Here is a 71371-nt window from a genome sequence, read left to right on the forward strand (position 1 = left end):
TAGTCATTTTTGGTTGGTCTAATTTACTCATAGTCTTATTTACACAGATTAGAATGGGAAAACGTGGGTCAGCTCCACAGGACCACGCCCATAACAGTAATCCAAAACAGGAGGTGTTATATAGAGTTACATTAGCCGGTCGTATATTCCCGTCGGGAATGGAAAAGGTCAATTCAAGTTGACCTCCCATTTTACGCAGTGTTATCCTTTTAGAAAAGAAGACAGCCTCCTTGCTCTTTCCCGGTGGCCAATATTGTCCACTCTGGGTGGTTATAAAAGTACCCCAATCTAGTTGCGCAACATTCCCTGTCAAATAACACCAATATTTCACCCATATTCCTCCTTTTGTCTCTCTCCCTCCTCTATATCCCTTCAATGATGTAATGGGAATTTTGACAGAAGTGTTCGTGTTTGGGGCAACTGTCACAGTAACTGAGTCATTATACGTTTTGGATATGACCCAGGGAATGTGTGGAAAGTTAATGTCTCGCTTAACACGAATTCTTGTGGTTACAGTCACAGTTGTGGATAGGGGATCCCAAAAACACAAAATTGGCATAACAGTCAGTATAAGAAAGAGTGTCATGGTGCAGACGCAATTGAAGACGCATTGTCTCTTCGAAGCAGCCATCTCGTGAAGAAGGTCTTTGTTGAATGGTCCGTGCAGGTTTTTATTTTTATTTTTATTTTTTTTAAACAGTTGTCACTTTCTTTATTTTCTTGTGTAAATGGTGCATTCAGGTACTATGAGCAGCATCCAGCATGCCCCTCTAGCAGGTCGAACAGAGCCCCCTTTTTTTTTCTTTTTTTTTTGTGAAGAGGGTCTTTCAGCCTCTCTCCAACTGCCAGAGATGCAAAGATTGATCACTGGGATTTATCTTCCCAAGTTGTGACTCATTCTTTGTGGAATGCCCCGGAAAAGGGACACGTGCCTCCTGTCTCCAATGAGTGATGTCCTCAACGAAACTCAATCTCCATTGAGTGATGTCCTCAGGTCGTCAACTGGACACGGGAAGCAGTCGACTGGTTTCTCTGTTGATTCATCAGGTGGCTCCTGGAAGCAGTTGACTGGTTTCTCAGTTGGCTCGTCAGGTCACTCAGTTGGCTCCCGCTGGTGGCTGGCTCCTGAAGGTGGGGGTTGAGTAGAGGGCGGACCTCCGGCTGGTCTAATAGGCAAGATGTGGAACCAGGTGCCCCGTGGACTGGACTAGATTGACCTTTTCATCACCTCATCTGGGTGCAAAATATTTTCATTTAGTCACTAATAAACATTTATTCACATCCTTTCTTTTTGAAAGAGCATTTTGGTAGTGTTTTTAGTTAGGAGTTAGTAAATGTTAGTAAAGTTCTGTAGGCCTGTCCTGTAGGAAAAAATTCTGTTTGTTGTGACATTTAATTAGGATCCAGCCTTTGGCTGACTTTTAATGACCTGAGCACATTCTTAAATGCAAAAAATGAAAATCTTTAGCCAGTTCAAATCTGACGAGGCCAATTTTGTTTACAGAATGTAATAATTATTGGAATGTTTTATTATAATATTTATTGTTATAGATATAGCATGGATGTGCTTCCGGCCCTTAAATAAATGCAACTTTCGTCAACAAATAAAATCAAAAAATAACATCTAACCCCAGGGCCCCAGGGGAAAATAGAAATAGAAATGGAACATATTCACCTTATTTTCGCCGTCCCTGCCAAAACTTACTCCTTCTCCATGGTCAAGGAAATCCCCAATTGTCCTCCTGTAAAATTCATTCTCACAGACTATCTATAATTATCACATTAAGATTAACTTTTAATTTTATATTTATTTATTTAATTCAATCATGGACTGTTTGTGTCCTTCGCAACGATATACCCAGACCGACCAATAATTCCCCCATCTGAAAAAATCGCTTAGAGAATTTTTCAGACTAATATATAAAGTTTTGCAGTAAATAAATTTTGCTTGCTTTTTGTTTAGAAAGAGGGGCAAATGTTACATTTAACCAGTAAATTCGACATTGCGTCCCAAGCAACTATTTAAATTTCAAAAGAGAATTCGGGAAAACACTAGAAGACCAAATTTAAAAAAAGTAAAATATAATAATTAAGATTGAAATAAATTGTATCTTATCTGTATTCACATTAGCTGTTTTCAATTTCTGAAACCAGACGAAATTTACCTGTATTATCTTTTGTACTATAAAAATATTGTAGCTTAAGCCAATGAATTTTACAAAGAATTTCAGTCTTCAGCCAATCCATCAAATATTATTAATACATAAAGTTGCCCTTAGTTTTAATGTTACCATTAAGCTTGCTAGTCCCCCTTGTTGATGTTTGTCCAAAAAGCTGACTGTTTTTAAAATAGACAAGAGATAAACAAATCAGATCAAAACAGAATAGACCTCAAAAGTTTCAAAATATAATAAATCTGTGTGTATATAGTGTTGTCAATCAGTTCGTTTTACATTTACGAAATGTTTTACTGTAAATGTTATCACCTTATATCTGTCAAAAAATATAGAGTGCAGTGTAAACAGTCAGTATCACATCATATGGTCTGGTATCACTAACTCAAGGCACAGGACAGTTCTGGACGCAGGAATGCATTAAAGAAGCATTGGAGCAGTTTTTCATTTAAGACTTTTGCATGTGAGTTCAGGGTGCAGTCATTGGGTAGTGGAGCAGTTTTCTTTTATCACATTTGTATAAGAGTTCAGGGTGCAGTCATTGTGGAAACTTTCCACCAGGTGGCGTCAAGAACCTCCGCTGTCCTTCTGGTTGTAGTAGGCCGAGCAGGTGGAGTCAGGTATATTTTGTGATGATGGCTGCATCACGCCCCTCTGGTGGTGTTTTTTGTTGGTGGGGTTTTGTTTTGAAGAGATTTGTGTCCCGCCAGTTGACTTTGTTCTGAAATAATGACCCCTGACCAATAATCCTCACTCGACTGAAAACATTAAAATCTGCCCCAACAGTATTTAGGTTATAACATGTCAGTAAATATTACAAAACAAAATCTTTCTTTATTTCAAAGAGATTAATAAAAAAATCTTGGGAAATTTTTCTTAAATTTAAAAAATAAAAATTAAAACAATATAGGACAGATATACTCTAACAATTTACCAATATAGTCAATTAATAAGTGTGTAATTTTCAATTAATGTTTTCAAGAAATGCCTAGTCCGCTTTTTGGTCAAACATCAAAGCACAAATTATTTTTTAATTTCATAGCACCTCCAATTATGTCAAAAATGTTATCCTCCCAAATGGCTCCTCATGGAGCGGTCCCATCTTCCAGGGTATCGTATTGCAATTCTGGAATGAGACTTCAAATGTAGAATTCAAAGGTTAAATATATTCAGGAGAGATTAAAATATTTTTTTTATTTATAAACATGGGAGGAAAAAAAAACTCTTTTTAAATTATAATTAACACATTACTTCATCCCCAGAACCGTAATATGGCACTTTGGTGGGAATCCCGTGTCCTTAATGGGTGTGGCTCCTGATTCTGAAAAGATATTCGAAATTAAATAATGTTCTCGCGCACAAGCAAAATCATAAGGGAAGTAAACAATCATCTATATAAAGAATTATTCCACATTAATTGCCATCCAAGTTATTCGTTTTTAGTTATTATTATTATTATTATTATTATTATTATTATTATTATTATTATTATTATTATTATTATTATTATTATTATTATTAAAATAAGAGTAGAGACTAAACTATTTAATCTAAAAACAATCCCAAAAAAATGTAATATATATTTTCTCATTAAACTTTAAAAGCAGATTAACAATCACACAATTAACATTACCTTTTATAAAAAACATTTTATTTGACCTCATTACAAAGGTTGATGGCTGTTGGCATTTTTAATTTGAAAAAAGGGGACATCTGGTGGTCAAAATGAGCCACAGCAACTAAAATTTCCATTTGACTCACGTCATTAATTTATTAAAGGGTGACACCTAGCGGTCAGCTAGGAGATTTAAATGAGTGCTCATAAAATTAGTTACGGTAACAGTTCATGTAATGTCGCTTAATTATTTAACGCAGACCCTGAAACTCGCCGTTTTAGCGTAAAAATCTCATTAGTAATTTTACCGTCTAATTAATTTATCCCGTTTAGCGCTTATTAAACGGTTTCATTTGTTTTATTACGTAAATTTGTATTATACAGTTATTTTATTTGCAAAGCAACATTTCAGTATTAATCATTTTCCAATACACTTTTCTTAAGGCTACGTCCGGGATATTCCTCTATATAAAAATTACATACACTCATAACATTATTAACGGGCGGTCGCCGTGTACGCACATTCAAAGTTAAATTGCCGTCATTAAAACCATCGAACAAATGCCTTATCTTATTAGAATAAACTAACCTTTTCCACAATATAATCAAGTCCCGTCGTTCAGTATTAAATAGATTTTAAGTCATTATTTAACGGTAATAATAACCCGGAAGCTTTAGTTTCGTCTAGCGGAAATAATATGAGGTCAAATCATTTAGTCCTTCAGAATAAAAGCGTACCGTAGCCCCAACATTTTAAATCATTATTTAAAGTTATATAAATGGTTATAACTTCACCAAAATATCTAAAGCTAGTATTCTAGCATTATTCATCATCATCTTATCCAAAAATACACAATTATGTGTCGTTTTTATTCCACTCGTAAACGCGTTCTTTTATCTCGTATTTTACATCGAACGCCCGGCGGCGCAAGCCTCAACGTCCCCCATCAATAAAATTAACTTACCGTAGCCTATAACGGCGCCATAAGATTTATTCCACCGCAATCGTACATCCATTTTATTAGTTTTTCAAACCTCAGATATGTCTACTGGGCATTTCCCCGATCGCAAATGCGCATGTGCTCGCAACTCCCTGTCGCCTCATGACAACCATTTTTGTAGTTCTCAAATAGTGTCCATACTTTCTATTAATTATTGCCCGTATTTTATAGCTTATTATATTATATTATATTATATTATATTATATTGACGTTACGTCGTATTAATATTTATAAATGCAGTGACGTCTCACTTATAACAGAATTAGTCAACACCTTATTTCATCGCGGTCACTTTAAGATTTTACCGTGACGTCAGAGTTTCTTCACCGACCAGACGGCATACACATACAACGGACAGACAAGATATGTCGCTTTGTACGACATATCAAAACATATAAAATCCGGATAACTGTTCTTGTCACAGATGAACAGTATTGTCTAAGAATTATAATAATCGAATATTCAAAGACCTAGCAACTGATCTTAAAGCGGCGTTTCAAATATGCTTATGTCAGTCTGACTTCCACAAGTTGAGCAAATATATCTTGTCTAAGAATATCAATAACCAATTATTCAAAAGACCTATCGAGTGATCTTAAAGCGGCGTATTAAGTCCGTTTTATGTCAATCTGACTTCCATAAGTTGAGCAAATATCTTGTCACGATTACATAACAGCAGCCGTACTCTGTTCTGTGTCTATCCGCTGACTTTATTTTATTCAAGGATCATTTCTAATTACCCAAGAATCTATCGCTTGTAAAAACAAAATGCTTTTCTTGTAAAGACAAAATGCTTTTCACGCTGACTTCCCCTCAACTTCAATACATATATATGGACTTCAAACCAATTATCCAAATATCTAACGCTTATAAAAACAAAAATGCTTTTTAAGCTGACTTCCTCTCAACTTCAATACATATATATGGATTTCAAACCAATTATCCAAATATCTAACGCTTATAAAAACAAAAATGCTTTTTAAGCTGACTTCCTCTCAACTTCAACAACTTAAACAACTTGTCAAATTGATTTCCCCATGCAATTGCACTCAATTCAACGTGACAGCATCTTCATAAATATTGCTCGTCACCACATATGTGTATACTTCAAATACCGTAGGAAAATCCACAATCATGGACTCCGTACAACCAAACAATTTAAACTTATACCTCTGTTCACACAAATCCTACCTTCGATTTAGTTATTTACAAAACGTATGGCGGCCGGAGCGGTCCCAAACAGAAAGAATTCCTTAAACGTGGATAATTACTCCACTTACCTCAGTTAATATGGCGCCAGGAATTCAAACCGTCCACGAACGCCACAACCGTCAAACGTCTTTGTCGTCAGGTCGTCACCATCTGAAGAAGGTATATTAAAAATCCATTCTTTTGCGTGTCCAATAAATCAAATTATGGGATAAGAAATGAACAGAGTTCCTGCGCAGGATGATTTATTCCGGATATTTCCGTTACATCATTGAATCAAACTCCAACAGTTTCAGATCAATAATGCCACTCCTCTTTCGAAGAGCCCACACTTTATTACAATCAAATCGCAAGAACAGTGTCTCTAACACCGCCCCTCATGAATAAGTAAATGTGTTATATAATGGAAAAATACAGGTTGAAAAACAGAATTCTCAGCACACAGATACAGCTGTATTCGTCTCTAGTCAAAATATACTTTCAAGGCACTTCTCAGTACTTTCTCCCATAACAAAATCTCACAAGCAAGTTGAACTCAACAGCTCCTAATGTAACATAGTTATATGAGTGTGCGCTCTCTCTCACGAACAGAAATGTGTTTTCGCACAGAGAAGGAACTTCTAGACCAAACAATGTGTCCCACCGTAAGGTCAAATTATACTGAGTTCAAAAATACTTTACCTACTTCACATCTATAAAACATTTCAACATGGTTAATATAAAGAATTAAAAATGTTAATAATGTATAACACTGGCCAGCCAAGTCAGGCCCAGGACCACTGGGGCCGTCCGGGACGGCATAATGAGGAACTGTATGGTTTCCACGTGGTTCCCCGATAGACGCATCTGTAGGCTCTCCGTTCGGTGTGAAATCACACCCAGGGGACGCCCGTCAAGGTTGTACATCTCCTTGGCTCTCTCGAGTTTAACCACCGGGCATTTCAGGATGTTAACCATCTTCGGGTCAATAATGCATTCGTCCGCCCCCGAATCCACCAGAGCCGTCATGCAAGAAAAAAAACTCACAAATTAATGAGGCAGTTAAGCAAGAAAAAAACATGTATAATTGCAACATTATAAAGTGGCAAATTTTTGAGAAAAAAAATCTCATAAAATGATGAGAAATAAATTCACAAATTTTGCAAGAAAAAAACTAGTACTTTTTGCATCATTATAAAGTTGCATATTTGTAACATTATAAATAGGGGAAATTGTGAGAAAAAAACGTCTTTCTTTTTTTTTTTAAATCTTGCAGATTTGCGAGAAAAAAACTTGTATATTTGCAACCTTATAAATGGGCAATTTTGTCAGAAAAACTAACCAATTAACCTGAGAAAAACTCGCAAATTGAATGAATGAGTATTGTGTATATTTTTGTATACCCTCCATCCCCCTCCCATCCCCACCTCCCGTGTCTCTCTCTCTCTCTCTCTCGCAGTGGGCGAGTCTGGGATGACACTGTCTGACTGCGCTCTAGCTGTAATCTGACATGGCTAATCTCATCGCTCAGTCTCCTCAGACTAGTAAACTACCAGGTACTCTCCAGCCAATTAGGGGCCCATATGCACGGCACGCTATGCAGGCTAGGTCAAAGCTACGCAGTCATCCCCACTGGAAAAGCTCAGCAATGTGGCTCAGGCTGTCTGAGGCCACAAAGATCTGCTTCCGTAACAGTCCATCTGCTTTTGGCTCGGCCTGGTCCACTTTCATCCCGACCGCCAATTAAAGCACCGTTTGCCATAGTGGCATCCATAATGAGCTTAAATGACTAACTGAATGACTACCTTTTTCTTTCCTTGAAATTGAACATGTTTGCTGACATTATTCATACCTGGGGGAGAATAAATTTAAAAAAATCTAATATATAGTCAGAAGCCTTGTTACATCATATTTTATCATCAAGCCAGTCTCACTTAATCACTTTAGCCAAATTAGTTTGAAATGTTGATGTTGTCTGATGTTGAAATGTCTAATGTTTTTCTCTTCCTTCCCACCCCTTTTCTCCCCAGTCGTTTTCACAGCTTTGTGGATTAGACAGATTACATGTCTGGATCTCAGTTTGTGTTGTGTTTTGCTGGACTTCAGGGCGAGGCAATAATCTCCGATACACACCCACCCGACATGTTGTTTTCTCGCCCGCTCTCCTCTTTGACTTTGTCCCACATTCTGCAAACGTTAGTACTCTAAATTGTTCAAAGTCGGGTGGGATAGCTAGCTCACCAGCAACAAGCGCTATCAAAAACAAGAGCAGAAAGTTGTCTAAACGTTGAGAAAAAGGAAGTGCTTAGACAAGCTAAAGAAAGTACACGGACAGCATACCCAGCAAACATGTACAGTTGGGGCCCATATGGGCGCTACTTGGTCCAGTTGGGTTATGGCTTGGAGTGGGCTTTGTTGTTGGGCCCGACATGGGCAGTAAATGGGTGAAACTAATTTTGGGCAACAAGTGGGCTCTGGCTGGGCTTCACTCCAAAATATTCAAATTTTGCACAATAACAGCATGCGCGATAGCGCTTATTACCTGGCCTATATGTCTTTACAATTAAGTAAGATTTAATGTTTGAAAACAGAAATCTATATTTCTACTTAATACTGACACCTTAAAATAATAGCCTGTCATTTTTTTCAGGAAACACAAATGGAAGCATTTGCATCACAAAGAGATGATTTAGGCAAAAAAATATTATTAATTTTTTGCAACAACAAAAAAATGACTAGGGCATTTCATACAAGTTTGATAGCACAAGATTAATATTTAAACCTAGAAGAAAGCGCTGCACAGCATTCCAAAAAGATATGGGGAAAACCCCTCCCCCTGAAAGCCAATTACAGTAAATGAAGTCTGCCAACTGGTAACGTTTTGCCACCTCAACAAGTACTTCAGGCTCCAGGTTAATTTGAGTTGGAAAATGAATAATTTTGTTTACGGTTCTATTCGAACAAAAGGAATTTGGCCACTGGAAGTAATTTGTACTTACAAAAGAGACTTCCCAAAAACTGGACTATTAAAATTAGGATCTTAATGTGATAGGCCGTTGTCACCTTAAATGTGTTTAAAACACCAATTTAGTGATGTGGCTGTATAGCTCAGTGATTAGGATATCTGACTTGGTTCCATGGTATTCTGGTTCAAATCCCTGTCATGGCACCCATCTCTTAGGAGTCAACTTTTGACTGGGGCCCAGATGGGGCCCATTCACCAGCCATTCCGAACCCACGTGGGTTTTAGCTAGGGCCAATACGATGTCCACCTTTAAACCAATGTACGTTTTAGCTAGGACCCATGTGAGGCCCGCGTAGAACCCATCTGATCCTTGGCCAAAACTAACTGGGACACAACTGGGCAGCCCAGATGGGATCCATTCACCAGCCCATATCCAACCCACATGGGGCCCACATGAGTGTCTTGACAGGGTGGGCTATTACCCTCAATCTCATAATGATAAAAAAAAATCTTGCTGTGGCTTTTAAGAAAGTTTGAAACCTTTGAAGACCACATACAAAATGAAGACAGACAAACCACACACACACACACACACACACAAAGCCAAAGAGCCATGTGAGTACCATCAGTTTTGGTATCCACTGTGTTAGCATCCAACTTTTGGGGCGCTGTAACTAAAAGCTAAATAGCAAAGAACGATTTTAGCTAGCACTTAAACATTTGTATCATTCTTTAAAAAGTCACAGCAAAAGCTTTTTTTCCATGATATAAACTGAAGAAATGCTCACTGAATCATCAGATTTTGCATAACTTTTATCTATGTGTAATTTTGACAGCATCCTGTCCAGCACAATCATTGTCGTTGGTATGCCAGTTCCAGGCAAACGCAATACAATACGCCATTTGTCTTCACCGTGTAAAGGAAGCATTTGCATTGCGGAAATATCCGAAACGCCCGAATGTTTGGAATAGTCATAGCCTACTGCCATCTTTTTTGTTCCTCTCCCTTCAGTCAAACATTTCCGTTCTTATAAATGTTCGTACTTAACCTATCATCTTCCAGGCCAATTGTTACTCTTCCTATTTTTTTTATGTTGGTTTAATGATCGTTCATAACACTGCCAGTTTGGTAATGATTGGAAAATTACTTAACTGGTTAGTCAAGAGTGAGCTCATTCGTTCGTCAGGCAAAATGACTCTGCGTTTTCAATCATTGTCATTGCAGTATTGTATTGATGCACATTGTTTTCATCCTTAATGTAGCTTTTTTGCTTTGTTTGTAGTTTTTATTTTTCTCTGCATTTGTATGACATTTCAAAGGGAATTGCACATTTTAAATCTGTGTCCTACTGCAGCCTAATCTTAACCAGATTTCTCATGCCATCAATCTCGGATTCCCAGATTGAACTTCAGCGGACAAAACTAATACTACAACCAGCTAAAAGCAAGTCTAAATTGCGGCATAGGTATCCTAACGCGATTTTGGCGGATTTGATCAATATCATATTTCATTCAGGAATATGACAACAGTACATCGTGCCCTCTATCTCATTGAGCGCTTCGATCTTCTATCTAGTCTATTTCTGCTTTCACAAAGACATACTGTGCATGTCTCTCTTGTGCTGAATTTCAAGGGAAAAGTGGAGGTGCTTTCATTGGCTAGGAATTGAGTCCGCTATGTTCCCTCCCATGACGGCACAAGTGCTAATAAAACGTCACCTACGTGCAAGGTTACTCTGCACTAAACTTGACTGGGCACAAAAATAACACAAATAAGCCACCAATTTCGAGCAAAATGCATTGTCCAAGGATTTTTGTCTATTTGCAACATGAATGACTAGTTCTGTATATGTAAGTTCTTGTGTGGTTATTTGAAAGTAAAAAAGAAAAGAAAAAAGAAGGCAATAATAATAATGCGCCGAAAGCTCAAGGGCTTAAACCAAATGACTTTGTCTGAGTCATTGAAATAACAAAAAAAAACTTAGTGACTTGTTAAATACTACTAGACAAGAAAACCACCATGCAATGACAAGAAAAAGTTTATAGAAAATAATATAATCCCATGGGGCAACTATCTGCATTTAACTTGCATTGTAGGTCATTGACACAGCAGTGAAGTGAAGGCTTCGTCGACTCTGTATTTAGAACAGCCCCCAACTGGCAAAAGAAAATGTTTATTTAGTAGTTACTGTATCTTTTATTCTACATTTGTGCAATATTCATTGTTTAGTGATGAAATGATCATTTGATAAGAGTTGAATGATGAGATGGTTAAACAGAGAGGCAGCAGATACTGGTGGCAGGCCGATTTTCAATTAAACCAGCACCTTAATGTATTTTCACATAGGTTTTGGTTCTTGTGACACCACCGCCACCTGCTGGACAATTTAGATAGGTAAAGGCCTGTCAACAATAGTCACTGGTGTGATTTCAAATAGAAATCATCCATCATCAATTTAAATCAGCAAATTTATCAATGGCTTAATCAAAACACCCATGAGTTAAGAAATTTTAATTTTTTAATTTTAGTGTTGGGTTATTACTTGTCAGGTCATATGAAGTTTGCTTTTAGCCGTTTTGTTTATTAAAAAACAAAAACATCATTAAAGTCAATCTGCAGCATGAAAAATTTTAATTTAAGGGCAGAGCCTATTTATTTATTGATGTAAATCTATTTATGGATTGACTTGATTAATTATTCCACATCCATCCATCCATCAACTACCGCTTATCCGGGGTCGGGTCGCGGGGGCAACAGCTTTAGCAGGAAAGCCCAGACTTCCCTCTCCCCAGCCACTTCAGACAGCTCCTCCGACGGGATCCCAAGGCGTTCCCAGGCCAGCCGAGAGACGTAGTCTCTCTAGCGTGTCCTGGGTCATCCCCGGGGCCTCCCGCCGGTAGGACATGCCCAGAACACCTCCCCAGGGAGGCGTCCAGGAGGTATCTGAACCAGATGCCCGAGCCACCTCAACTGGTTCCTCTCAACGCGGCTTGACACAGAGTCCCTCCCGGATGATCGAGCTTCTCACCCTATCTCCAGGGGAGAGCCCGGATACCCTGCGGAGGAAACTCATTTCGGCTGCTTCTATCCGGGATCTTGTTCTTTCGGTCACGACCCACATCGTGACTATAGGTGAGGGCAAGAACGTAGATCAACCAGTAAATTGCCTTTTGGCTGAGCTCCTTCTTCACCACAACGGACCGATAAGCGTCCGCATCACTGCAGACGCTGCACCGATCCGCCTGTCGATCTCCCGCTCTAACCTACCCTCACTCGTGAACAAGACCCCAAAATACTTGAACTCCTCCACTTGGGGCAGGATCTCATCCCCGACCCGGAGAGGGCACTCCACCCTTTTCCGACTGAGGACCATGGTCTCGGATTTGGAGGTGCTGATCTTCATCCCAACCACTTCACACTCGGCTGCGAACTGCTCCAGTGAGAGCTGGAGATCACGGCTTGAAGAAGCCAGCAGCACCACATCATCTGCAAAAAGCAGAGATGCAATGTTGAGGCCACCAAACCGGACCCCCTCAACGCCTCGGCAACGCCTAGAAATTCTGTCCATAAAAGTTATGAACAGAATCTGTGACAAAAGGCAACCTTGGCGGAGTCGAACCCTCACAGGAAACAAATTTGACTTACTGCCGGCAATGCGGACCAAACTCTGACATCGGTCGTACAGGGACCGAATAGCCCGTATCAGGGGGCTCGGGACCCCATACTCCCGAAACACCCCCCACAGGACTCCCCGAGGGACACGGTCAAACGCCTTCTCCAAGTCCACAAAGCACATGTGGACTGGTTGGGCGATCTCCCACGCACCCTCGAGGACCCTGCCGAGGGTGTAGAGCTGGTCCACTGTTCCACGGCTGGGACGAAAACCACACTGCTCCTCCTGAATCAGAAATTCGACTTCCCGACGGACCCTCCTCTCTAGCACCCCTGAATAGACCTTACCTGGGAGGCTGAGGAGTGTGATCCCTTTAAAGTTGGAACACACCCTTCGGTCCCACTTCTTAAAAAGGGGGACCACTACCCCGATCTGCCAATCCAGAGGCACTGTCCCCGATGTCCACGCGATCAACCACGAAAGCCCCACAACATCCAGAGGACTTAGGAACTCCGGGCGGATCTCATCAGCCCTCCCAGCGAGGAGCTTTTCAACACCTCAGTGACTTCGACCCTAGAGATAGGGGAGCCCACCTCAGAGTCCCCAGACCCTGCTTCCTCAAGGGAAGGCGTGTCGGTGGAATTGAGGAGGTCTTCGAAGACAAATCTCATTGTCGGGGAAAACCATGACGTAATAATAAACAAAAAGATCACGCGGGACGATATATTTACCAGGAGAACAAAAGGGACACATTAAAACTGCATTTGGACGAATAAGAAACACGTGTAGTACCTGTACAGCGTTGTTTTAAAGCTGTAAAGTCGTGCTCCTCAACAAAATTGCTAATCAGCGCAGAGCAGCGCATCCATGAACCTGAGCACTTATGACACGTAAAAATAAAGCTGTATTCCTTTTTTTTTCTTCTTTCTTTAGAGCTCAGTATTGTTCATTCAATTTGACATCATCATTGCTCTCCTTTTTTTTTTTATTAAAAAAAAAAACAATTTTTTATATATATATATATATATATATATATATATATATATATATATATATATATATACTTCTTTTTTTGTATGTAGGTGAGTATGTGTATGTGCGTGTGTGCGTGCGTGTGTGCGTGCGTGCGAGGGTGTGTGTATTCATCAGTTCACCTAAAGCCTATTAAAAAAAAAATCCCATACTAACAATATAATATAATAATAAATTGACAAATGCAGAAACATCAATGTAAGTTATCACGATGTAGTGGCTCTCGCTAACAGACAGAATTAAGTAACCAGAATTAGGTTAAAAAATTCTATATACGTAGACCATGTTTCTATAAATTTTGATATTTGGTGTTTATTTGAGGCAGATATTTTTTCCATTAAAATGTGATTTACTGATAAAGCTGTATTCCTGAAGCGAAAACATGAAGAATTACAACAGTTTGATGACCTCTAAATATAGGTGTGTGTGTGTGTTTGTGTAAAAATAGTGGGCTTGAGGACCCGGGGGAACATTCTAGGGCAGACATGGGCAAACCCCGGCCCGCGGGCCAAATACGGCCCGTTATGCGTTTCAATCCGGCCCGCCGAACTTATCCAATAAGGCTAGAAAAATTTTTAAAAAAAATTAATTTATTTTTTATTTTTATTTATTATTTATTTTTTTATTTTTTATTATTATTATTATTTTGTTCAGCTCAGTGGCCGAGTGGTTAGAGTGTCCCCCCTGTGACTGGGAGGTCATGGGTTCAATTCCCGGCCGGGTCATACCAAAGACTATAAAAATGGGACCGCTTGACACTCAGCATTAAGGGTTGGAATTGGGAGGTTAGATCACCACATGATTCCCGAGCGCGGTGCTGTTGCTGCTCACCGCTCCCTCAGGGGATGGGTCAAATGCGGAGAACAAATTTCGCCCCACTTAGATGGGTGTGACAATCAGTGGATCTTATCTTATCTTATTGGATTTGGACATTTACAGCAGGAGACGGCAGGGTTTTGTGTTGAACACAGCAATAATGTCCTGATAGTCCAGAGAATCGGTCAATTCTTTTTTGAAAGAAAACAGGGACAAAGAGCTCAGTCTATCAGTCAACATTGTGGCACTGTTGCGTGTTTTGATCCTTTTGACAGCTGAAGATAGTCTTTCTACATGTTGTCATGGGTGAGGTGAGGAGCGCGCATGCAGGAGACTGTTGATATTGGTGAATACATCCCCGGGGCGTGTGTCGAGCACTTCTATGAGCGTTTCCTCGTTGGCTTTTGGCTTCTTTTTGAGCTGCTGCACAAACACCGTGTGCTATGCTGTTCTAGGGGCTCTGGGACCTGGGGAAAGGAAGGAGTGGCGCCCGTGAGATCCCACATTGATTGCTGCCGGTGCGCATGTGGCCACATAGCCACAGACACGAGGACGCCCAACATATTGCGCAAGAGAATCTAGACCCATACTACGCCTGTCGAGTAAGCTGCTCGAAGTAGCAGGGAATCCATCAAGACGGTAAGCATATAATAAAATTACCTGTCATAAGTTTACTACCCACTGATATGTCTCACATACAATTAAGGCTCCATTTCAGCCTCCCGGCACCTGCGCAACACTTCCAGTCTGGGAATAATATTACCTCAATAATATTGTTTGCTGCGTGAATCTGTTAAATAATTGTTTGCCCCTATACAAAGTAATTGCAGCCTACTATAGGTATATTTCTGCAAAGAATATGTAAGATTACATGTATTTTTGTAATATTTTGCGTGTTTAAATAAATCAGAGTTAAGATCGGTGAAGAGGTTTCCTTGCAAGGTTTTATTTCAGGAATTCCCGAAGACACAATGAGCTCACTCAAATGATGTGATTTCTCCAAGTGTGTCCTTACAGCGGACTCACAGCATCTTTATGCAATTTTCAAAAAGTGTTACAAGATACCACTCCCCCTCCCTTCCCTGAGAAAAGAGTAAGAGAAAAAGAAGGTAAGAGTTTGACAGCCCACATTTTAGTTCACTCCCAGCTTTTGGAGAATTGATGTGGACAGGATTAGCCCTTTAGACCTTAGACCTGATGACTGATGACCAGAAACTCTGACAGCACTTTTAAACATACACTAACCTTTAACATATTCTTATCCCAGGGAGGAGAAACAAAGAACAAAGAAACCATTTTCACATTCTTACTCACCAAGGTAAATTGAGTTAACATAGTTATATCTACATCTACACAGCTATAACTAAATTCAAAACAGTTATAATATAAAATGAAACAGTAAAATGTCAACAAATATCACGGCAAGACAAATTAATCGTGGCAAGATATGTGGAGTAAAAAAAACAGAAGGTGGCAAAATATACAGACAACTTAAATAACTGCAACACGGAAGAAGAACCCCATTAGCGAATTTATTAGGAAAACGGATGACAGAGAGGCATGGAGGGCCATGATCACTGATTTTTGTAGCAGACCCGGCACATGAAGAAATATACGCATATAACAGGGTTAAGTCAAGACACATACAATATACGATGCAAGTACACAGATCCTTCATTCATTCAGCGGTAGACAGGATTTTTGCACCATTTTAAGTCGATCCATAAATGAGGTCATATCAAGCTTCATTAATCACGGCTATTCTCACCAGCACACCTGTGCCTCTTAGCTTTGGCATTACTTGAATATCTTTGACCACAAACAGAGCAAGTAAAAGGCTCCTCTCCAGTGTGGGTTGTTGTGTGCCTTTGTAAGGTTTTTTTTTGAGTAAAACATTGACCACAAACGGAGCAAGCAAAAGGCTTCTCTCCAGTGTGGGTTCTTGTGTGCCTTTGTAAGACTCCTTTTTGAGTAAAACATTGACCACAAACCGAGCAAGCAAAAGGCTTCTCTCCAGTGTGGGTTCTTGTGTGCATTTTTAAGTCTCCTTTTTGAGTAAAACATTGACCACAAACGGAGCAAGCAAAAGGCTTCTCTCCAGTGTGGGTTCTTGTGTGCACTTTCAAGCTTGTTTTGTAAGAGAAACGTCGGCCACAAACTGAGCAGGCAAAAGGCTTCTCTCCAGTGTGGGTTCTTGTGTGCAGTTTTAAGGTTTCTTTTCTAGTAAAACACTGACCACAAACCGAACAAGCAAAAGGCTTCTCTCCAGTGTGGTTTCTTGTGTGCACTTTTAAGTCTCCTTTTTGAGTAAAACATTGACCACAAACGGAGCAAGCAAAACGCTTCTCTCCAGTGTGGGTTCTTGTGTGCACTTTCAAGCTTGTTTTGTAAGAGAAACGTCGACCACAAACTGAGCAGGGAAAGGGTTTTTCACCAGTGTGGCTAATCATATGTCTTCTCAAATGAAAGTTGCTGCCAAAAGTTTGTTTACATAGAGAACATTTCCAACATTTGCTGCCAGTGTGACATGTCACGTCACCGTCAGACTGTTCGTCATCAGTGCGAGGAGAGTGTGACGCGTCTTCAGCATCTGACATTAGAGCTAACCGGCTGTCTGCTTGTGATCCTCCACGGTGGTCCTCATCATCTTCAGTTGTTATCAGTTGTCTTGAGCTGCTGCTTGAAGGCTCCGCCCCTTTGTTGTTTTCATATAGACATTCATCTTTAGTCTTCAAATGGAAATCAGTCCCGGGCAACTCTGTGAACTCTTCCTCCTCTTTAATGTATAGTGGCAGCTGCTCCTCTTTATTTATGTTGGGAGGGTGTGGCTGCTCCTCTTCTTTAACCTGGAGAGGCTCCAGGTTGTCCTCCTCTTTCACGCCAGGGAAGTCTGACTCCTGCCGCTCAGGACAAAGATATATTTCACAGACGTCTGTGGGACACAAGAGACACAAGGTTTGGCAAATTCACTTTATTGTGAGGTTATGTATTTTATATTTAAGATTATCACATGGGCCACGTGAGCGCAGTAATAACAAAGCTGTGAAAACGTATGTGTGTGTGGAAATGTGTATGTATTGTTAGAAGACTCCTTTGTCTTCCGCGTGTATGTTGTTTTTCGGGTAGTGAGAATGTTGATTTTCTGAATACAGACTGGAGATCGGTGATTAGGTCCTTCGAAGGATTTATTTTACAGAATATTCCGGACACAAGCGAGCTCCCAGCAATGGTGGGAGTCTCTCGCAAGTGTCTCGATTACAGACACTTACAACCTTTTTATATTATCTTGAAGGGCTGTTCCATACAGTCCACCTGGAGTTCACCGGACATGAGATAAGACTTTAAACACATCATTGATTATAGACACTTGGCATAAATTGCAACATCACTCAAAGACACATCCACAGATACAAGTTCTACTGAGAAAATAAATAAATTAAAACAGTTATGACTAAATCTGGGCAGAAGACCCTCTTCAGTATGTACATGTATGTGTGTAGAAACAACAGATTTGCCTCAGCATGTTAAAAAAAAGCAATCGCTTAGTGCTGTGTACAAGTGACATAAAGACGTGAAAATTGAAAAAGCAGTTCCGAGAAATTCAATTCAGATCTGAGTAATGTACCAAAGCGACAGACAAAAACTTTAAATGTAAGATAACAACGTGGCCGGATGAAGATTCCTTTCAAAATAAAATAATACATTTTGTTGAAAAGTGTTGATTAAGCAAGCGACAAACCTGCTCTGTTCAACACAACACGAGGCTGCTTGCACACAGCGTCCAGCAGCTGACGTTGTCGCTCGTTCTCCTCCTGTGCTCCACAAAGCTCTTTTTCGCACGTCACGTTCGTTGCAGCACACATATTCACAATATCGGCGACACTCTATTTTCACACTTGGCGTCTGCTGAGCCAATGAGTCGCTAAAAAAACGCGTCTCCTTTTTTTGGTGGCTAGCAAGCTAAGCTAAGCAAACCTAAACAAAGCTAAGCAAAGCTAAGCTAAGCAAAACAGGGCCGAGAGATGTTGACGAGCACCGCCTGATACGAATGTAAGCAGACACGAAATGTAGCAATTATATTTGACTTCTCTAAAGTAGCGACGCACGCACAGTGTCGATGTTTAAGTCGATTCAGTCAGAAATCAAGAAGGATTATATAGCGAAGCGCGAAAGCGTGCGTGTGGAAGGTCTTAGTTGATTACTATATTAAGTGTAATCTTTGCGTGTTCAAAATAATTGCGATCTGATGAAAAAGCCTTCTTTGCAAAGAATTTATTTTAGGAGCTCCTAAAAGACACAAGATTTAATGCTTACATTCGAAGATGATGTTAAGCCTCGAGTCTGTCCATATGAAAACACACAGTCGCTTTATAGATGAAAAAAGCATACTCCTCCTCTGAGGCTGGACAAAGGGTTAGTAATTATAATAGACAGACAAGTGATTTACTGACTTGTTTACTTCTGTTCCCCGTCCAAGACGGAAATATATGATTAGACAGGTAATGCCATGAGACCTAGACTCCCTCAGCCCAACAGTGTTATCTACATGAGAACTTGAGAACTTTACTCCCATCACATTCCTATCTCACCAGCTGGCAGGGGGTGAAAAAGTTCCAATATACTTCACAACAACATCATCACAGTTATATTCATTACAATACAGTTATATTCCAATATATGTTTATAAGTAAATTCATAAACAGTAAAAATATAAATTGAAAATGTTAAATGTCTTTAGTCCCTCAATGAACAAATATATTTGTTCAAAATAAGACATTAAATCCCTTAGAAATAGTCTAGAGAAAAATTCCAGCCGGATCTTCATCTGATGTCGCCACCGCGGTCATAGCTTTAGAAGTTACAGATTCTACCATCATATAAGACGACTTGTTTTGTACATCTTGCTTTTCAATGGCTGTGGCAATAAGCCGCGTGCACAACGATCTCAAACAAGGAATACAGCAACAACCGCAAGTTGTCAAAAAAGCTGCAAATACGGATACAGAAATTAAAATTGATGAAACCAAATTTTTATATCTTCCAAAAGCATCCATCCAGTTATCCCAAATTGACGTATCGATACCGGACTGCTCTTTCATTTTTTTTATTAAGTGTTCGGAGTCCCTCAATGGCATTGGTTAAACTTCCATCCGGTGCAGTATTATTAGGAATAAAAGTACAACATTGTTCTCCGAACATTGAACAAACACCACCCCTTTCTGCAAGTAACATATCAAGGGCTATACGATTCTGAAATGTCATTAAAGATGTGGCTGACAACTGGCCGTGTACTGCTTCGAAACCTGATTGAGTCCAATTTCCTAGTCTTTGAACATTGTAATGTACATAATTAATCCTATCTACATTTTTGTTAATGGTACACCACCAGCAAATCAAAGATTCAAAACCTGAAGCCACCTGGTCCGCAATCTTATACTCATCTGGGACCCCGCGTGGCACTCCAATCGCATCTATGTACGTGGGAACATTTTGATCCTGCCAAGTGGATCTTTTGGCCCTCTGAAAAGAATGAGAAAAATTTGGTTGCCAAGTATTAACAATTTGCAGAAGGTTATCAACCGATGTAGGGAAAATATCTACTGGCAGAAGGAGGGTGATGAGAGCACAATATCCCTTCATATTCAGAGGTAATTTATCAAATATTCGGCTGTCTCCACACCACCACCAGATGTCAGCTCTGGATTGAGGCTGGAATTTACGACCCACATCTGTTGCCGAAATGCAGTGAGTGGTGTGGTTCAGTTTCCCCAATTGTTTCCCAGTACCTGACATTTTAATACATGAAAAATCACCCTCCGCCACTTCATTTGAAAAAATAGGTTTAGTAATTTGCCAATCAACCAGTGGATAAACTTTATCCCATTTAGAGCATTTATCATTGGGGACAGTTTTATTCATCAGTTCCATTACACATTTATCCTCTATTTTAGCAGGAATTACCCTCAATAAAGGTCTTGGGCCCACACATACGAAGCAATCTTCTCCGGAAGCCTGTGCTGCTGCATTTGCTAACAGTAGCCAATTATTACTGCCACCAGACAGGCCCTTTGTTACCCGAAACCATTCACTTACTCCATCAATTTGGAAACTAAAGCTTCCACCCCAGACTCCATTGTGTATTTAGTCATTTTAGGTTGTTCTGTCTTACTCATAGTTTTATCAATGCAAATTAAAATTGGAAAATAGGGATCAGTTCCAGAGAACCATGCCCACAGCAGCGTTGAACCAGAAACAGCCGGCCTTGTAGATGAGAGATGAAACCAAGTATCCCCTTTTCGATACAAGCGCACCGCACAGGATGTACGCTCCTTGACCTTAAATGGACCTAACCAACGAGGACAAGACCATTTCCGTTTAGTTACTTTCAACCACACATATTCACAATCATTTATTTTTGAAGGAACATCTGTCTGGTTATCTGTTAGTTTGGAGAATGTAGACACTATCTCCCTAATTACTGGGGGCCTCTCAACGTATGACTCCCCCAGCGGAACATTGGGGGTGGGAAACGGCCTGTTTTTATGACCCTCAAAAGGAGTCCAGCTTTTTTATATCTTATGAAGTTTTTGTTTTTTCAAATGGGTTCGTCTGATCCAATATTCCTAAGAAGCCCTTATGATAGTAGATAATGATTAATCAAATATTTTACCATGATATTTATTGTTGTAGATTTAGCATAAATGTGCTTTTCAAATTTCTGTATTTTTTACGCTGGTTTTTATTATAGCAGTGTAAATCGTTTAAAAACAACATCATCTTAACCCAAACTGCTCATGTCCGGCCGGGCCATAAACAGTCTAAGAAGAGATTTATATATATATTTATACCTTTAATAAACACTGCAGTCCTGCAGTTCATTTTTACAACTTGTCTCATAAAATAATGTCCACCAGGTGTCCCAATGTTCCTTCCACACCTAAATGGCAAATTCCATGGGCTCTAGAAATGATATTTTTCAATTGTTTCTGAAATTGAATATACTTACCTTATTTTCACAATGAGTTGTCTTTGCCAGCACTTACTTTTCCTCCCATGGTCAAAATCCGATCACCTCAATTCTCCACCTGTGAATTCATTCACTCACATACTGTAGAAGTATCACATTCAGACTGACTTATAGTCCTACATTTATTTAATTCAACATGACTTGTTTGTGTGCATACTTTCTTTGTGACACACACAGACAGACCAGTAACTGACTTCCTCATCTGATAAAGATCAATTTTGATCATTTTAGACCTGAATGTGAGCACTGCAGCTGCTTACAAATTGCTGCTTCAAAGAGGAAAAAAAACAAAACAGACACCTTGTGTCCTGTTGATAAGAAAAAACAAATTGGGGCAATTTGGCCAAAACCAAGACTACAGGAGCAGATTCTGCTTAGCTTGCAACAACAATTCATAAAAACAAAACCTTGAGGCGCAAATTTGAATCCTGTCCAGGCAACACAGAGTGAGGAAAAAACAAACTAACTGTAAAGTAAGATAAAAGATCAGAATATCTACTTCAAATAAACCAAAAAGTAATCTTAAAATGCTAATTATCCTCCCCTCTTCTACAGAGTAGCGGGGCTTGTAAAACACAGTAGGCAACTTTGCAGATCATGACCCAATTAAAAAATCACAGTGCTGCGACCTTAATCAAAAATTAAAAATTTAACCAGCAAATTCGCCGTAAGTGTTCCACATCTGAGTCCAATCTAGAAGCTAAAATTTAAAAGGAAAATGGGCAAAAAATTAGAAGACCAAATTCAACAAGCATCAAACAACGGAAAATATAGTATTAAAGATTAGAATAAATTTTATACTACCCTAATTCACATAAGCCGTTCTCAATTTCCGAAACTGCGTTGCTATAGATCACATCTCCTTTTCCAACACAGTACAGAGTGCAAACCGTACCCAAACAGACCAAAACATGACTCAAAGAGCCAATCTCAGATGACTCGAGAACTTTGAGTCAACAACTGAAGTTCATATTCCTTCCTGTCCTTGTAGATAGCAGTTTATGCAGGGCAAAGTTCAAAGCAGGCCTTAGCTGTCACTGGAGACCCCTGACAGTTTCATCAGGACGGCTGTGATGAGAGTTTGAGATGTCTGCTCAAAGAGTTGATGGACATTTTGCTCAGATAAATCATAAGAGTCATTGAACAGTCACAGGGCGAGCGGATTTACAGTATACCATCCTTTTCGCAGTCCGTGTGATCACTTCCCCCCGAAAGTGACCATTGTTCAGTTCGCCGTTCACTCTGTGCACCAAGCAGAGCAGTAGCCATATTCCCAACAGCCAGGTTATTCCAGCACGTTGGAGACACCCAAGAACAACACCTCTCGTCAAAGATTGAACCTGCCTGAAACACTTATACACTCGGAACAGAGGGAGATGAGATCATAGCAAGAGATCCTATCTGCTTGCCAAAGCGGCCTGGAACGGAGTATCATCGTCACGTGAAACCTACGGCAACTCCAGCTGGACAAATCTCATTGTCGGGGAAAACCATGATGTAATAATAAACAAAAAGATCCCGCAGAACGATATATTTACCAGGAGAACAAAAGGGACACATTAAAACTGCATTTGGACGAATAAGAAGCACGTGTAGTACCTGTACAGCGTTGTTTTAAAGCTGTAAAGTCGTGCTCCTCAACAAAATTGCTAATCAGCGCAGAGCAGCGCATCCACGAACCTGAGCACTTATGATACGTAAAAATAAAGCTGTATTCCTGAAGCGAAAACATGAAGAGTTACAACAGTTTGATGACCTCTAAATATAAGTGTGTGTGTGTTTGTGTAAAATAGTGGGCTTGAGGACCAGGGGGAACATTCTAGGGCAGGGGTGGCCAAGTTCGGTCCTCGAGAGCCACTATCCTGCCTATTTTCCATGTTTCTCTCCACTAACACATCTGATTCATGATCAGGATCGTTATCAGGCTTCTGCAAAGCGTGCTGATAAGCTGGACATTAGAATCAGCTGCGCTGAAGGAGGGATACATGGAAAACAGGCTGGATAGTGGCTCTCGAGGACCGAACTTGGCCACCCCTGTTCTAGGGGCTCTGGGACCTGAGGAAAGGAAGGAGTGGCGCCCGTGAGATCCCACATTGATTGCTGCAGGTGTGCATGTGGCCACATAGCCACAGACACGAGGACGCCCAACATATTGCACAAGAGAATCTAGACCCATACTACGCCTGTCGAGTAAGCTGCTCGAAGTAGCAGGGAATCCGTCAAGACGGTAAAGCATACTGTATAATAAAATTACCTGTCATAAGTTTACTACCCGCTAATATCTCTCACATACAATTAGGGCTCCATTTCAGCCTACCGGCACCTGCGCAACACCCCAGAAGCAAGGTAGCATTTGGGAGGGAGCATTTGGACGAATAAGAAACACGTGTAGTACCTGTACACAGGTAGGAGTGCCCAATCAGGAGATCTGTGTCACTGTTGAGCCCCCTGACTAGATGTATTTAATTGGCCTTTTACTTATTTACTCTTTTTAGCAAATTATAACTTGTATCTATTTTTTAAAAGGTTTAATCGGGCAAAGTGCAATATAGATGTGGCCGGCATCCAGTCTGGCTCTAACAGCTTAGTGGCTGCCGTGAAGAAATATTATTGTTTGCTGTGTGAATCATTTAAAAAAATTGCTTGCCCCTATACAAAGTAATTGCAGCCTACAATAGGTATATTTCTGCAAAGAATATTATGGCAAGACAAATTAAACATGGCAAGTTATGTGGAGCAAAAAAACAAAAGGCGGCAAAATATACAGACAACTTAAATAACTTTGCAACACGGAAGAAGAACCCCATTAGCGAATTTATTAGGGAAACGGATGAGAGAGGCATGGAGGGCCATGATCACTGATGTCTGTAGCAGACCCGGCACATGAAGAAGAAATGTACGCACATAACAGGGTTAAGTCAAAACACATACAATATGCAACGCAAGTACACAGATCCTTCGTTCATTCAGCGGTAGACAGGATTTCTGCACCATTTTAAGTCGATCCATAAATGAGTTCATATCAAGCTTCATTAATCACGGCTATTCTCACCAGCACACCTGTGCCTCTTAACTTTGGCATTACTTGAATATATTTGACCACAAACGGAGCAGGCAAAAGGCTTCTCTCCAGTGTGGGTTCTCGTGTGCATTTGTAAGTTTCTTTTTTCAGTAAAACATTGACCACAAACAGAGCAAGCAAAAGGCTTCTCTCCAGTGTGGGTTCTTGTGTGCACTTTTAAGCTTATTTTGTAAGAGAAACGTCGGCCACAAACAGAGCAGGCAAAAGGCTTCTCTCCAGTGTGGGTTCTTGTGTGCCTTTGTAAGTGTCCTTTTGTAGTAAAACATTGACCACAAACCGAGCAAGCAAAAGGCTTCTCTCCAGTGTGGATTCTTGTGTGCTCTTTTAAGGTTTCGTTTCTAGTAAAACACTGACTACAAACAGAGCAGGCAAAAGGCTTCTCTCCAGTGTGGGTCCTTGTGTGTTTGTTTAAGTCTCCCTTGTAAGCAAACTTGTGACCACAAACTGAGCAGACAAAAGGCTTCTCTCCAGTGTGGGTTCTTGTGTGCCTTTGTAAGTTTCTTTTTTCAGCAAAACATTGACCACAAACGGAGCAAGCAGAAGGCTTCTCTCCAGTGTGGGTTCTTGTGTGCCTTTGTAAGTTTCTTTTTTCAGCAAAACATTGACCACAAACCGAGCAAGCAAAAGGCTTCTCTCCAGTGTGGGTTCTTGTGTGCACTTTTAAGATTTCGTTTCTAGTAAAACACTGACCACAAACAGAGCAGGCAAAAGGCTTCTCTGCAGTGTGGGTTCTTGTGTGCCTTTGTAAGTGTCCTTTTCTAGTAAAACATTGACCACAAACAGAGCAAGCAAAATGTACCTCTCCAGTGTGGGTTCTTGTGTGCCTTTGTAAGTTTCTTTTTTGAGTAAAACATTGACCACAAACGGAGCAGGCAAAAGGCTTCTCTCCAGTGTGGGTTATTGTGTGCCTTTGTAAGTCTCCTTTTTGAGTAAAACATTGACCACAAACCGAGCAAGCAAAAGGCTTCTCTCCAGTGTGGGTTCTTGTGTGCTTGTTTAAGTCTCCCTTGTAAGCAAACTTGTGACCACAAACAGAGCAGGCAAAAGGCTTCTCTCCAGTGTGGGTTCTTGTGTGCACTTTCCAGTTTTTTTTGTAAGAGAAACGTCGGCCACAAACTGAGCAGGGAAAAGGTTTTTCACCAGTGTGGCTAATCATATGTCTTCTCAAATGAAGGTTGCTGCCAAAAGTTTGTTTACATAGAGAACATTTGCAACATTTGCTGCCAGTGTGACATGTCACGTCACCGTCAGACTGTTCGTCATCAGTGCGAGGAGAGTGTGACGCGTCTTCAGTATCTGACATTAGAGCTAACCGGCTGTCTGCTTGTGATCCTCCACGGTGGTCCTCATCATCTTCAGTTGTTATCAGTTGTCTTGAGCTGCTGCTTAAAGGCTCCGCCCCTTTGTTGTTTTCATATAGACATTCATCTTTAGTCATCAAATGGAAATCAGTCCAGGGCAACTCTGTGAACTCCTCCTCCTCCTCTTTGATGTATAGCTGCTCCTCTTTATTTTTGTTGGGAGGGTGTGGCTGCTCCTCTTCTTTAACCTGGAGAGGCTCCAGGTTGTCCTCCTCTTTCACGCCAGCGAAGTCTGACTCATGCCGCTCAGGACAAAGATACATTTCACAGACGTCTGCGGGACACAAGAGACACAAGGTTTGGTAAATGCGCTTTACATAACATAACCGTTATGTATTTTATATTTAAGATTATCACATGGGCCACGCGAGCGCAATAATAACAAAGCCGGGAAAACGTACATGTGTATATGTGTATGTATGTGCGTGTGTAGAAACAACAGATTTGCCTCAGCTAGTAAAAAAAAAAAAAAGAGCAATTGCTTAGTGCTGTGTACAAGTGACACAGCGATGGGAAAATTGAAAAAGCAGTTCTGAGAAATTCAATTAAGATCTGAGTAATGTAACAAAGCGACAGACAAAAACTGTAGACGTAAGGTAACAAAGTGGCCGGATGAAGATTCCTTTCAAAATAAAATAATACATATTGTTGAAAAGTGTTGATTAAGCAAGCGACAAACCTGCTCTGTTCAACACAACACGAGGCTGCTTGCACACAGCGTCCAGCAGCTGACGTTGTCGCTCGTTCTCCTCCTGTGCTCCACAAAGCTCTTTTTCGCACGTCACGTTCGTTGCAGCACACATATTCACGATATCGGCGACACTCTCTTTTCACACTTGGCGTCTGCTGAGCCAATGAGTCGCTAAAAAACCGCGTCTCTTTTTTTTTGGTGGCTAGCAAGCTAAGCATAGCTAAGCAAAGCTAAGCTAAGCTAAGCAAAACAGGGCCGAGAGATGTTGACGAGCACCGCCTGATACGAATGTAAGCAGACACGAAATGTAGCAATTATTTTTGACTTCTCTAAAGTAGCGACGCACGCACAGTGTCGATGTTTAAGTCTATTCAGTCAGAAATCAAGAAGGATTATATAGCGAAGCGCGAAAGCGTGCGTGTCGACGCCAAAGCGGCCCGGAACGGAGTATCATCGTCACGTGAAACCTACGGCAATTCCAGCTGGACAAATCTCATTGTCGGGGAAAACCATGATGTAATAATAAACAAAAAGATCATGCGGAACGATATTTACTTTGGCATCAAAATTAAGTGACATGGAGATGGAAAAAAAAAGAGTGAAATATGTTTCTTTCCCATCCTAATGATTATTAGGATGATCCTTATAATACATTTCCAAGTGAAAATATTACCAAACTAGGTCCTGCATTGTCATTTTCACTCAGAAATACAAACCGAAATGTAGTTAAAGGTTGTCACATGCAAGCATGCAATGGACTACTTTCTTATCCTAACAGTTTTCTCATCCTAATGAGAAGCATACTTAAATATTTTTTTCCCAGGTCACTTTATGGTGTCATTAAAATATATGTTTGGTATATAATTTAAAAAAAAAATTTTTATGATATATTTAAAAAATATATACATACACATTTATATGACTGCATATTAGGGCCACGTTTAAATATGTTTTTTAAGAGGTTATATTCCGAGAAAAAACTAAAAAAAATTATGAGGAAAAAAACATGTATATTTGCAACATTATAAAGTTGTAAATTAGCAAGAAAAAAAAACTCACAAATTAATGAGGCAGTTAAGCAAGAAAAAAACATGTATAATTGCAACATTATAAAGTGGCAAATTTTTGAGAAAAAAATTTCATAAAATGATGAGAAATAAACTCACAAATTTTGCAAGAAAAAAACTAGTACTTTTTGCATCATTATAAAGTTGCATATTTGTAACATTATAAATAGGGGAAATTGTGAGAAAAAACGTCTTCTTTTTTTTTAAATCTTGCAGATTTGCGAGAAAATTTTTTTGTATATTTGCAACCTTATAAATGGGCAATTTTGTCAGAAAAACTAACCAATTAACCTGAGAAAAACTCGCAAATTGAATGAATGAGTATTGTGTATATTGTTGTATACCCTCCATCCCGCCTCCCATCCCCACCTCCCGTGTCTCTCTCTCTCTCTCTCTCTCTCCCTCTCTCTCGCAGTGGGCGAGTCTGGGATGACACTGTTTGACTGCGCTCTAGCTGTAATCTGACATGGCTAATCTCATCGCTCAGTCTCCTCAGACTAGTAAACTACCAGGTACTCTCCAGCCAATTAGGGGCCCATATGCAGGCCAGGTCAAAGCTACACAGTCATCCCCGCTGGAAAAGCTCAGCAATGGCTCAGGCTGTCTGAGGCCACAAAGATCTGCTTCCGTAACAGTCCATCTGCTTTTGGCTCGGCCTGGTCCACTTTCATCCCGACCGCCAATTAAAGCACCGTTTGCCATAGTGGCATCCATAATGATCTTAAATGACTAACTGAATGACTACCTTTTTCTTTCCTTGAAATTGAACATGTTTGCTGACATTATTCATACCTGGGGGAGAATAAATTAAAAAAAAATCTAATATATAGTCAGAAGCCTTGTTACATCATATTTTATCATCAAGCCAGTCTCACTTAATCACTTTAGCCAAATTAGTTTGAAATTAGCCCTCTTGCTAACTCCCCGTCTAATGTTTTTCTCTTCCTTCCCACCCCTTTTCTCCCCAGTCGTTTTCACAGCTTTGTGGATTAGACAGATTACATGTCTGGATCTCAGTTTTTGTTGTGTTTTGCTGGACTTCAGGGCGAGGCAATAATCTCCGATACCCACCCACCCGACATGTTGTTTTCTCGCCCGCTCTCCTCTTTGACTTTGTCCCACATTCTGCAAACGTTAGTACTCTAAATTGTTCAAAGTCGGGTGGGATAGCTAGCTCACCAGCAACAAGCGCTATCAAAAACAAGAGCAGAAAGTTGTCTAAACGTTGAGAAAAAGGAAGTGCTTAGACAAGCTAAAGAAAGTACACGGACAGCATACCCAGCAAACATGTACAGTTGGGGCCCATATGGGCGCTACTTGGTCCAGTTGGGTTATGGCTTGGAGTGGGCTTTGTTGTTGGGCCCGACATGGGCAGTAAAAACCATAGGAGCTTAAATGACTAACTGAATGACTACCTTTTTCTTTCCTTGAAATTTAACATGTTTGCTGACATTATTCATACCTGGGGGAGAATTAGTTAAAAAAATATTTTAAAAAAATATATATTTTGCCACCTCAACAAGTACAGATGGGGCCCATTCACCAGCCATTCCAAACCCACGTGGTTTTTAGCTAGGGCCAATACGATGTCCACCTTTAAACCAATGTACGTTTTAGCTAGGACCCATGTGAGGCCCACGTAGAACCCATCTGATCCTTGGCCAAAACTAACTGGGACCCAACTGGGCAGCCCAGATGGGATCCATTCACCAGCCCATATCCAACCCACATGGGGCCCACATGAGTGTCTTGACAGGGTGGGCTATTACCCTCAATCTCATAATGCTAAAAAAAAAAATCTTGCTGTAGCTTTTAAGAAAGTTTGAAATCTTTGAAGACCACATACAAAATGAAGACAGACAAACCACACACACACACACACACACACACACACACACACACACACAAAGCCAAAGAGCCATGTGAGTATCATCAGTTTTGGTATCCACTGTGTTAGCATCCAACTTTTGGGGCGCTGTAACTAAAAGCTAAATAGCAAAGAATGATTTTAGCTAGCACTTAAACATTTGTATCATTCTTTAAAAAGTCACAGCAAAAGCTTTTTTCCATGATGTAAACTGAAGAAATGCTCACTGAATCATCAGATTTTGCATAACTTTTATCTATGTGTAATTTTGACAGCATCCTGTCCAGCACAATCATTGTCGTTGGTATGCCAGTTCCAGGCAAACGCAATACAATACGCCATTTGTCTTCACCGTGTAAAGGAAGCATTTGCATTGCGGAAATATCCGAAACGCCCGAATGTTTGGAATAGTCATAGCCTACTGCCAGCTTTTTTGTTCCTCTCCCTTCAGTCAAACATTTCTGTTCTTATAAATGTTCGTACTTAACCTATCATCTTCCAGGCCAATTGTTACTCTTCCTATTCTTTTTATGTTGGTTTAATGATCGTTCATAACACTGCCAGTTTGGTAATGATTGGAAAATTACTTAACTGGTTAGTCAAGAGTGAGCTCATTCGTTCGTCAGGCAAAATGACTCTGCGTTTTCAATCATTGTCAACGCCACAACACGATCTTAAGTGCTACCTTTGCCACTCTATATAGGTCATAGGTCGTAAAGTAAAGTATTGTATTGATGCACATTGTTTTCATCCTTAATGTAGCTTTTTTTCTTTGTTTGTAGTTTTTATTTTTCTCTGCATTTGTATGACATTTCAAAGGGAATTGCACATTTTAAGTCTGTGTCCTACTGCAGCCTAATCTTAACCAGATTTCTCATGCCATCAATCTCGGATTCCCAGATTGAACTTCAGCGGACAAAACTAATACTACAACCAGCTAAAAGCAAGTCTAAATTGCGGCATGGGTATCCTAACGCGATTTTGGCGGATTTGATCAATATCATATTTCATTCAGGAATATGACAACAGTACATCGTGCCCTCTATCTCATTGAGCGCTTCGATCTTCTATCTAGCCACCAAATTCGAGCAAAATGCATTGTCCAAGGATTTTTGTCTATTTGCAACATGAATGACTAGTTCTGTATATGCAAGTTCTTGTGTGGTTATTTGAAAGTAAAAAAGAAAAAGAAAAAAGAAGGCAATAATAATAATGCGCCGAAAGCTCAATGGCTTAAACCAAATGACTTTGTCTGAGTCATTGAAATAACAAAAAAAAACTTAGTGACTTGTTAAATACTACTAGACAAGAAAACCACCATGCAATGACAAGAAAAAGTTTATAGAAAATAATATAATCCAATGAGGCAACTATCTGCATTTAACTTGCATTGTAGGTCAATGACACAGCAGTGAAGTGAAGGCTTAGTCGACTCTGTATTTAGAACAGCCCCCTACTGGCAATAGAAAATGTTTATTTAGTAGTTACTGTATCTTTTATTCTACATTTGTGCAATATTTATTGTTTAGTGATGAAATGATCATTTGATAAGAGTTGAATGATGAGATGGTTAAACAGAGAGGCAGCAGATACTGGTGACAGGCCGATTTTCAATTAAACCAGCACCTTAATGTATTTTCACATAGGTTTTGGTTCTTGTGACACCACCGCCACCTGCTGGACAATTTAGATAGGTAAAGGCCTGTCAACAATAGTCACTGGTGTGATTTCAAATAGAAATCATCCATCATCAATTTAAATCAGCAAATTTATCAATGGCTTAATCAAAACACCCATGAGTTAAGAAATTTTAATTTTTTAATTTTAGTGTTGGGTTATTACTTGTCAGGTCATATGAAGTTTGCTTTTAGCCGTTTTGTTTATTAAAAAACAAAAACATCATTAAAGTCAATCTGCAGCATGAAAAATTTTAATTTAAGGGCAGAGACTATTTATTTATTGATGTAAATCTATTTATGGATTGACTTGATTAATTATTCCACATCCATCCATCCATCAACTACCGCTTATCCGGGGTCGGGTCGCGGGGGGCAACAGCTTTAGCAGGGAAGCCCAGACTTCCCTCTCCCCAGCCACTTCAGACAGCTCCTCCGATGGGATCCCAAGGTGTTCCCAGGCCAGCCGAGAGACGTAGTCTCTCTAGCGTGTCCTGGGTCATCCCCAGGGCCTCCCGCCGGTAGGACATGCCCAGAACACCTCCCCAGGGAGGCGTCCAGGAGGTATCTGAACCAGATGCCCGAGCCACCTCAACTGGTTCCTCTCAACGCGGCTTGACACAGAGTCCCTCCCGGATGATCGAGCTTCTCACCCTATCTCCAGGGGAGAGCCCGGATACCCTGCGGAGGAAACTCATTTCGGCTGCTTCTATCCGGGATCTTGTTCTTTCGGTCACGACCCACATCGTGACCATAGGTGAGGGCAGGAACGTAGATCAACCGGTAAATTGTCTTTTGGCTGAGCTCCTTCTTCACCACAACGGACCGATAAGCGTCCGCATCACTGCAGACGCTGCACCGATCCGCCTGTCGATCTCCCGCTCTAACCTACCCTCACTCGTGAACAAGACTCCAAAATACTTGAACTCCTCCACTTGGGGCAGGATCTCATCCCCGACCCGGAGAGGGCACTCCACCCTTTTCCGACTGAGGGCCATGGTCTCGGATTTGGAGGTGCTGATCTTCATCCCAACCGCTTCACACTCGGCTGCGAACCGCTCCAGTGAGAGCTGGAGATCACGGCTTGAAGAAGCCAGCAGCACCACATCATCTGCAAAAAGCAGAGATGCAATGTTGAGGCCACCAAACCGGACCCCCTCAACGCCTCGGCAACGCCTAGAAATTCTGTCCATAAAAGTTATGAACAGAATCGGTGACAAAAGGCAACCTTGGCGGAGTCGAACCCTCACAGGAAACAAATTTGACTTACTGCCGGCAATGCGGACCAAACTCTGACATCGGTCGTACAGGGACCGAAGAGCCTGTATCAGGGGGCTCGGGACCCCATACTCCCGAAACACCCCCCACAGGACTCCCCGAGGGACACGGTCAAACGCCTTCTCCAAGTCCACAAAGCACATGTGGACTGGTTGGGCGAACTCCCACGCACCCTCGAGGACCCTGCCGAGGGTGTAGAGCTAGTCCACTGTTCCACGGCTGGGACGAAAACCACACTGCTCCTCCTGAATCAGAAATTCGACTTCCCGACGGACCCTCCTCTCTAGCACCCCTGAATAGACCTTACCTGGGAGGCTGAGGAGTGTGATCCCTTTATAGTTGGAACACACCCTCCGGTCCCACTTCTTAAAAAGGAGGGCCACCACCCCGATCTGCCAATCCAGAGGCACTGTCCCCGATGTCCACGCGATGTTGTCAACCACGAAAGCCTTAGGAACTCTGGGCGGATCTCATCAGCCCTCCCAGCGAGGAGGTTTTCAACACCTCAGTGACTTCGACCCTAGAGATAGGGGAGCCCACCTCAGAGTCCCCAGACCCTGCTTCCTCAAGGGAAGGCGTGTCGGTGGAATTGAGGAGGTCTTCGAAGACAAATCTCATTGTCTGGGAAAACCATGACGTAATAATAAACAAAAAGATCACGCGGGACGATATATTTACCAGGAGAACAAAAGGGACACATTAAAACTGCATTTGGACGAATAAGAAACACGTGTAGTACCTGTACAGCGTAGTTTTAAAGCTGTAAAGTCGTGCTCCTCAACAAAATTGCTAATCAGCGCAGAGCAGCGCATCCACGAACCTGAGCACTTATGACACGTAAAAATAAAGCTGTATTCCTTTTTTTTTCTTTCTTTAGAGCTCAGTATTGTTCATTCGATTTGACATCATCATTGCTCTCCTTTTTTTTTTAATTAAAAAAAACAATTTATATATATATATATATATATATATATATATATATATATATATATATATATATATATATATATACTTCTTTTTTTTGTATGTAGGTGAGTATGTGTATGTGCGTGTGTGTGCGTGCGTGCGTGCGAGGGTGTGTGTATTCATCAGTACACCTAAAGCCTATTGAAAAAAAAATCCCATACTAATAATATAATATAATAATAAATTGCCAAATGCAGAAACATCAATGTAAGTTATCACGATGTAGTGGCTCTCGCTAACAGACAGAATTAAGTAACCAGAATTAGGTTAAAAAATTCTATATACGTAGACCATGTTTCTATAAATTTTGATATTTGGTGTTTATTTGAGGCAGATATTTTTTCCATTAAAATGTGATTTACTGATAAAGCTGTATTCCTGAAGCGAAAACATGAAGAGTTACAACAGTTTGATGACCTCTAAATATAGGTAGACCCGGGGGAACATTCTAGGGGCTCTGGGACCTGGGGAAAGGAAGGAGTGGTGCCCGTGAGATCCCACATTGGTTGCTGCAGGTGCGCATGTGGCCACATAGCCACAGACAGTCAGACACGAGGACACCCAACATATTGCACAAGAGAATCTAGACCCATACTACGCCTGTCGAGTAAGCTGCTCGAAGTAGCAGGGAATCCGTCAAGACGGTAAGCATATAATAAAATTACCTGTCATAAGTTTACTACCCGCTGATATCTCTCACATACAATAAGGGCTCCATTTCAGCCTCCCGGCACCTGTGCAACACCCCGGAAGCAAGGTAGCATTTGGGAGGGAGCATTGTCCAAAAGGTATGACCTGTTTACTTAATTGAATACAATTCTCCTATCAAGAGTCTTTTATCTATATTTACCTTCATTATTATTATTTAAGTATTATAATAATGGGATAAGCGGTAGAAGATGGATGGATGCATTCATTCAGTTACACAATGCAAGAAACAATGTTTGTCTTTGTAGGAGGGCCCAACCAGGAGCTCTGTGCCACTGTTTATCCCTGTGAAGTTGCTTAAAACAGTAGTCTTAACATTATGTGTATTTTAAAGAATATCCTGTATATATTTTTATGTTTTATATTATCAACTGTCGTTTAGAGGCGCTGCTCAACTTTCTCTAATGTTTTGTATTTTTCTATGACGTATGAAAACAGAAACTTAACCATGTTTTGTATGAAACGAAACTTAACTGTAATAAAAGCGACGAGGTGGCCGGGGGAGGGGAGAGAGTCGGAAGGAGCCGAGCGTGAGTTAAGGTCTTGCGTCTCCTCTCCTCTCCCAGCCGCGGTTGCAATAAAACAAAGCAACAGCTTCTGCCTCCTTTTTCCTTGGTGCACGGTCAGTAACTAAGGGGATCTGTAATATCAGACCCAACATTTAATTGGTGCCGAAACCTGGGACCTGCATCTGGACGGACGACCGCCGCCGAACCGAGGACACCGAGAATCTGTCGACAGCGTCTCCCCTTGCGTGACGGGTTTCGTCGCTCCGGCCACGGCCGTTCGCCCGGACACCGGGTCCTGCGAACCAGACCGGCACCGAGGACGAACAGGTATTATGCTGTTTAATTATCACGATTTACACAGAAGTTTGAAAAAGGAACACTAAATATACTGAAGAAGTAAGAGAAAAATAGAAAAGTGGGGAGTAAAAGAAAAGCGCTTGGGCGTTTGCCCGTGAAGAAGAAGAAAAAAAAAACCATGGTATATATGATCCGGGCATCAAAGGGATCACGGTTTTATTAGATGAGATCCAAAATACTTTTATTGACTAGTTTTTAACTTGTTAAAAAAAAGTGTAGTTTTCGGGTGCCCGGGTAGAGGAAATTAAACGTTGCCGTAAATACGTAACAATTTACACCTCCCCACTCATTGTTTACCAAAATATCTGTGTTCAAAATATAACTAAGATTTATCAGGTCAGAACAGAACTGACTGCGATTAAAAATAATCGCCTAAAACACAAATCATGGTTTTAAATTAGAAAGTGGTGCACCACAGAAAAGACTAAGTGTGTGTGTTTGTGTGTGAGTTTTTGTGTGTGTGTGCGTGTGTGTGTGTGTGTGTGTGTGTGAGTGTGGGTGTGTACTTTATGTGTGTTTATGAGATAAGGTTAGAAGGGAGTAACTGCTGCCCGCTCGGGAGTAGAAACAATGGGCCAGTCATTGAGAAAAGAAATAGAACAACACCAGGATGTTAAGTTTATTGCAAGCTTTGACGCTAATGCGTGCAAGTATCTGGAATCCTGGGTGACCAAGTATGATTTTAACCCGTCTTTGAGAGATGTCAGGAATAAAGAGGAAGTTAAGAAAAGTTTAGTGGAGAAAAGAGCAAAGAAGATTAAAAAGGGAAAGAATGTAGAAAAATTGGAAGCACAACTACGTGCTGTTGAAGTGTGGATAAAACAGTGTAAAATGAGGGCAGAAAGCATTTTGGAAAGTGAAGAAAGAAAAAAGGAAAAGACAGAAAGAAAAATGTACCAGATGAAGATAAGACCAACGGAAGAAACCGGCGCCAGACGAAGAGACAACGGAAATGCACCGGCTGAAGTGCGACAGCAAAATGATCCAGAAGAGGAAGTAAACGTCAACCAACAGCGGGAACCGCCTACCCCGTCTACCTCCTCCCCAAATTCCACCTCCACGAGTTTTGGGGACGGAGCCTCCCCTCCTATTGGAAGCCGTACAAGATCAAACAAACCAACAGCAGACGTCCTGGCTGCAACAACAAAATTATACCCAGACATTCAGCAGGTGGCAGCATATCCCATGGTAGCTGTAGCCAACCCAGCTTATGGAATGCCAAATCCTGGTCAACCTGCTCATCCACAGACCTTGCTGCTCTATCGCCCATGGACCGAAGAAGAAAAAGTAGCCGCATGCGCATCAGTTCCTCCCATTGAAGATAACGTTGAAAAATGGGCAGCTGCAATTAGAGAACTACATGGATCCTATCACCTCAATGGCAATGAATTACTAAGCGTCCTACGTCTGACCGCAGGACATCGAGTCGGAAGATTCCAAGGAGCCTTTGCTCCAGCCAACCAACGAGGCCAAGTCTACCAACCAGGCCAAGAACTAGACAACGCCCTAAATACTCTTTTAGAAAGAGCCATCGCAGTGTTCAAGAAACCACCTGATTTAACTAAAGTCCGCCAATGCCGCCAAGAACCTGAAGAAAGCGCACAAAAATATGTGGACCGCCTCCAAGACGTACTGAAACTACATGGTGGCATCGAAGAAAGCACTGAGGCACAAAGCACATACCAAACATTACTGCGGGCAACATTCCTGGATGGACTAGTGGACGGTACAGTCAATTTTATCAAGAAACATTACCACACCTGGAGAACTGCCCCGGTGAATGATCTCGTAGCTTGGGCCTCACACGCTGAAGACCTAAAAAGACAAAAAGCGCAATCATCAGTCTTCAATGCCATGCACACATTTTTTCAACATGCCTCTCCTCCACCTTCTGGACCAATTTACTACCAAAACCAACCCAATCGGGGTAGAGGACGTGGACGCGGAAGAGGCCGACCAGCCACCAGACAGGATGTGTGCTACAATTGTGGCAAGTACGGCCACTTTGCCCGAGATTGCCGCTCCAAACAAAAAATTGAGACCCCAAAATCTGACCACTGGGATCCAACCGAATGACGCGAGCAGGAAAGGTCAAGTGATGAAAACCCTGATGACACCAGAACGATCGTCGAGGTGCTTGACCTGACAGTCCTGTTTAGCCAGATGTCCTCTATTGACCCAGCAGTAAGAAAACTAGGCTTAGGGCCATTTACTACAACATTGAAATTCATTGTGGATTCAGGAGCACAATCCTCCGTGATCACTGATCTACCAACAGGTGTCAAATTGTCAAAAAGCACAATAATGGTCATAGGAGTGGGAGGTAGACCAGCCATCCATTACTTTACCGAACCACTGACCATTATTGATGAAGACGGAACAGAATACCCAGATCAAACTTTCGTTTACGTGCCTCGTTGTCCTGAAAACCTCATCGGACGAGATTTGATAAAAGCCATGAGCCTTGTATTAATGGTCGAAGGCTCTAGCATGGTCGTGACAAAAAGAGGACAAGAAACACCAATGCAGATGTTAGTACTAGAAGGAAAAGACAAACCACGCCCATTCTACAGTCTGGATCCGATCCAAAAAGGTCCAACATCAGTAACAAACAATCTGCAACAGATGCCAGAACAAATCCTACCAAATTCAAATTGGGTGCCCCAAACCACGTACCCACTTCACTCCACCATCCGCTTCGCCCTGAACAAAGAGGACAGAGACTTCTTTGATCAATGGTCCCGATTGACAACCATGCGGGCCCAAATAAAAGACCTAATTTGGGACGAACAGGCAGGATGGATGGCAGCCACAGTAATCTTTCCAGATTACATATATGCATTAACCACATATGAAGGCTTTGGCATTCCCTTCCACATTTCACTGGCAAAACCAACAGGCTGGAGATGGAAGGACATAGGATCAAAAATAAGAGATGTAACATGGTCCGAACAACGACTTCCGTGGACTCCATGTCAAGATGGAAGATTTAAACGCATCATGTCATCAGGAAACGTGGTCTGGAGGAAAAAACTAAACTGGGTGACAACATTTGTCCCCAGCACCCACCTAAGTACATGACATCCGGAGGAAACCACGATCCTGGCACTAAAAGACGCCATGGATCAAATACCACCTCAGCTGTGGTCAGCGTCAAAAACCGATGTGGGCCTAATGACCACAGCCACAGAAGTAACAATTGAACCAAGAACAAACTATCGCCCACGAATCAATCAATACCCACTCAAACCTGATGCCAAAGAAGGAATCACACCAGTAATCATGAACATGGTAAAAGCTGGAGTGCTCATAGAAGCCCCCAAGGTAACTTGTAACACTCCAATCTTTCCAGTAAAGAAAGCAGACACCACGACCTGGCGAATGGTCCACGACTTAAGAGCCGTAAATCAGGCAGTAAAACAGAGAGCCCCCTGCGTCCCCGACCCCCACACTCTACTCAATGCGCTGAAGCCACAACAGAAATGGTTCACAGTAATTGATCTAAGCAACGCCTTCTTTTCCATCCCATTGCACGAGTCTGCCCGTCATTGGTTTGGTTTCACCTTTAATCAAAAGAAGTACACCTATACGAGACTACCCCAAGGCTATGCAGAGAGCCCCACCATTTTCTCTCAAGAAATCAACAACTGTCTGAGCCTCCATGAACACAGTGAAACCACTCAAATCTTGATTTACGTAGATGACATTCTCATCGCCAGTCCAACCAAAGAAGAAAATCAAGAAGAAGCAGTGAAACTGTGTCAACACCTGGCAAAGACAGGAAACAAAGCCTCACTGACCAAACTACAGTGGACTCAGACCGAAGTAGTTTTCTTAGGTCACATCATATCGGCAGAAGGAAGAAAACTAACCTCTGATCGGAAACAAGCTATCCTTGATGCCCCCAAACCAAAGACCAAAAGACAGATGCTGGCCTTCCTAGGCCTAGTGAACTTTTGCCGTCTATGGGTTCTGGACTTCGCCGAAATAACGCAACCACTGGTGGATTTAATTTACCAAGAAGACATCGCCCTGGCCGATCCCATCACATGGACGAAAATAGCTAATGAAAAGTTCAATCAGATAAAACAGACCATCACAAGCACAGGCCCCTTGGGCCTACCCGACTACAAGAAACTGTTCACCCAAACAGTGGACTGCAAAGACGGATTCATGACATCCGTCCTACTCCAACAACATGGTACACAAATGCGACCAGTGGCCTACTACTCAAAGAAACTTGATGCTGTCGCCAGAGCCCTGCCCCAGTGTGTCCAAGCAGTGTGTGCCGCAGCAATGGCTGTCCAAGCATCCGCCGAATTGGTGTTGTTCCATCCCACCACTCTACTAGTAACACACTCAGTAGATGTTCTTTTGACTCAAACAAAGATGTCATTTCTCTCACCAGCAAGACATCTTGGCCTAACAGCTGTACTGTTGTCCCAACCCCATCTTATCATCAAGAGATGCAGCACTCTCAATCCTGCAAGTCTCCTCCCAGTGGAGACAGATGGGACACCACACAGTTGCACAGAAGCCACCGAGGAAATCTGCAAACCAAGAAGAGATTTGTTAGACACACCCTTACAAGAAGGAGAAGCAGTGTTTGTAGATGGTTCCTCAAGCAAAGATGAACTAGGCAACACCAACACAGGCTATGCAGTGGTCACACAACAAAAGACACTGAAAAGCGGACGATTAATAGGAAATCTGTCAGCACAAGCAGCAGAACTCATCGCGCTAACAGAAGCATGTAAATTATTCAAAGACAAAGCAGTAACAATTTGGACCGACAGCCAATATGCCCACTCGACATTGCACATCTTTGCCGCCATGTGGGCTCGACGAGGAATGAAAACATCAACAGGAAAACCTGTTCAACACGCCAAATTACTCACTGACCTTTTGGCCGCTGTACTGCTACCCTCCAAAATAGCAGTATGCAAATGCAAAGCTCACACCTCAGCAAAAGACGCCGTTTCTGTAGGAAATGCAAAAGCAGATTTGGCAGCCAAGCAAGCAGGCCAAGACAAAACAAAGATCGTCATGCTCGCCAACCACAAAGAAACACAACAACACAACAACATTCCAAAACAAGTACTAATTGACATGCAAAACAACGCTCCAGACAAAGAAAAAACACTATGGAAAATGATGAACATTGAACTCACCCCAGAAGGCCTCTACCACAAAGAAGACCGACCAGTCATCCCCCGCAGTCTGTTCCACGCAGTAGCCACATTGAGTCATGGGAAGTCCCATGTCTCAACAGGAGGGATGATATCTATGGTGGAACAGACAATGACAATACCACAGGGCTTACAAACCTATTTTAAAACTTTTTGTAGGTCATGTATGGTGTGTTGTCGTCACAATGCTCAGGGAAACTTAAGACCACAGAGAGGGAAATGCCCAGTGGGCTCCTACCCATTTGAAGTTTTACACATGGACTTTATTGAACTACACAGAAGTGGTCAGCACAAGTACTGTTTAGTGTTAGTAGACTCACTAACTAAATGGGTTGAACTTGTTCCTTCAAAACATCCAAACGCCCTCACAGTAGCTAAAGCTATTTGTAAACACATAATACCAGAACATGGCATTCCACGAGTCTTGTGGAGTGATAACGGTAGCCATTTTGTAAATACCATCGTTGACAATATGGCCATCCATTTAAAATCAGCCATGGTCAGACAAAACAGGAGAGGCAGATCCACTGACTAAATGGTTATGTGACTTGTTTAAAGAACGGACTGTGTCAAGAGCAAATGATCTGCCCTCTACTTCTCTTCCTCCTGCACAGGAAACGGTGACCCCGGGTGACCTGGTGTTGGTGAAGGTGATAAAAAGGAAAACATGGACGGCCCATTCGTTGTTCTCCTGACCACACCCACCGCTCTCAAAATCGCTGAGAGAGAGACGTGGATCCACCAGAGTCACTGCAAAAAGGTCACCGAACTCAGATAAGGGATTACCCCCTGATTCTTGTCAAAAAGAAGAACAAAGGAGAAGATGACCCTTTTTCAGACATTGTTTGGACTTTGATCATTATAATGTTTATCTTATTATGTGTTATTTGTTCCTGCTGTATTGTCCCAATGTCTAAGAGATTAGTCGCCCGTATGTTCGTGGCCCAGATGTATCAATATAACTTACTACGCGTAGAGGATTATGTTGACACTGTGGAGACCGACACAAAAGTGTGACCCTCATCTTATTGTGTTTTCCTAACTTCAAATTCAGTTCCATTCTCAGACCAAGAGGTTCTCGTCACCGTGCGGTGGGGGAGTTATGGAATTTTTTCCCTTTGAGTTAAGGGTTTTCGCCATTTCCTGAGAATGGTTCAAATGTTGTGAATCTATTAATGAAGTAATACTGAGAAAACTTAATTGTTTTAGTATTTACTGATGTCATTTTAAATCCACAACAGGAGGGAATGTGAAGTTGCTTAAAACAGTAGTCTTAACATTATGTGTATTTTAAAGAATATCCTGTATATATTTTTATGTTTTATATTATCAACTGTCGTTTAGAGGCGCTGCTCAACTTTCTCTAATGTTTTGTATTTTTCTATGACGTATGAAAACACAAACTTAACCATGTTTTGTATGAAACGAAACTTAACTGTAATAAAAGCGACGAGGTGGCCGGGGGAGGGGAGAGAGTCGGAAGGAGCCGAGCGTGAGTTAAGGTCTTGCGTCTCCTCTCCTCTCCCAGCCGCGGTTGCAATAAAACAAAGCAACAGCTTCTGCCTCCTTTTTCCTTGGTGCACGGTCAGTAACTAAGGGGATCTGTAATATCAGACCCAACAATCCCCCTGACCCGTTTTATGTAATTGGCCTTTTACTGATCCCCCCCCCCCCCCCTCAGCATCCATATTCAATAAAGGCTTTATAGGGCAAAGTGCAATATAGATGTGGCCGGCATCCAGTCTGGGTCTGCCAGCTTAGTGGCTGCCGCAAGGGAATAATATTGTTTGCTGCGTGAATCTGTTAAATAATTGTTTGCCCCTATACAAAGTAATTGCAGCCTACTATAGGTATATTTCTGCAAAGAATATGTAAGATTACATGTATTTTTGTAATATTTTGCGTGTTTAAATAAATCAGAGTTGAGATCGGTGAAGAGGTTTCCTTGCAAGGTTTTATTTCAGGAATTCCCGAAGACACAATGAGCTCACTCAAATGATGTGATTTCTCCAAGTGTGTCCTTACAGCGGACTCACAGCATCTTTATGCAATTTTCAAAAAGTGTTACAAGATACCACTCCCCCTCCCTTCCCTGAGAAAAGAGTAAGAGAAAAAGCAGGTAAGAGTTTGACAGCCCACATTTTAGTTCACTCCCAGCTTTTGGAGAATTAATGTGGATAGGATTTGCCCTTTAGACCTTAGACCTGATGACTGATGACCAGAAACTCTGGCAGCACTTTTAAACATACACTAACCTTTAACACATTCTTATCCCAGGAAGGAGAAACAAAGAAACCATTTTCACATTCTTACTCACCAGGCTAAATTGAGTTAACATAGTTATATCTACATCTACACAGCTATAACTAAATTCAAAAGTTAAAATATAAAATGAAACAGTAAAATGTCAACAAATATCATGGCAAGACAAATTAAACGTGGCAAGATATGTGGAGTAAAAAAAACAGAAGGTGGCAAAATATACAGACAACTTAAATAACTTTGCAACACGGAAGAAGAACCCCAATTCGAATTTATTAGGAAAACGGATGACAGAGAGGCATGGAGGGCCATGATCACTGATGTCTGTAGCAGACCCGGCACATGAAGAAGAAATATACGCATATAACAGGGTTAAGTCAAGACACATACAATATACAATGCAAGTACACAGATCCTTCGATCATTCAGCGGTAGACAGGATTTCTGCACCATTTTAAAAGTCAATCCATAAATGAGGTCATATCAAGCTTCATCAATCATGGCTATTCTCACCAGCACACCTGTGCCTCTTAGCATTGGCATTACTTGAATATATTTGACCACAAACCGAGCAAGCAAAAGGCTTCTCTCATCAAGTGTGGGTTCTTGAGTGCATTTTTAAGGTTCCTTTTTGAGTAAAACATTGACCACAAACCGAGCAAGCAAAAGGCTTCTCTCCAGTGTGGGTTCTTGTGTGTTGGCTTAAGTTTCCCTTTCTAGCAAAATTTTGACCACAAACGGAGCAGGCAAAAGGCTTCTCTCCAGTGTGGGTTCTCGTGTGCACTTTTAAGCTTCCTTTTTGAGTAAAACATTGACCACAAACCGGGCAAGCAAAAGGCTTCTCTCCAGTGTGGGTTCTCGTGTGCCTTTGTAAGTGTCCTTTTTCAGTAAAACATTGACCACAAACCGAGCAGGCAAAAGGCTTCTCTCCAGTGTGGGTTCTCGTGTGCCTTTGTAAGTGTCCTTTTTCAGTAAAACATTGACCACAAACCGAGCAGGCAAAAGGCTTCTCTCCAGTGTGGGTTCTTGTGTGTTTGCTTAAGTCTCCCTTCTGAGCACACTTGTGACCACAAACGGCGCAAGCAAAAGGCTTCTCTCCAGTGTGGGTTCTTGTGTGCACTTTTAAGCTTCCTTTTTGAGTAAAACATTGACCACAAACCGGGCAAGCAAAAGGCTTCTCTCCAGCGTGGGTTCTTGTGTGTCTGCTTAAGTGTCCCTTGTGAGCAAACTTGTGACCACAAACTGAGCAGGCAAAAGGCTTCTCTCCAGTGTGGGTTCTTGTGTGTCTGCTTAAGTCTCCCTTGTGAGCAAACTTGTGACCACAAACTGAGCAGGCAAAAGGCTTCTCTCCAGTGTGGGTTCTTGTGTGCACTTTTAAGATTTCTTTTCTAGTAAAACACTGACCACAAACTGAGCAGGCAAAAGGCTTCTCTCCAGTGTGGGCTCTTGTGTGTATTTTTACCTCTCCTTTTTGAGTAAAACGTTGACCACAAACCGAACAAGCAAAAGGCTTCTCTCCAGTGTGGGTTCTTGTGTGCCTTTGTAAGTCTCCTTTTTGAATAAAACATTGACCACAAACTGAGCAGGCAAAAGGCTTCTCTCCAGTGTGGGTGCTTGTGTGCCTTTGTAAGTCTCTTTTTTGAGTAAAACATTGACCACAAACTGAGCAAGCAAAAGGCTTCTCTTCAGTGTGGGTTCTTGTGTGCAGTTTTAAGATTTCTTTTCTAGTAAAACATTGACCACAAACCGAACAAGCAAAAGGCTTCTCTCCAGTGTGGGTTATTGTGTGCCTTTGTAAGACTCCTTTTTGAGTAAAACATTGACCACAGACCGAGCAAGCAAAAGGCTTCTCTCCAGTGTGGGTTCTTGTGTGCACTTTCAATTTTGTTTTGTAAGAGAAACGTCGGCCACAAACTAAGCAGGGAAAAGGTTTTTCACCAGTGTGGCTAATCATATGTCTTCTCAAATGAAAGTTGCTGCTAAAAGTTTGTTTACATAGAGAATATTTCCAACATTTGCTGCCAGTGTGAAATGTCATGTCACCGTCAGACTGTTCGTCATCAGTGTGAGGAGAGTGTGACGCGTCTTCGGCATCTGGCAGAGCTAACCGGCTGTCTGCTTGTGATCCTCCACGGTGGTCCTCATCATCTTCAGTTGTTATCAGTTGTCTTGAGCTGCTGCTTGAAGGCTCCGCCCCTTTGTTGTTTTCATATTGACATTCATCTTTAGTCTTCAAATGGAAATCAGTCCCGGGCAAATCTGTGAACTCCTCCTCTTTAATGTATAGTGGCAGCTGCTCCTCTTTATTTATGTTGGGAGGGTGTGGCTGCTCGTCTTCTTTAACCTGGAGAGGCTCCAGGTTGTCCTCCTCTTTCACGCCAGGGAAGTCTGACTCCTGCCGCTCAGGACAAAGATATATTTCACAGACGTCTGCGGGACACAAGAGACACAAGGTTAGGTAAATGCACTTTATTGTGGGGTTATGTATTTTATATTTAAGATTATCATATGGGCCACGCGAGCGCAATAATAACAAAGCCGGGAAAACGTACGTGTATATACGTGTATGTATGTATGTACGTGTGTAGAAACAACAGATTTGCCTCAGCTAGTAAAAAAAAAAAAAAAAGCAATTGCTTAGTGCTGTGTACAAGTGACACAGCGATGGGAAAATTGAAAAAGCAGTTCTGAGAAATTCAATGAAGATCTGAGTAATGTACCAAAGCGACAGACAAAAACTGTAAACGTAAGGTAACAAAGTGGCCGGATGAAGATTCCTTTCAAAATAAAATAATACGTATTGTTGAAAAGTGTTGATTAGCTCCTGGGCGTTATTATAGTTTGATTAAATTCTTGTAATTTTTGCCAAAATCTGGCATTTCCTTTTAAGTGTGATAACTTAGTCATTTATGAATATTTTTTTCACTTTCAACAGCAAAATTAACTATGTTGTATAAAGGAAAAAATAAAGGTCTAATTTGAATATTTCATATGACATATTTAGAGGCTTGAATAAGTCCATAAGTCATAACAATATAATTTTTTTATGCATGCCCAGTTTTCCACAATGGCATTTTTTTGAATAGCACAAAACTCTTGTAATTTTGCCAAAATCAGGCATTTCCTTTGAAGTGAGATAACTTAGTAATTTATGAATATTTTTGTCACTTTCAACCGCTCAAAATGTTCAGTGGCATCAGACCTATCTATACATATATAGTTTTTATTTTATTAATTTTTTTTAATGCCCCCTATGGACAATAATAGCAGTATTATGCTAATAGCAAGACTAACTATGCTGTATATATATATAAAATAAGACTAATTTGAATATTTCATATGACATATTTAGAGGCTTGAATAAGTCCATAAGTCATAACAATAGAATTTTTTCTGCATGCCCAGTTTTCACACAATGGCAGTTTTCCGAATAGCACAAAACTCTTGTAATTTTGCCAAAATCAGGCATTTCCTTTGAAGTGAGATAACTTAGTCATTTATGAATATTTTTTTCACTTTCAACCGCTCAAAATGTTCAGTGGCATCAGACCTATCTATACATATATAGTTTTTATTTTATTATTTTTTAATGCCTCCTATGGACAATAATAGCAGTATTATGCTAATAGCAAGACTAACTATGCTGTATATATATATATATATATATATATAAAATAATAGACAAATTTGAATATTTCATATGACATAGTTAGAGGCTCAAACAAGGTCATAAGTCATAACAATAGAATTTTTTATGCATACCCAGTTTTTACACAATGGCATTTTTCAAAACTCTTGTAATTTTGCCAAAATCAGGCATTTCCTTTGAAGTGAGATAACTTAGTCATTTATGAATATTTTCTTCACTTTCAACCACTCAAAGTGTTCAGTAGCAACAGACCTATCTACACATATATAGTTATAGTTTTATATTTATTTTTTAATGCCCCCTATGGACAACAACAGCAGTATTATGCTAATAGCAAGACTAACTATGCTGTATATATATATATATATATATATATATATATAATAAAATAATAATTTGAATATTTCATATGACATAGTTAGAGGCTCAAACAAGTCCATAAGTCATAACAATAGAATTTTTTTAGGCATGCATTTTGTATTCATTTATTAGCCTTTGGCGCCACCTAGTGGATTTTGTGTTAACACTCTAAACACACAAATTCTTTTATTTTCATGTTTATGACTCGTCAAAGAAGCGATTGCATCAGTAATCACGGAAAATGCATTATAACACATCAGGTTTACAACATATCAAAAACTGTGATTTATAATGGGAGTCAATGAGCCAAAACCGGGCATTATTACAACAACTTCGTGTGAATCTCTCCCTCCTGTTTGGTAATAATTATAAATTACAGCATGGCACCAATTTGAACTTCTACATTTTTAAACAATCCTGGTAAAATGTCAGGACCCTAGTGTATTTTTTTCAAATGCTTTTTCTTTGATGAAAAACAGAAAAAAGCCAGAAAATGGACAAATAACGCCCAGGGGTTAAGCAAGCGACAAACCTGCTCTGTTCAACACAACACGAGGCTGCTTGCACACAGCGTCCAGCAGCTGACGTTGTCGCTCGTTCTCCTCCTTTGCTTCACAAAGCTCTTTTTCCCACGTCACGTTCGTTGCAGCACACATATTCACGATATCGGCGACACTCTATGATCACACTTGGCGTCTGCTGAGCCAATTCGTCGTTAACAAAACGCGTCTCCTTTTTTGGTGGCTAGCAAGCTAAGCAAAGCTAAGCTAAGCAAAGCTAAACAGGGCCGAGAGATGTCGACGAGCACCGCCTGATACGAATGTAAACAGACACGAAATGTAATAATTATGTTTGACTTCTATAAAGTAGCGACGCACGCACAGTGTCGAGGTTTAAGTCCATTCAGTCCGAAATCAAGAAGAATCATATAGTGAAGCGCGACAGCGTCCGAGAAGGGAGTATCATCGTCACGTGAAACCTACGGCAACTCCAGTTGTACAAATTTCATGTCCGGGAAAAAACAAAATATAATAATATACAAAAATATCACGCTGGACGATATATTTACCAGGAGAACAAAAGAGACATATTAAATCTGCATTTGGACGAATAAGAAACACGTGTAGTACCTGTACAGCGGCGGGAGTGCCCAATCAGGAGGTCTGTGTCACTGTTGAGCCCCCCTGATTAGATATATTTAATTGGCCTTTTACTTATTTACTCCATTTAGCAAATTATAACTTGTATCTATTTTTTAAAAGGTTTAATCAGGCAAAGTGCTATTTCGAAGTGGCCGGCATCTAGTCTGGCTCTGTCAGAGTTTACTGGCTGCCGTGAAGAAATATGATTGTTTGCTGTGTGAATCATTTAAAAGAATTGCTTGCCCCTATACAAAGTAATTGCAGCCTACTATAGGTATATTTCTGCAAATAATATTATGGCAAGACAAATTAAACGTGGCAAGATATGTGGAGTAAAAAAAAAAACAAGGCGGCAAAATATACAGACAACTTAAATAACTTTGCAACACGTAAGAAGAACCGCATTAGCGAATTTATTAGGAAATCGGATGACAGAGAGGCATGGAGGGCCATGATCACTGATGTCTGTAGCAGACCCGGCACATGAAGAAGAAATGTACGCACATAAAAGGGTTAAGTCAAGACACATACAATATACAATGCAAGTACACAGATCCTTTGTTCATTCAGCGGTAGACAGGATTTCTGCACCATTTTAAGTCGATCCATAAATGAGTTCATATCAAGCTTCATTAATCACGGCTATTCTCACCAGCACACCTGTGCCTCTTAGCATTGGCATTACTTGAATATATTTGACCACAAACGGAGCAGGCAAAAGGCTTCTCTCCAGTGTGGGTTCTTGAGTGCATTTTTAACTGTCCTTTTTGAGTAAAACATTGACCACAAACCGAGCAAGCAAAAGGCTTCTCTCCAGTGTGGGTTCTTGTGTGCCCTTTTAAGCTTATTTTGTGAGAGAAACGTCGGCCACAAACTGAGCAGGAAAAAGGCTTCTCTCCAGTGTGGGTTTTTGTGTGTTGGTTTAAGTCTCTCTTGTGAGCAAACTTGTGACCACAAACCGAGCAGGCAAAAGGCTTCTCTCCAGTGTGGGTTCTTGTGTGCACTTTTAAGATTTCTTTTCTAGTAAAACACTGACCACAAACAGAGCAGGCAAAAGGCTTCTCTCCAGTGTGGGTTCTTGTGTGCATTTTTAAGTCTCCTTTTCGAGTAAAACATTGACCACAAACGGAGCAAGCAAAAGGCTTCTCTCCAGTGTGGGTTCTTGTGTGCACTTTTAAGATTTATTTTCTAGTAAAACACTGACCACAAACAGAGCAGGCAAAAGGCTTCTCTCCAGTGTGGGTTGTTGTGTGCCTTTGTAAGTGTCTTTTTTGAGTAAAACATTGACCACAAACCGAGCAAGCAAAAGGCTTCTTTCTCTCCAGTGTGGGTTCTTGAGTGCATTTTTAAGTTTCTTTTTTTGAGTAAAACATTGACCACAAACCGAGTAAGCAAAAGACTTCTCTCCAGTGTGGGTTCTTGTGTGCATTTTTAAGTTTCTTTTTTGAGTAAAACATTGACCACAAACCGAGCAAGCAAATAGCTTCTCTCCAGTGTGGGTTCTTGTGTGCACTTTCAATTTTGTTTTGTGAGAGAAACGTCGGCCACAAACTGTGCAGGGAAAAGGCTTTTCACCAGTGTGGCTAATCATATGTCTTCTCAAATGAAAGTTGCTGCCAAAAGTTTGTTTACATAGAGAACATTTCCAACATTTGCTGCCAGTGCGACATGTCACGTCACCGTCAGACTATTTGTCATCAGTGCGAGGAGATTGTGACGCGTCTTCAGCATCTGACATTAGAGCTAACCGGCTGTCTGCTTGTGATCCTCCACGGTGGTCCTCATCCTCTTCAGTTGTTATCAGTTGTCTTGAGCTGCTGCTTGAAGGCTCCGCCCCTTTGTTGTTTTCATATAGACATTCATCTTTAGTCTTCAAATGGAAATCAGTCCCGGGCAACTCTGTGAAATCCTCCTCCTCTTTGATGTATAGTGGCAGCTGCTCCTCTTTATTTATGTTGGGAGGGTGTGGCTACTCCTCTTCTTTAACCTGGAGAGGCTCCAGGTTGTCCTCCTCTTTCACGCCAGGGAAGTCTGACTCCTGCCGCTGAAGGAATATTTTGATTACTATATAAGTGTAATCTTTGCGTGTCCAAAATAATTGTATTCAGGATCTGATGAAGAAGTTTTCTTGCAAGAATTTATTGAGAAGCTTCTAAAGACACAGTCAGGACACCCACATCTGAATGCAACGTGCAGCCCCCAAGTGTGTGACAATTTACAGAACATCGACTCATTTATACTCAAAAGATAAAAGGTTCCTCTTCCCCTCCTAAGTTGATTAAAGGACAGACATGTCGACTCCTAGTGACCAAATGTGTGATGTTATTAGTAAGCAGACGTGATGTTATTAGTAAGCAGAAGTTTACATACAGACATGTTGATTCCAGGTTGAACAAAGGTGTAATGTTATTAGTAAAGATATTTACATACAGTTCCCCTTCTTGACTGGGGGAACAAATGCAATTAGAATCTAACCCCAGACTTTTAGACTCCAATGACAAAAGGCTCTGATAACATCATGCACATTCCTATCTTCAATAGCTTTGAGGGTGAGAGGATAAAATAAAGTTCACAAAATCATTACTCCACTGTATTCTATTAAACACTCATGATTATATCACATCTATATGTCTATAAGTAAATTCAAAAACAGTAAAACCACAAATTAAAAATATTAAATGTCTTCAGTCCCTTAGTTGAACAAATATATGTTCAAAATACAGACATTTATTCCCTCAAAAACGGTCTTAGAGGAAAATTCCAGCTGGATCTTCATCGGATGTTGCAATAGCGGTCATAGCTTTAGAAGTTACAGATTCCATCATCATATAAGACGATTTGTTTTTTACATCTTGTTTTTCTATGGCGGCGGAAATAAGCTGCTGGCTCAACGATCTTAAACAAGGAATACAGCACCAACCACAAGTTGTTAAAAAAGCTGCGAAAACAGATACAGAAATTAAAATTGATGAAACCAAATTTTTATATTTTCCAAAAGCATCCATCCAGGTATCCCAAATTGACGTATCGATACCGGACTGTTCTTTCATTTTTCTATTAAGTGTTTGGAGTCCCTCAATTGCAATGGTTAAACTTCCATCCGGTGCAGTATTATTAGGAATAAAAGTACAACATTGTTCTCCGAACATTGAGCAAACACCACCTCTTTCTGCAAGCAACATATCAAGAGCTATACGATTCTGAAATGCCATTAAAGATGTGGCAGACAACTGGCCGTGTACAGCCTCAAAACCTGATTGAGTCCATTTTCCTAGTCTTTGAACATTATAATGTACATAATTAATCCTATCTACATTTTTGTTAATGGTACACCACCAGCAAATCAAAGATTCAAAACCTGAAGCCACCTGGTCCGCAATCTTATACTCATCTGGAACCCCCCGTGGCACCCCAATCGCATCTATGTATGTGGGAACATTTTGATCCTGCCAAGTGGATCTTTTGGCTCTCTGAAAAGAATGAGAAAAAATTGGTTGCCAAGTATTAACAATTTGCAAAAGGTTATTAACCGATGTAGGGAAAATATCTACTGGCAGAAGGAGGGTAATGAGAGCACAATATCCCTTCATATTCAGAGGTAACTTATCAAATATCCGGCTGTCCCCACACCACCACCATACGTCAGCTCTGGATTGAGGCTGAAATTTATTACCCACATTTGTCGCTGAAATGCAGTGAGTGGTGTGGTTCAGTTTCCCCAATTGTTTCCCAGTACCTGACATTTTAATACATGAAAAATCACCCTCCGCCACTTTATTTGAAAAAATAGGTTTAGTTTTTTGCCAATCAACCAGTGGATAAATTTTATCCCATTTAAAGCATTTATCATTGGGGACAGTTTTATTCATCAGTTCCATTACACATTTATCCTCTATTTTAGCAGGAATTACCCTTAATAAAGGTCTTGGGCCCACACATACGACGCAATCTTCTCCGGAAGCATGTGCGGCTTCATTTGCTAACAGTAGCCAATTGTTACTGCCACCAGACAGGCCCGTTGTTACCCGAAACCATTCAACTACTCCGTCTATGTGGAAGCTAGAAGCCTTCACACCAGACTCCAATGTGTATTTAGTCATTTTAGGTTGTTCTGATTTAGTCATAGTTTTATCAATGCAAATTAAAATTGGAAAATAGGGATCAGTACCAGAGAACCATGCCCACAGCATTAGGCCATAACAGAAGGTGTTATTTATGGTTACATTAGGTGGCCGGATATCACCTTCAGGAAGTACCAAAGTTAATTCAAGTTGAGCTCCTATTTTACGCAATGTTACTCTCTTGCTAAAGAAAACTGCCTCCCTGCTGGAACCTGACGGCCAGTATCGGCCACTTTGAGTAGTAATAATGGTACTCCAGTCTAGTCTTAAAACACTTCCAGTTAGATACCACCAGTACTTAAGCCAGAGACCTCCCTTAGTTGGCCCTCCACTACTAAATCCCTTCAAAGATTTAATGGGGAGACTGACAGATGTGTTTGTGTTAGGAGCGACGGTCAAGACAATTGAGTTATTATACGCCCAGGACATTATCCATGGAATTTGGGTAGAAAGAAAGTTTCTTTTATCACAGTGTGTTGTATTCGAACTTACGTCAAGGGGTTTCATGAAAAACCAAAATGGCAAAACAATTAACAAGAGAAAAATCATCACAATGCAGTAATTAATAGCAGAGTTCTTCTTTGAAGCCATCTTGAGAAGAAGTTCTTCCGTTGAGCGTTGGTTGATTTTTTTATTTTTTTATTTTTTTTTTTAGGAAGAGCCTAAGAGCGTTGTCAGCCTCTTTCCAAACCCTGGCTCACTGCCAGCGATCCAAGGAAAGGTCACGGGACTTCTTTCCCAGTGTGACTCTATCCTTGTGAATTGATGAAAAGGGGCATGGGACTCAAATCATCATTGAGTGATTTCCCCCTTTCCACCAGCAGATTGACACTTGATCAGCTTTTCCAGGCGAATCAACTGTGCCACTCTTTGCCCATGGAAAAGGCACTCCAATGAATCTTCTTTCAGCGACCTCCTCCGCGTCCTTGGGCAGTTTGTCAGGTAGACACTGGAACCGGGTGTGGTGGGATCCGTTAGATGGCTCCAACTGGTGTTGGCGTAGATCAGCAGATGGTTGCCCTTGGTGGCAGCGTTGAGCCAGAGCCAGCCGACCTGGTAGACGAGAGATGAAACCAAGTATCCCCTCTCCGATACAGGCGCACCGCACAGGATGTACGTTCTTTCACCTTGAATGGACCTAACCACCTGGGGGCAGACCATTTACGTTTAGTCACTTTCAACCACACATATTCACAATCATTTATTTTTGAAGGAACCTCTGTTTGGTTATTTGTTAGCTTGGAGAATGTAGATACTATCTCCTTAATTACTGGGGGCCTGGTAACATGTGACTCTCCCAGCGAAACATTGGGGGCGGGAAATGGCCTGTTTTTGTGACCCTCAAATGGAGTCCAACCTTTAGCTGAATTTAACGACATGCGTACATTCATCAACGCGACAGGCAGAGCCTGCAACCAGTTCAATTTTGATGAAGCTAGTGCTTTTGCCAATTTTTCTTTGATAGTTCTATTCATTCGTTCAACTTGTCCCTGTGATTGAGGATGATAAGCAGAGCCAAATGTGTGTTTCAACCCCAATGCTTTTTCAACTTCTTGTAAATGCTTATTTTTAAAATGACTGCCATTGTCCGACCGAATTTTCCTGGGGAACCCATGTGATGGTATGTAATGATTAATTAAATGTTTCACCACAACTTCTGCTGTTTCAGACTTGCAGTGATATGCTTCCGGCCATCCGGAAAAGGAATCCACAATTACCAGTAAATACCGGTAACCTTCAACTGGCTTTAACATATCAGTAAAATCCATTGAAATTACTTGACCCGGAGCTGTGACTTCGGGATCGTGAGTACCCGGAGGGGGTTTGGTTGTGGGCAAACAATTGAATTTATTACAAACACTGCAGTCCTGCAGTTCCCTTTTCACAATCTGTTTCATGTAGGGATGAGACCAATTTTGTAGCCTCCTCAAAGTTTCGTTTATACCAACATGGCATATTCCGTGGGCCTCAGAAATTAGGATTTTTAAGTGTTTCTGTGGTGGGATATATTTACCTTCTCTCAGCCAGATACCTGCATCATTTTGTTTCGCTCCTTTTGCAAGCCAAACACTCTTCTCTTCCGGACTTGCAGTCAGCTGCCACTGTTTAATTGTTTCTGGAGTTATTTCTTGTCTGCCTCCTAATTCACCTTCGCTCACCACAAGTTGAAGTTCTGGGCTGTATCCGGCCACGTATTTCGCAGCTTTGTCTGCGGAATCATTCCCTACTGAGACAAAATCATCATTTTTTGAATGCCCTTTACATTTAATCACCGCTACTTTTCTTGGTAATAATAATGCATCCATTAAATCAAAAATGTCTCGTTGGTGTTTAATGGGAGTCCCAGAAGCAGTCATAAAGTCATTTCTCAGCCATTCTGGGATGGCAGTATGCAAAACAACATGAGCATAAGCTGAATCAGTATAAATGTTCACAGTCTTGTCTTTTGCTAGTGTTAATGCTGAAGTCATGGCGATGATTTCTGCCCGTTGAGCCGATTGTGTCCCTGTCAGTCTCTTTGCCATTTTCAGTTCAAAAGTTGAACCTGTCATTTGCATTACTGCAATCCCTGACTGAAGTCCGTTCTCTCCCTTAAAGCAACAGCCGTCCGTAAATAACGTCAAGTCTGGGTTGTCAAGTGGGATGTCGTAAAAGTCATCCCTCAGTGAGTTGTCTTGTAGAGTTCGCTGAGTGCAGCAGTGCAGTTGACCCTCGAGAAGACCATCCGCCATATTTCTTCCTTCGTGTATAAACAAAATGTGAGGCTGTGTCAAAACGGACTCAATCTTTCTCTGCCTTCCCCCTGTCATCGTGAATGCTTGGCTAGTCACATATTGTATTGTGCTATGTGACGTTCTTACCGTTAATTGATGGTGTAACACGATATGAGATGTTTTCTGAATCAATCGTGCTAATGCGGAAGAAAATGCTGCACATAAATGATGACGCTGCTCATATTTTTCAAGAGGTGTTGATGCGTACAGACAGACTTGTCTGTTGCCATCCACCATTTTTTGGAAAAGTACAGCCGATACACTTGATGCCTTTTCAGAAATGTCCAAATAAAACATCTTAGTGTAATCAGGAACGACCAAAGCCGCTGCTGATGACAGAAATTGTTTTAGCAAGACAAAAGAAGTCTCAGCATTTTGGGTCCAATCAAGTACATGTGACAGGTTTCTCATACCTTTCTCATTCACCAATTGTCTGAGGAAATGAGTCAGTTCCGCGTAATCAGGAACATGATGGCGAGAGTAATTGCACAAACCCAAAAAGGATAGCATTTGCTTCACATTTGTCGGTTTGGGATGGTGCAAGATGTCATCTTTGTGTGATGGAGAGATACCTGTTCCATGTTTTGATATGAGACGTCCCAAAAATGCAACCTGCGGTCGGGCAATTTGAAGTTTGTCCTTGGAACATTTCAAACCGACTTTAGCCAGGTGGCTGAGCAAGAGCTGTGCAGCTTGCAGGCAAGACTCCTCGGACGGCGCAGCCAGGAGCAGATCGTCTACATACTGCACCAGGAGAACATCATTAGGGAGTTGTAAAGGTGACAACAACTGTTTTAGGGAAGCATTAAAAACTCCAGGAGACAACACAAATCCCTGAGGCAGACGGGTATATGAATAACACTCGTTATTCCACGTAAATGCAAAATACTTTTGCATAGACGCGTCAAGAGGGATGCAGAAAAATGCATTCGCCAGATCAATGCAGGTAAAATGGGTGTGCAGAGGACTGATGTGTGACAGCGCAGAATGAGGATTTGGCACCGGCAAGGCAGGTGTCAAAACTTTAGAATTGATAGCCCTTAAATCGTGTACCATGCGAAATTTTCCGGTATTCTTTTTTTCTACTGGGAGAATAGGAGTATTGTAGTTAGACCTATCAATTTTGCAAAGAACTCCCGCTTTTAGCAATCCAGCAATTGTTTCTGAGATGCCAGCTCTTCCGACAGGTTTCATTTGGTACCGCGACACCCAAACGGAGTCGGGTGTGAAGGAATATTAAATTACTATATTAAGTGTAATCTTTGCGTGTCCAAAATAATTGTATTCAGGATCTGATGAAGAAGTTTTCTTGCAAGAATTTATTTAGAGGCCTCTAAAGACACAGTCAGGACACCACATCAGAATGCAACGTGATGATCCCAAGTGTGTGACAATTTACAGAACATCGACTCATTTATACTCAGCAGATAAAAGGTTCCTCCTCCCGGCTCTTGATTGAACAAAGGGCAGACATGTCATCGCCTAGATTGAACAAAGGTGTAAGGTTGATGGTAAACAGACATCTTTATACAGTTCCCCTTCTTGATTGGGGGAACAGAAGTAATCAAAATCTGACCCCAGACCTTCAGTCCCTAAGTGTCAAGAAACTCTGACAACATCATGCACATTGCCCCTCCAACAGCATTTGAGGGTACAAAGATCAAATAAAGTTCACAAAATCACCATCCCACTGTATTCTTTTAAACACTCATGATTATATCACATTGATATGCCTATAAGTAAATTCAAAAACAGTAAAACATCAAATTGAAAATGTTAAATGTCTTCAGGTGTTACTTCAAAGGTTACTGGAGCAATGTCACATAAGCCCACATCTGTCGAGTCTGTGGACCAGAATGCATCAGGCAAGGTTTTTAACATTTCAACAGCAAAATCGCTATCGGATGACTCTCTTCCGTGATGCCGATCTAAGAGCTGATGCTCTAAAACAGACATTGGAGCAAACATGTCAGATTTAATCCAATAGGCGTCAAGTGATTTTGAAAACAGCAAATCCGAGTGTATTGAACATTGCCAATCAGTTGCTTTTGTGCACGCGAGGACAAATGGACCCAGATCTTTCACCGTGTGCTGGGATGACACCCTCAATGATATATGAGGATGGCATGCCGGCACAGATTTGTCAGGTGGTTCTGTTATTACATACCATTGAGCTTGTTCCTCAGTCAGATTCACAGAAAATGCAACACCAGGCCTTCCTGCAAACAGATCACCTACCCGCAATTCCCATGTGTCGCCCACAACTTTCTGGAAGGCTTCACTGTACATGTCATCGCCTGTCCTGTCATAATATAGAGTACAATGTATACAATCTGTTACGACATCATATGTTCGGAGGTTACCAACCCAACGGGACCATTTTGACCAAAAATTCTCAGCATTCATCCACCCGGAGGAATCAGTGTCGATTTTAGCCCAGTAGATGTCAGCCGAGATGCAGGACATGGCGTGTTGAGGTATCACAGGCAACTGGGAGGAGACTTCAGAGGTAGTGGCTCCGCTGCAGTAGAAGGTATTTCCATTTGGGAATTTTAGCGAGAGTCCTTTCGATCCACACTGGATCAGTGGCGCAGTTTTTATGAGCAGATCCCGTCCCATTAGATTCACCGGACAGTTGGGTGCATAGACGAACTCATGTAGGAAAGTTTGTGTATAGCATTGAGTTTGTATAGGGCTCGTCAAATTCAGGACAGTTTTTTCTCCCTTGAATCCAACCAGCGAAATGTCATTTTCTGTGAGCTTGCATTCTGGCGGCAATGTCATTATGGTAGAATGTCGTGCTCCTGTGTCCACCATAAATGATAGAGTTGTGCCCCCTACCTTAATATCCAGCATCGGTTCTGAGAGAGCAGATTCAGAGCTCAGTCATTGCGGATATTGTCCCCCAGTTGGCGGCAGGAACTGCTGGTTGGGAATAGAGGGATATTGTTGTCGTGGCGCTGACCAGCCACGTATAGCGCCACGCCCCCTCTGGTGAAAGAAGCCACGGCCTCTCTGCCTTTCATTCTGCCTGTCATGATTTGGGTCAGCTGGTGGGCTCCACCCACCATACACACCTGCTGCCCATCATGCCATCTTGCCATCAGACCTCAATAAAAGCCTGATGGACACAGCAAGGAGTGTCGGGTGATTACTCCGAGACGCCGCTCTCTTGACCCGACTGTACTCGTCTTACAAGTGTTTCTCCTGCTGCCCATGACTTACCTTTTTGCCGCCACTGTGCGTGCTTTTGAGTTTGTTTGTGATCCGCCTGTGCGCGTGAGTTTGTGTTTGTTTTCGTCCGCCTGTGTGCGTGATTTTGAGTTTGTTTGCTATCCGCCTGTGTGCGTGAGTTTGTGTTTACTTTTGTCCGCCTGTGTGCGTGATTTTGTGTTTGCGTTTATCGCTACATTAAATCAAAGTTATCCGCATCCCTGCCGTGGCTCGCCTTCCTCACTGCATCTGGGTCCTCCCTTCTCAAGCCGTGACACTGCCGTCCTCTTTACATACGCCAACCTCTGCTTCTGACAACTGATTCTTCCTGGCAAGTGTCTGCCCAGTGGCCCATTCTTCCACAGTGATAGCAACGATTCCGATCATATGATGCCCCATTCTGAAACATAATTAAATCTGATCCAACAGTATTAGGGAATGACATATCCACAGAAGCCGAACTAACAAAGTCCTCCTCTTTTTTCCTCAAAGTTTGTAATTGTAGCATTGTCAATTGTGATTCCGTATTCTTAAGTTTTTCATTTTTTGATTCGATATCTTTTGCATACCTTCTCAAATGATGTTTAAGATGACTCAACCACCTTACATGTTCGGCGCCCGGCAAGTCCGGATTGGTTTCCATAGCTTGCACAATTGGTTTTGGAGCTCCTTTTAGAATTGCAGACCGAAAAATTTGTGAATACAATACAGAATCGGTTGGCAAGTGTCCAGTCTTTAAGGAGAATTCGACAAGTGCCCGATCAATGAATGTAGCAGCGTCCTCATCAATTTTCTGAGTGAAAAATAAATCCGAAATGACAATTTCTGGAATCGGAAATAATTCACCTAATACTTCAAAAAGTGATAAATAATTCTCACGTGCTAGCGCTTCCTCATTTAGTAGAGAAGGCATCCCAGAATTAGACATTAAGGTCTCAAGTTGAGACAAGGGACACGCCTGTGTTAACAATGCACGCACATCCCCCGCTGTCAAAATCTGACCTACCACCTCTCTCTGCAAAGACCTCAGCCAATTCTGCCCCCCCGCCTGTAATGGCGGCAGTCTTTGTAGTAAAACGCTCAGATCTGTAGGCAGAAATGGCTTATATATCGTAGCAGAAGTTCCAGTGGCCGGATCAACTTTCGTCAACATGGGTGCCTGCAAACTTGACTTAGAGCGAGTCACTATTTCATTAGAAGCACTGTCTAAAAGTCCATCTGGTACGCTGAGGTCACATGACCCAGAAACATTCTCCACCGCACGTTAGCTTTGCTAATTTTCTATGTATATTTTCAATTTGACAGCTAACAGATGCTTCTCCGGTCATCTCATGTTCTCGCTGTCGGATCAATTCCTCACGTTCGGCCCTCAATGCACAATCTTGTTCAACCAATTCATCTCTAGCGGCCTTTTCGAAACGCATCAGATTAGTACGCCATCTCGAACGAAAAGACTGTGAAATCTCCGCATGCCGAGCCAATTCCAATCCGAAATCTTTTGCCTTATTTAATCTGTCTTCCGGGTCATTGCTCATGCCTAACAATTTATCCAAATTCCATTCCAACCGCTTAATAGAAGCACTTACGCCCGCAGATAATTTACTAGCCGCCTTCTCAACGGAGTCGCCAGTTAACGCCTCGTCACGATTCCCCGACTCCCATTTCACATCGAGATTACCACCATTTACTGTCAATATAGGAGCTTGCAAATCCTGTAGCATCTGAATAGCCGTACTATACGGTGATTGAGTAAACGGGTTCTTAGGACCAAATTCAACACTCGCACTGGCTTCCGCATACGCTGGAGGAGTCATTAACCTAGCATTAGCCATGCGGTCATCAAACACGTTGCCGTTAGCCGAGCCATGGCTAGCGTCAGCCATGCGGTCATCAAACACGTTGCCGTTAGCCGAGCCGTGGCTAGCGGACTCGTTCAACACAGCTTTTCGAGCAACTTTCACAGAGCTGCCCAAAGCAAGCATTCTAGCGTTGACCAACATTTGGTCCACGACCTTACATTGTCGTCTAACTTTCCTTCCATTCAAAGAAAATATAGATGTGTTTTTCACGGAGTTAGTCAGCAACCGGCGTTGTCTCACACACGCAAGCTCCACGGATTTCATTAATGCAATCAAACATACCTTCGACTCCAGACATGGGAACCAACCATCATCACAATTAGTACGCATCCATTCATATAAAAGATTTTTCGACTTACTTCTCTGGCGTGGTGGGAGCGCTTCAACCATTACGAGCGTTGCAGCCTTTATCTGTTCGCTCAGCGAACGGTTCAGAATATGGACCGGAAGTTTATGCAAATCAAACCAGCCGGAGTCTTGATCAAAAATGTCGTCCATTATATGTAGTAATTAGTCGTTCTTAATATTTATAAAGTCAGTGACGTCTCACTTATGATACTACGATATAACAGATCAAAAGTATTCTCATTAATCCCCCCCCCCCAAATTATTTTTATTTTTTTCAGACAAACACAAACAAGACGAAAATGAAACAGATATTAAATACCTTTTGCGCGACTTCAATAAATATATCCTGGATCTTCACGGACAGGACACCCACATCTGAATGCAACGTGCAGCCCCCAAGTGTGTGACAATTTACAGAACATCGACTCATTTATACTCAAAAGATAAAAGGTTCCTCTTCCCCTCCTAAGTTGATTAAAGGACAGACATGTCGACTCCTAGTGACCAAATGTGTGATGTTATTAGTAAGCAGACGTGATGTTATTAGTAAGCAGAAGTTTACATACAGACATGTTGATTCCAGGTTGAACAAAGGTGTAATGTTATTAGTAAAGATATTTACATACAGTTCCCCTTCTTGACTGGGGGAACAAATGCAATTAGGATCCAACCCCAGACTTTTAGACTCCAATGACAAAAGGCTCTGATAACATCATGCACATTCCTATCTTCAATAGCTTTGAGGGTGAGAGGATAAAATAAAGTTCACAAAATCATTACTCCACTGTATTCTATTAAACACTCATGATTATATCACATCTATATGTCTATAAGTAAATTCAAAAACAGTAAAACCACAAATTAAAAATATTAAATGTCTTCACCGCTCAGGACAAAGAAATATTTCACAGACGTCTGTGGGACACAAGAGACACAAGGTTTGGTAAATTAACTTTATTGTGGGGTTATGTATTTTATATTTAAGATTATCATATGGGCCACGCGAGCGCAATAATATATGTATGCGTGTATGTATGTATGTACGTATGTATGTACGTGTATGTGTGTAGAAACAACAGATTTGCCTCAGCTAGTAAAAAAACAACAACAATTGCTTAGTGCTGTGTACAAGTGACACAGCGATGTGAAAATTGAAAAAGCAGTTCTGAGAAATTCAATTAAGATCTGAGTAATGTACCAAAGCGACGGACAAAAACTGTAAACGTAAGGGAACGAAGTAGCCGGATGAAGATTCCTTTCAAAATAAATAAACACATATTGTTGAAAAGTATTGATTAAGCAAGCGTCAAACCTGCTCTGTTCAACACAACACGAGGCTGCTTGCACACAGCGTCCAGCAGCTGACGTTGTCGCTCGTTCTCCTCCTGTGCTCCACAAAGCTCTTTTTCGCACGTCACGTTCGTTGCAGCACACATATTCATGATATCGGCGACACTCTTGCTCACACTTGGTGTCTGCTGAGCAAATGAGTCGCTAACAAAACGCGTCTCCTTTTTTTTGGTGGCTAGCAAGCAAAGCTAAGCTAAGCTAAGCAAAGCTAAGCTAAGCTAAGCTAAGCAAAGCTAAACAGGGCAGAGAGATGTCGACGAGCACCGCCTGATACGAATGTAAGCAGACACGAAATGTAGCAATTATTTTTGACTTCTCTAAAGTAGCAACGCACGCACAGTGTCGATGTTTAAGTCCATTCAGTCAGAAATCAAGAAGGATTATATAGCGAAGCGCGAAAGCGTGCGTGTCGACGCCAAAGCGGCCTGGAACGGAGTATCATCGTCACGTGAAACCTACGACAATTCCAGCTGGACAAATCTCATTGTCGGGGAAAACCATGATGTAATAATAAACAAAAAGATTACGTGGAATGATATATTTACCAGGAGAACAAAAGGGACACATCAAAACTGCATTTGGACGAATAGGAAACACGTGTAGTACCTGTACAGCATTGTTTTAAAGCTGTTATATGCCTGGCTATTTTTGATTTTATGTTCTACCAGCTAATTTGTTCAAGTGCTTATACATCCCATTCTATGCTACAGCAACATCTAGTGGTCAATTATTACACACTATGACTTTACAAGATGCTTAGAGATGAGTGAATCACATTGATTTGCTCCAGGCTTGCTACAAGCATGCACACCATTATGCGCTTTCATTATTATTTTTTATTTATTTAAAGAATCAATCAAGGAAACAATGGAACTCACAGTTCTATTTTCATTAATTGTGCAGCCCTGGGAGCTGGCTGGGTAAGAAGATTAGTTTGATGCTGGTAGCTTCTTGATCTCGACCCATTTGACCTGCAACACATACCATAGTATCTAAATCAAACACTACACATTAGTAGGTTAAAACCACCAACATCCCCATTTACCTAACTACATGGCAGTCTAGCTAGAGACACGCTAGCATAGGTTACCTGAGCTTACCCTATCTTAGCTAGCTACCTTCATTCCCCGTGTGGCCACGGGTGGAAAAGGCATCGCTGAACGAACTGAAATGGGTTAGCCGCAAGGGGAGGGAGGCCATTGACCTGCTTGCCAGTCAGTCACCGGTGCCTTTCCACCAGTCGTCACACGGGGAATGGAGCCAGGACAAAATGTGGGAAGGAAGGGTTATTTTTGTGTGTGAGTGTGCCTGTGAAATAGTCTTACCCAGTCTCGTGTCTCAGCTAGCTCACCCGTAAGGTAAAACAAAACCCTGGTTAGTTTGGTGATGGTTGCTAGTTCTTGTTGGACCCATTTGCCCTGCAAAGTATATCACATGAATTAAAAATTTACAGCAGTAGTAACACAGATCACAGCAAAAATTTCTTACACTACACATTAGTAGGTTATAACCCCCCCTTACACATTTACTCTACAACTACACGGCAGTCTAGCTAGCCAGGAGGCCGAGCTCCATTCCCCGTGTGGCGATGGGTGGAAAAGACACCGCTGACCAACAGGTCAGCCGCAAAGGAAGGGAGGCGACTGACCTGCTTGGCAGCCGGCCAGCCAGCGGTGCCTTTCCACCCGTCACATGGAATGGAGCCAGGACAAATGTGGGAAATAATTTTTGGGGGGTCGTGTGAACTAGTGTTACCTGCTGTCATGTGAAAGAGGAATAAAATTATTTTGTCCTCTTTGCGTGTTTGAAAACTTGAAGACAGATTTAATGTAAGAAAAATACACCTTTGCAAAAATGATTTAATGTAAGAAAGGTCAGCGATCTCTGGACAAATAACAGCCTCTAATTCATCACTTAAACAGGTGTGATTCAGAGCGTCAAATGTACTCTTCTGCGTGTACAATGGCTTCTTATAGTTAAAAATACCTCCTCCTTTTCATTTATAGACTAAACATATTCTTGGTACTTTTACGTGAGCAGATGGCGTAAACAAGGTCAGGTGTGGGTGTGTTTTTGGGACAAATTCTGTCCAAGGACTAAATGTGTTTTCGCACAAAACGCTGAGAAGGAACTTTTTTAGACTAAATAGTATGTCCCAGTTTAAGGTCAGATTATACGAAGTCAACACCACCTTCTCTGCCCAGGACACAAAACATTTAGACAAGGTCAATATAAAGAATTAAAATGTTAATAATGTGTAACAATGGTTAATATATGAAATGAAGAATTAAAAATGTTATAATATCTATCACATGTCTCAGCAGACTCATTATGCGCAAGTCAAAACAAAACCCAGGTTACTTTGATGCTGGTCGCTAGTTTTTGATCGACCCATTTGCCCTGCAAAATACATCACAAAAACTAATTACAGTAGCAGTAACACAGATCACAGAAACAAAATAAAAAACACTACACATGAGTAGTTTTAAACCTCCTGTCCCTGAAGGAATATTTTGATTACTATATTAAGTGTAATCTTTGCGTGTCCAAATAATTGTATTCAGAATCTGATGAAGAAGTTTTCCTTGCAAGGATTTATTTAGAAGCCTCTAAAGACACAGTCAGGACACCCACATCTGAATGCAATGTGGAGCCCCCAAGTGTGTGACAATTTACAGAACATCGACTCATTTATACTCAAAAGATAAAAGGTTCCTCTTCCCCTCCTAAGTTGATTAAAGGACAGACATGTCGACTCCTAGTGAACAAATGTGTGATGTTATTAGTAAGCAGACGTTTACATACAGACATGTTGATTCCAGGTTGGACAAAGGTGTAATGTTATTAGTAAACAGACATTTACATATAGTTCCCCTTCTTGACTGGGTGAACAAATGCAATCAGGATCTGGCCCCAGACTTTTAGTCTCTAATGACAAAAGACTCTGATAACATCATGCACATTCCTATCTTCAATAGCTTTGAGGGTGAGAGGATAAAATAAAGTTCACAAAATCACCATCCCACTGTATTCTTTTAAATACTCATGATTATATCACATCTATATGCTTTATAAGTAAATCCAAAAACAGTAAAATTATAAATTGAAAATATTGAATGTCTTCATCCCCCATTTACTCCGCAACTAGGCAGCAGTTTAGTTAGCCTCCCGGCTAGCTAGCTGGTTGGCAGGCTAGCTAAGCTAGGTTAGCTTAGCCTAGTAAATTTTGACTGTTTAGAATGGAATTTGCTCTCCATTATTCCATCAATATATTTTGTTATTGAGAAAAAAGCATCTGGTTTCTTCACAACAACACAAAAATGCTTTGGTCTCGTAGAAAATGACTCGTAATTTAAAGTTACTTTTCCAGCAAGACTTTTCATTTTATTCCGTCTATAAAAGCGACTAATACTGCGTCGTTAAAACCAACTGCACAAAGAGGAGCCTCTTACAAAAAAATTGTTTTTTCTTCTTAATACAAAACGGGAAAACTACACAGTATTGCACAAAGGGTAAAGTTGTCAATCTCTATCTGCAGCACAAATATATCGTAAGAGAGAAATAAATTAAGACTGAATTGGATTGGTTAAACAGCAGTCGAGTTGTCGGGAAAGAAAAATGCCATTTTTGATAGTCGCGCGGCTGCCCTACATGAAAGAAAATATGTACATTTTTCATTGGCGTAGAGCAAGGGACGGTGCGCCCACCGTTGCCGCCGTTGCCGCCGTTGCCACCGTTGCCGCCGTTGCCGCCTTTGGATTGGCAGGATGAGGACGCTACTTGTCGATGAGGCCCGCCTCCTTGATCTTGGTGTAGAAGAACTTCTCGAGTAGGTTGGCGCACTTGTAGTACTCACTCTCGGGCGGGTTGTACTCGCGGCAGTTGGTGAAGACGCGCTGCATGTCGGCCATGAAGAGCTTGCGAGTGGCGCAGTAGCGGCTCTTCAGACGCTCGCTCATCATCCTCAGGTCTGACCAGCATCCGAACACGTTTATGGCAAGTCAACAAAACACATGAAATGTTTGACTGTACGGGTATTTCAAAGGCTATAAACGTTTTTAAAAACTAGCATGCCTCCATGTTGTTTTTGCAAAACAATCCGTACTACATGCATGTTACTCCCAAGTTGTTCTTTCAAATGTCCTGTTTTTTAAATGCCTTACTATACTACAAGTATATTGAAAAACATATTACACAAGTTGATGAAAATAGCCCTACACTGCATAATTCCATGTAGAAATGAAAATTACAATACCGCATCGTTTTTAAGTCTTAACCTACTGTAATTATTTTTGGAAATGTCTCTCGATGCGTAGATGCCATTTTTTAAATGCATGCACACATATTTTTAAAAAGCCTTTATCATTTTGTAAAAACAAAACAAAGAACTAAATCATTGCTAAAAGTGAATATTTTTTACATTACTATACATTGTTTTTTAAATACCTGAATACATTTTTTAAACGCCTTACTAGACATAATTTTGTGTAAAAAAAAAAGAAAGTTTTATTTTACATGCCTGACTATACATATTTTTTTCCCCAGTGCATTACTATATAGCATATTTGTAAAATCCTAAATACATGTTTAGAGAAAAACACCGTACTATACATAATTTTAGGGGGAGAAAAACTTTTTTTTAATGCCTACATGTTATTTGTTTGTCTCAGTACATTGTTATAAAGCCTGTTTTTACAGTTAATGCCTATGTGTAAAAATAATAATAATAAAAATAAAAATAAACTATATATTTTTAGATTTTACTATACATTGCCATAAAAAAAAGATTTGTGTGTTTTTTTCTTTAATTTTTTAAAGCCTTACTACACACGGTGTTGTTATTTTAAACGGCTAATTTACCAGATGTGCTTATGTTGCTAGTGTAAATGTGGATTTGACTCACCCATGGGGAGGCGGATAACTTGGTAGTATCCCGGAGCCTCGCTTTTCATGTCAGGTTCAACGAAGGGCCAAGCGTTCTGGTGACCCCGACAGACGAGACCACGCCGAGTCGAGCGCGTGTGCGTGTGAGTAACATGTAAGTCACCTTGACGCGCTGCAGGATGTTCTTGAGCGCGCCGTACAGCTGCTCAGGGTCTTTGATGTCCTTCCTGCAGGAGAGGCAAGGTTATCCCAAGGTCACAAATGGCGACAGAGTGCGCTTACTCACCCTTTGGCCAGCGGCTTCCATCCGGTTTCACCCGCGGACGCACACAAGAGAGGTCAAACCAGGGACGACGGCAAGCGAGGGGGCAAAAGGACGCACGGACGCCGGGGATGCTTTAGATGGGAATCTGCCCGACGCCGTCCTTGAAGCACGAAAGGCCCGGGTAGACTTTGCGGATCTGTACCCGCTTCCTCTCCATCAGCTTCTTGATGATCTGACCACACGTAAATTCTTTGTCATCTCAAATGCGCACGCTGTCATTTGCACATACTACTTTGAAACCATGAGCGTACTTAAAGATCCTAATAGAAAAGCCTAACCCCAGTTTTTATAACACTCAATTGAAACCCTACTTTGAAACAAAGCATATTTTAAATTCCTAATTATAGTTTGACATCCTACCCCATTTAAAAACCCTACTTTCAAACCCTAAGCCTACTTTAAGATCATAACTCTAAGCCCAGTTTAAAACACAAATTTGAAACCCTAAGCCTACCTAAATCCCTAATTGAAAACACTTACCCTAATATAAAAAAAAAACATAAGTGTAGTTTGAAATCCTACTTAAAAACCCTAACTAAAGTTTAAAACCCTACTTTGAAAAAACAAAAAAACAACTATAGCGAGGCGGGGTTTTTTTCATAAAAAAAAAAAGTAGCGACCAGGCGTTTTTTGTCCTGTTTTTTTTTTCATTGAACGATCATGTTTAGCAAGGTGTTTGTTTTCATTTTAAAAAACGAGCATGTATAGAAAGGTGTATTTTTTGATTCCGAGCCACCGTCACGCGGTGAGTGAGCTGACACGGGTTCCACGTGTTGTAGGACTCTTTACAGGTGAATTCATGCGCACGATTAGCTGCGCTGATCTTTGTGCAAGTGTCGGGACACGAGACATGTCTCCATCCAAGCACTTGGTTTGGAAATAGAGAAGATTTCAAATCTGACGTTTATGTGAAGACACTCAACGGTTTTTCAATGCCTTGGTGTATTAGAGGAGATTTGTTTGCATTGTAGAACTTTTTGTCCATTTGAGTTGTATGAAATAATCAGTCACACGGTGAGAAGGATTTCTTCTTTCTTGGTATTGTAGTAAGATGAATACTTACTCTTCCGTGTTCATGATGTTGATTATCAAAACATACAATGAGATCAGTGAATTCAGGCATTACCTAAGGATTTTATTCACAAATTTGTGGACAGTGAGAATATGCAGCCACCCGCGCCATTATTGATTCTCAACTGTGTCGCCCAACCCCCTGCTCGTCCTTCATATTCTTTGTCCTTGCAAAAAACTTTCCCAGTTAGTCACATGGTACCTCCTTCTTTCCTTCCCCCTCGTAGTCACAAGATGGAACACAGGTAATCAGGTAAGGGTTGATGTTGTTTACAGAAGAGACAGAGAGAGAGAGACTGGGGAGCCTTAGTATAAACAAAGGGGTCTAATTAATCTAATCTATCTAATTAATTAAAATAATCTCAGGAGAGCACAAAGAGAAAACCACCCCCTCACATCATTTGAATTCTCACACAAAACTATACTGAGTAAATCAAAGCAATTTTGTCCAATTCTAAATAGTTATAACTAAATCAAAACAGTTATAATTAAATTGAAACAGAAGATTCACTTCAGTATCAAGCAGTCAAATAGCAGCAATGGATTTCTGTCACATTTCCTGAAAGCTGGTTTTCCTTCCTGATCATCCTTAACGGCGGTTCTCAAACTTTTGACACCAAGTAGCATCTAAAGAAATTCAACCAACATTAAAATACAGTCGTGTCGTTGGCCCAAGTGTCCATCAAAACGATACAGAGGTTTGATTTCTTATTGTAAACTCACATTATGCAATTGGAACATTCACACAAGAAAAAAAATAATCAACTCATCCACTCAAACAGACTTTATGCATAGCTTCCTTGTAGTATGCTTATTTAATGTTTTAATATAAGTAGCATTTATTTGTCAATGATTTGTTTCTTTTTCTTTTTGCGTAGCACTAGAGAGCCGCATAGCACTGGTGCTACTAGCTAATTATTACAACTACTGATCGATGCAGTATCCAAATAGAATGTGATTGTAGATTGTTCCAGGACTGCTTTCACAGTTAATTGGTACATTTATCATAATGCGACAATGTTGTTGCTTGCACTTGTCATTTGACCTTGTAAATATTGGACCAATTAAAGGACGATGAATGACAAACATGCAAAATAACGTGCACTTTTTGCCTGCGACCAGCAAATGTGACAAATGTTCATGACATATCACAAGATGCAAACCACTCATAAAGGAAGAAAAAAGTGGAAGGCCAGATTATGTTTGTATTTATTTATTTATTGTAAACAAGTACAGAAATGAGACAGGAACAAAGCTTGTCTGATGGGGACAAGACGAATCTCGACCAAAGTGATGAAAAGGCCAAACGTATGGAACACCAAAATTGAAATAAAGCTCGAATTTTTAATATCATGGAAAGACTAATAACAATTTGATTGTCAATGCTTTCTTTTATTTTAAATGAAAAGAGAACGTTATCATGATGCATGCCTGACCATTTCGCCACCCAGAGTGTTAACGTATGTTGTATTCGTTTTGGATTCCAACAATTTGTCACTGAAAGCATTTCTCATACTGACCAGGAGATGGCGACAGTGTGGAGCCTGAAGACGATCTGGAATGTTGTTCCAGCCTAAATGCCCCAACCGCTAACTACACACATAATGGACATTGTTGGTAACGATCCTGAAAATTTAATTAATTAAAAACAAAACAAAAAAAACAACAACTTTGGTTGTGATTGACTTTGACTTTTGTGGCGGAAAAGGAGAAAAGCAACACTTTTGCAGTCCTGATGACAGGCCAGCGGGCGGCGCTAGTGTGCAAAAAGCGGGAGATAGTGGATGACGTCAGGCCTGCAGTTTATAAAGCGACAGGTGCGCGTTTATTGGATTGTTCACCATTAACGGCAAGATGGCGGCCGCACTCGTGGCCTTCTGTTAGGTTGGTGAGCGAGCGCACGAGTAAATGTGTTTGGCGTTTGTTGTCTATTCTCATGATGGCACTTCTTGCAGGATTTTCACACTCGAGGGACTCAACAGCGGTTGCGGTTTGAGCACCTCACATCAAAATTCGCTTCACTTTGCTTAATTTACCACGCAGTCCTTGCTCTTTGTTTGGGCCTTTTTGTTTTGGTTCGATTTTCATGCTGGCCATCATTCATTGTCTTTTTTTTGGTTATTTTATTTATGTTGCTGTAAATGACACACCTGCTGGTTTTCTACTTGGGAATTGAACTGTGAGGGTTTTTGTTGTTGTTGTTGATAACAAAAATAGTTTGTGTAATAAAGATGGCTGTCTTGGGGGGGAATTCAGCTCGACTGTCCGTGGGACAGAAGTTAAGATGGATTGGATGTGGGGAAATTTGTTTTGATTGTTAGCTTGCTAGCTTGCTTAGCTCATTAAGAGACAGGTGTGCGCGGGTCACGAATGGATTCATCAGCATGTGCGGCAAGATGGCGACCGCACGGGATGAAAGACTGGACAAAAGTAAGTTCCAAAGTAGATAGTAGACACACCAATGAACAAGCTTTTTGACTGATGAGGCGTGTAAAAGTGCACATTAAAATGGATGATGTCTTCCCCCCCCCCCCCCTTTTTTGTTTCTGCTGTGTTGCCTCTTCAAATGGGCGGAGATGACCAGCATGGAGCCGCTGGCGCTGGATGGACCCCACCGGTGAGCCTGCGCTTGACTTAAACCTCCATGTTTGCCCTTGCCCATGTATTAATATTATTATTATAAAATATATATTTTGTGACAAAATGATTAAATCACTCAGCCACATCTGTACTAGGTGAGTATAGTACAGGGGTGGCCAAGTTCGGTCCTCGAGAGCCACTATCCAGCCTGTTTTCCATGTCTTCCTCGTTCAGCGCAGCTGATTCTAATGATCAGCTCATCAGCAAGCTTTGCAGAAGCCTGACAACGATCCTGATCATGAATCAGGTGTGTTAGTGGAGAGAAACATGGAAAACAGGCTGGATAGTGGCTCTCGAGGACCGAACTTGGCCACCCCTGGTATAGTACAACACTCTTTTGGAATAAATATCAGATGTGAAATATAGCTTGACACAAGGTTTTTGCAGCCATCTACAGGTATCTTTGCCCAGAAAGCAAATATTATTTCACATGAATTTATTTTCTTTTTCTTTTTGTAATTTCTTTTTCTGGAGAGCTCAGTATAGTTCGTTCGGTAATTTTACCGATTCAACATGTCATCATCATTATTGCTCTCTCTCTCTCATTTTTATTATTTATTTATTTTTTTTAAATTGTTACTATTCACATGATTTGCCTTGTTTGGCAACTGTCTTCTTCACGTTCCATCAGATTCTCTTTTCTATTTAAGTCTGAAAATGGCCACTTGAGAATCTTCTTGTTTTAATTTACTTTTCTTTTTTAATCTTTTTTCTGGAGAGCTCATTATTGTTTATTCTGTAATTTTACCGATTTGACATGTCATATCATTGCGCTCTTATTTAATTTTTTTTAAATATATATTTTTTTCTTTTTTTTCACATGCTCTGCCTTGTTTGGCAACTGTCTTCTTCAGGTCCCATCAGATTCTCTTTTCTATTTAGGTCTGAAAATGGCCACTTGAGAATCTTCTTCTTTTTCTTTTCTTTTTATAATCATTTTTTCTGGAGAGGTCATTATTGTTCATTCGGTAATTTTACCGATTTGACATGTCATCATCATTGCTCTCTCTCTTATTTTGTTTTTAAATATATATTTTTTTATTTCACATGACTTGCCTTGTTTGGCAAGTGTCTTCTTCACGTCCTATCAGATTCTCTTTTCAATTTAAGTCTGAAGATGGCCACCACTTGAGAATCTTCCCGCACTTTCTGCAACCAAACTATGAGAGATTTGGCATCATGCTTGGAAT

General features: G+C 41.0%; 6 protein-coding genes and 1 long non-coding RNA gene across 14 annotated transcripts in view; 2 read left to right on the plus strand and 5 right to left on the minus strand.

Annotated features, from left to right (window-relative positions):
• Positions 1-15327: 15327 nt before the first annotated feature.
• Positions 15328-24120, minus strand: LOC144037066 (uncharacterized). Of its 2 annotated transcripts, none has more exons than XM_077548203.1 (2): positions 23687-24120; positions 15328-17337 (listed from the first exon to the last, which is right to left on the minus strand). In XM_077548203.1, the coding sequence occupies exons 1-2, from the start codon at positions 23691-23693 to the stop codon at positions 16154-16156; spliced, it is 1191 nt and encodes a 396-aa protein (XP_077404329.1). In that variant the 5' UTR covers positions 23694-24120; the 3' UTR covers positions 15328-16153. The 2 variants fall into 2 exon arrangements, with proteins under 2 accessions (XP_077404329.1, XP_077404328.1); XM_077548202.1 differs by lacking the exon at positions 23687-24120 and adding an exon at positions 18145-23282.
• Positions 24121-24231: 111 nt separating this feature from the next.
• Positions 24232-27065, minus strand: LOC144037060 (uncharacterized). The gene is made up of 2 exons (XM_077548195.1): positions 26555-27065; positions 24232-26149 (listed from the first exon to the last, which is right to left on the minus strand). Exons 1-2 carry the CDS (start codon positions 26676-26678, stop codon positions 24465-24467), a joined length of 1809 nt encoding a protein of 602 aa, XP_077404321.1. The 5' UTR covers positions 26679-27065; the 3' UTR covers positions 24232-24464.
• LOC144037072 (uncharacterized) lies at positions 25983-41577 on the plus strand. Its single transcript, XR_013288810.1, has 3 exons — positions 25983-26172; positions 33850-34064; positions 34144-41577. It is a non-coding gene; the product is annotated as an uncharacterized LOC144037072 (long non-coding RNA).
• Positions 41578-42680: 1103 nt separating this feature from the next.
• Positions 42681-47437, minus strand: LOC144037057 (uncharacterized). Its single transcript, XM_077548191.1, has 2 exons — positions 46987-47437; positions 42681-44875 (listed from the first exon to the last, which is right to left on the minus strand). The coding sequence occupies exons 1-2, from the start codon at positions 47108-47110 to the stop codon at positions 43038-43040; spliced, it is 1962 nt and encodes a 653-aa protein (XP_077404317.1). The 5' UTR covers positions 47111-47437; the 3' UTR covers positions 42681-43037.
• Positions 47438-48034: 597 nt separating this feature from the next.
• Positions 48035-54449, minus strand: LOC144037559 (uncharacterized). The gene is given in 4 exon segments (XM_077549123.1): positions 48035-48862; positions 49570-49640; positions 52771-52863; positions 54279-54449. Coding segments are annotated over 4 exon segments (969 nt in total). The 3' UTR covers positions 48035-48228.
• Positions 54450-62193: 7744 nt separating this feature from the next.
• LOC144036902 (histone acetyltransferase KAT2B-like) lies at positions 62194-66477 on the minus strand. Its single transcript, XM_077547857.1, has 5 exons — positions 66432-66477; positions 66165-66372; positions 64969-65231; positions 62587-62679; positions 62194-62232 (listed from the first exon to the last, which is right to left on the minus strand). The coding sequence occupies exons 2-3, from the start codon at positions 66211-66213 to the stop codon at positions 65038-65040; spliced, it is 243 nt and encodes an 80-aa protein (XP_077403983.1). The 5' UTR covers positions 66214-66372; positions 66432-66477; the 3' UTR covers positions 62194-62232; positions 62587-62679; positions 64969-65037.
• A 2867-nt stretch (positions 66478-69344) lies between these two features.
• LOC144037734 (uncharacterized) overlaps positions 69345-71371 on the plus strand; it is a 7827-nt gene continuing 5800 nt past the window's right edge. For 4 of the 7 annotated variants that reach the window (XM_077549477.1, XM_077549478.1, XM_077549481.1 and 1 more), the window contains exons 1-3: positions 69345-69425; positions 69497-69971; positions 70111-70158. In XM_077549477.1, coding sequence (XP_077405603.1) covers positions 69912-69971; positions 70111-70158 — 108 coding nt within the window. In that variant the 5' untranslated portion in view covers positions 69345-69425; positions 69497-69911. The remainder of the gene's footprint in view (positions 69426-69496; positions 69972-70110; positions 70159-71371) is intronic. The other 3 variants (XM_077549482.1, XM_077549484.1, XM_077549483.1) reach the window with 3 other exon arrangements.

The sequence above is a fragment of the Vanacampus margaritifer genome, chromosome 17, assembly GCF_051991255.1.
Source record: "Vanacampus margaritifer isolate UIUO_Vmar chromosome 17, RoL_Vmar_1.0, whole genome shotgun sequence".
NCBI lineage: Eukaryota > Metazoa > Chordata > Actinopteri > Syngnathiformes > Syngnathidae > Vanacampus > Vanacampus margaritifer.

Bases quoted from the DNA above. Each gene is read 5' to 3' on its own strand.
- LOC144037066 (XM_077548202.1), bottom strand. From the start codon at position 18,268: ATGTGTGCTGCAACGAACGTGACGTGCGAAAAAGAGCTTTGTGGAGCA. The intron at 17,338-18,144 runs GTTTGTCGCTTG...TGTGTCCCACAG, and splicing joins TGTTGTGTTGAACAGAGCAG to ACGTCTGTGAAATATATCTT.
- LOC144037060 (XM_077548195.1), bottom strand. From the start codon at position 26,678: ATGTGTGCTGCAACGAACGTGACGTGCGAAAAAGAGCTTTGTGGAGCA. The intron at 26,150-26,554 runs GTTTGTCGCTTG...TGTGTCCCGCAG, and splicing joins TGTTGTGTTGAACAGAGCAG to ACGTCTGTGAAATGTATCTT.
- LOC144037057 (XM_077548191.1), bottom strand. From the start codon at position 47,110: ATGTGTGCTGCAACGAACGTGACGTGGGAAAAAGAGCTTTGTGAAGCA. The intron at 44,876-46,986 runs GTTTGTCGCTTG...TGTGTCCCGCAG, and splicing joins TGTTGTGTTGAACAGAGCAG to ACGTCTGTGAAATATATCTT.
- LOC144036902 (XM_077547857.1), bottom strand. From the start codon at position 66,213: ATGAAAAGCGAGGCTCCGGGATACTACCAAGTTATCCGCCTCCCCATG. The intron at 65,232-66,164 runs GTGAGTCAAATC...GATGCTGGTCAG, and splicing joins AGTTATCCGCCTCCCCATGG to ACCTGAGGATGATGAGCGAG.